Source organism: Durio zibethinus, chromosome 10 (genome assembly GCF_047325235.1).
Source record: "Durio zibethinus cultivar Kanyao isolate XHJ-2024 chromosome 10, ASM4732523v1, whole genome shotgun sequence".
Taxonomy (NCBI): Eukaryota; Viridiplantae; Streptophyta; class Magnoliopsida; order Malvales; family Malvaceae; genus Durio; species Durio zibethinus.
Window position 1 is genome coordinate 11,627,855 of NC_143171.1, and position 72,089 is coordinate 11,699,943.

At 29.7% G+C, this 72,089-nt stretch overlaps 1 protein-coding gene, 2 long non-coding RNA genes and 1 pseudogene across 5 annotated transcripts in view; 2 read left to right on the plus strand and 2 right to left on the minus strand.

The window, feature by feature from the left end:
- LOC111292200 (uncharacterized) overlaps window positions 1-18,048 on the plus strand; it is a 19,107-nt gene extending 1,059 nt beyond the window's left edge. The window contains exons 3-7 of the long non-coding RNA XR_016345965.1: window positions 166-305; window positions 411-1,390; window positions 1,523-1,731; window positions 17,435-17,527; window positions 17,620-18,048. This is a non-coding gene — a long non-coding RNA (uncharacterized LOC111292200). The remainder of the gene's footprint in view (window positions 1-165; window positions 306-410; window positions 1,391-1,522; window positions 1,732-17,434; window positions 17,528-17,619) is intronic.
- Window positions 18,049-21,360: 3,312 nt separating this feature from the next.
- On the minus strand, window positions 21,361-52,397 carry LOC111292640 (beta-galactosidase 6). Of its 3 annotated transcripts, XM_022885116.2 has the most exons (18): window positions 52,014-52,397; window positions 49,313-49,408; window positions 49,075-49,187; window positions 48,909-48,975; window positions 43,379-43,471; window positions 43,144-43,287; window positions 42,925-43,019; window positions 41,911-42,016; window positions 41,623-41,707; window positions 41,365-41,483; window positions 41,053-41,217; window positions 34,535-34,716; window positions 34,312-34,403; window positions 29,564-29,676; window positions 29,330-29,437; window positions 22,090-22,197; window positions 21,858-22,003; window positions 21,361-21,651 (listed from the first exon to the last, which is right to left on the minus strand). In XM_022885116.2, the coding sequence occupies exons 1-18, from the start codon at window positions 52,182-52,184 to the stop codon at window positions 21,498-21,500; spliced, it is 2,157 nt and encodes a 718-aa protein (XP_022740851.2). In that variant the 5' UTR covers window positions 52,185-52,397; the 3' UTR covers window positions 21,361-21,497. The 3 variants fall into 3 exon arrangements, 1 of the variants encoding a protein (XP_022740851.2); XR_016345773.1 differs by lacking the exons at window positions 21,361-21,651; window positions 21,858-22,003 and having other exon boundaries at window positions 29,608-29,676; window positions 52,014-52,331; XR_016345772.1 differs by lacking the exons at window positions 21,361-21,651; window positions 21,858-22,003 and having other exon boundaries at window positions 29,330-29,430; window positions 52,014-52,331.
- A 5,044-nt stretch (window positions 52,398-57,441) lies between these two features.
- LOC111292744 (tubulin beta-6 chain pseudogene) lies at window positions 57,442-58,925 on the plus strand (annotated as a pseudogene).
- A 2,558-nt stretch (window positions 58,926-61,483) lies between these two features.
- Window positions 61,484-63,167, minus strand: LOC149516422 (uncharacterized). Its single transcript, XR_016345774.1, has 2 exons — window positions 61,794-63,167; window positions 61,484-61,717 (listed from the first exon to the last, which is right to left on the minus strand). It is a non-coding gene; the product is annotated as an uncharacterized LOC149516422 (long non-coding RNA).
- Window positions 63,168-72,089: the final 8,922 nt, after the last annotated feature.

Consider the following 72,089-nt stretch of genomic DNA (forward strand, 5'->3'; position numbering starts at 1 on the left):
TAATTTAATATTCTTTTGCCTGATAGCTCATATTTGGGTTTTGTATTTTAATTTTTTTCATGAAATCATCATACATGTTATGGTTTAAGTAACAGTTATATTATTTTTTCTCATGTATTTCATGAAATTCTCATATTATTCTTATTTTTTTATCTTCAATTAAAGGCATTAGGCATTGCATCCCTGAACATAAAAAAGCTTAAGGATATAGGTCTTTGCATGGTTAAATTTGTTGCTTGCACCCCAAGATCTTTTTTAGATCAAAGGAATAAGCGAAGCTAAAGTTGACAAGATCATTGAAGTAGGTATGCTCTTTCCACACTTTTTTTTCATTCAATTTTTGTTGACTTTTGTTACAATTTATAAAATGATTTAAAATTAATATGTTTGTTGTTCTTGGTTCTTGGCAGCTTCCAAGCTGGTCCCATTAAATTTCACCAATGCTAGCCAGCTCCATGCTCAGAGATTCGAGATAATTCAGATAACATTTGGGTCAAGTGAACTTGATAAAATTTTGGAAGGTACATATGCATTGGTGTGTGTGAAGTTTGTTTGACTTTGATTGTAAACATTCCTTGGAAGGTTTATATGTTGGTGTTATTTGGATTTAGGGGTTATTTGAATTGGGGGTTGTATGTGTACTCTATTGCAAGGTTTGTACATTGATTTTTTTTTAAATATTTGTCTAAAATATTTATTGCATGTTCTATAGATGATAGTCCGTTGGATTTTTTTTGTAGATTAGTTTTGTAATTTTTGTTTAATTACTGTTTTTTGTGCAAGTATTGTTGAATGTTGTTCTGGATTTAGTTGAAGGTTAACGAGTAGTGTAAATATGTAGCCTTTCGATCTGAATTTTGATTATTTTAGTTTTTTTTTGCTAATTCAACTAGGGTCTCGTGTTCCTATTGTTAAAAGTGCAAAACTGCTCCCTAGAAAGGATCCATTAGTTGGGACACCTAAGCCTTTAATGGGTTTAAGAAGAAAGGGGAAAAAAGTTTGAAGAAACAATATTCTAAGCTATGTAGAAGAGGTTGTTAGGGAAGGGGTCCTAATGGGATTGATGAGATTTCTTCTCCTTTAGTATTAAAGCTGGTTCCATTTGATTTTGATCAGTGCACACCGATGAAAGAGCGGTCTATTTTAGTGAGAACTTCGATGATTTCTACAATGATAACAAGGATAGAAAAGGATGGGAATGCTAATGCTAGTGTAAGGTGTTCTTTTGGTGGGGGGTTGTTGGCTAAATTGATGGATACCAAAAGAGAAAGTCCTACTTCGCTTAGGAAAAGCTATATTGCGCCTTCTTCTGCCTTAAAGTTTCCTCGGAGCAAAAGTGTCTGCGATCGAGATCTTAGGATCCCAATTAGTCCTCTCAACTCAGCTGTAGGTGCATGTTGTTCCCCTTTTCCATTTAACAGCTACTATGTTTTACTCTAATATGTTAAATTTTTTTATGACATTTTTTTTTAATCATTCCTCTCAATTTTGTTGAGGAAAACGAATCTCCCTTTTCTACAAGAAAAGAAAAGTTCATGCCCACCACCAAGTTTAAGGCGTGGATAGGGGGTAATTGCTTCCCTCAATATGGGTGGAGATGTATAAGACAACTCCACCCGACCAAGTGTTACTGCACAACAACCAAAATCTCACTTTGATAGTAACTCAGCTTTTGATAATAGCACAAGTTTACCCATGACTTTGCTCGGTAAGCTTGGCATGTTGGGTAAGGTGAGACTATGATTCTTGTTAACTAAGAAAATTGTCAATTTGTCATGGATTTGGTTTTGGTGGTTGACTTTAAGTTTATACTTGAACAGGAAGCTGTGTGTCATAATGTCTAGATCTGGGGATCTATCGCTAGACATTGGCTTGAAGGAGTCGCCACCAATCTTTTTTATCTAGGTGCGATTGGCCACCTAAGGAATCTATCCTTTCAAGGAGCACCTAAGTTTAAGGGTCCCTAAAAGAGTAGGTTCGGGTCTACTAACCAGAACAGAGTTTGGGAGTTCGGTTACGTGTGAGGAAGGTTATAGCACCCTCACAACGCCCATCAAAAGATGGTACTAACTTAATTTTGTGTTATCCAATAAGCCTTAAAATTTTACCAAGTAATTAGTTATTGGAAATTATTCTCAATTGACTTTAATACTTTTAGTAGAAAATTGAAAAAATTCCGTCACTCAAGAGTATGTAAAAAAACTACTGTTTCACTTGCAGAAGCTCCATCATCGGATTATTTAACATTAAAGAAAATAAAGATAAAATAAAAAAAGAAAAAAAATGATTGCTTTTGTGCAGGGAAAATTGATATTTTCAACTTTTTCTCAAAAATATTCTTTTGAAACTTTAATTTTGAGAAAAATTGATACTTTTAACTTTTCCTTAAAAATTCATTTTTGAAAACTTATTTTTAAGGAAAATTGATATTTTCAACTTTTCTCCAAAAATATTTTTTTTGGAAAGCTTATTTTCAAGGAAAATTGATACTTTCAACTTTTCCTCTAACATCTTTTTATTTTTTGAAAATTTATCTTTAAGAAAAATTGATACTTTCAACTTTTTCCCAAAAATATTTTTTGGAAACTTTTAATTTCGAGAAAAATTGATACTTTCAACTTTTCCTCAAAACTTTTTATTTTTAAAGAAAATTAATACTTTCAACTTTTTCTCAAAAATATTTTTTGGAAACTTTAATTTCGAAGAAAATTGATACTTTGAACTTTTTCCCAAAACCTTTTTTTTTTAATTTATTTTTAAGAAAAATTGATACTTTCACATTTTCTCCAAAAATATTTTTTGGAAACTTTTAATTTCGAGAAAAATTGATACTTTCAACTTTTTCCCAAAAATAATTTTTTTGAAAATTATTTAAAGAAAATAAAAATATAAAAAAATAAAATAAAGGAAAAAATATTAAACAAATCTAATATAATCAATAAATAAATAAATATATAAAAAAAGATTAAAAAAAAACCTGAAAACGGCTTGGCTTGGCTTAGCTCAGCTGGAAAAACAGCTTGCGTTCTGGTTGAACACGGGTCGAAATCGGGTCAACGCTTGCGTCGGGTTGGATCTTGGTAAAACATACGGATCCTCTGGGTTACTTAACGTAAAAATGACGTCGTTTTGGAAAGGGTATAAAAGGCTGAAGGTCGATTTTTTCAGCAGAAGCCCTTCTTCTCTTCTCTCTCTTCCCTTTTTTCTTCTCTCCCTTCTCTCTAGAACCCAAAGAACTCCAGTTGAATGTTTATCGAATTCTAGAAATTTTCACTGGAATCTGGGTTTTTCGTCGAAAGTTCATCGAAAAGTTGGTCGATTTTCAAAATTTTTGTTGAAAACTGGACAGCTGGCCGAAAAATTCAAACTTGATTGGAATAGTCACCAAAAAATTCAGCCTTCGTCGAAAAATTCAATCGGAATCTAAAAATTTTCCAAAAATTTCCAGAAAACAAATCGTAAAAAATCTTCCAAAAATTCCCCACTGATCCTTAGAGCTATTCTCAAGCCTCTAAACCTTTTCTCAGCTTTTAAACTTTCTGTGTGTTCTTTCCTCTCAGCCAATAACTCTTTTCCCTATCCTTTTCCTTTGATCCGATGGTCATTTTATAGAGATTGATCAAAAGAGTTTCTGATCAATCCCAACTTCTCTTTAGATTGGGATTCAATCATTGAATCCAATATGGACTCTGATTGAATCCCCATTCATGGTAGGATTCTTCAAAATTGTTCCAATCTATAGCCAAAAAAAATTTGAAAAAGAAAATAAAAAATCAAATAAAAAAATATTAATAGATAATTAAAAAAATCAATTAAATCAAAATATTAACAAATAAAAATAATACTAGATAAATTACAAGAGATAAATAATAATAAATATATAACTAGATAAATAAAATATATATATTAACATAAAAAAAATAAATAGTAATAACAAATATAAAGAAAAAATATATATAAAATAACAAATAATAAAAATAAATATAATAAAATAATAATATATAAAATACAAAATAATAAAAAAAAGGGTTGACCTACCCATTTGGATCAAGCCTAAATGATCTGAGTCTGGATCAAATTGGGTATCTACAGCTACCCCTCTTTGCACATTTTTTGTGAAACAGAAATTACGCAAAGACGTAGACACCCATTCATGACTCAACTCGACATTTTTTCATTTTTAAGATTTGATCAAAACTCCTCTAAGCAGAGGCTCAATGACTTTGAAGATGAATAAAACTCCTCTAATCAGAGGCTCAATGATTTTGAAAAAAATAAATAGCTCATCTAATTAGAGGCTCAACAACTTTTGAAAAGTAAATGGCTCCTCTAATCAGAGGCTTAACGACTTTGGAAAATAAATAAAGCTCCTCTAATCAGAGGCTCAACGACTTTGGAAAAATAAATGGCTCCTCTAATCAGAGACTCAACAACTTTGAAAAAATAAATGGCTCATCTAATCAGAGACTCAACAACTTTTGAAAAGTAAGTGGCTCATTTAATCAGAGGCTCAATGACTTTTGAAAAAGTAAAACGCTCCTTGACAATCATGTCCAAAGGAGTTGAAGATCGTATTTGAAGGAATTTCAAGAAATTATGCCCAAAGGTCTTATAAATCAGCCCTGATACCAAGAGACATCCTATTTCAAGGATTAAGAACTTACCTGACAAGCTTTTCTTCAAATTAGAAAATGTCTTCACATCTGTCTTCTCTGTGTGGGATTTTGGAATACTCCTGCTTTTTGAATTTATATAGTATATGCTATGTAATGCATATGAGATTCAATGCATGTTATGCAAATGTTGGCTAATTAACTCCTATTCAATTATGATACTCAAGTTTCTCAAACTCTTTTCCTGGGCATCAAACCCTTTGATTCTTCAAAACCAGATTACGCTGTTCTTCTAAGATCGAGCCAGTGTAGCTCTCAATCGTCTCTTCCACTCACATTTTTTCTATAAGAAATCTCTTTTCAAATTCAATGTCCTTATTAAGAACTGAAAATCTTGATTCTACCTTTATCACTCTTGACTTATTCAATGTAATGTAGAAATCTTTCACGTTATTATTCATTCATCAATCATTATTTCAAACTCCAAAAGTAAGAATGCATTTGCACATTTCCTCCATTATAGGGTATTAGGAAGAAAAGAATATGAATGGTTGAGAAACAGTCACCAGAAAAAAAAAACACAAAAAGTGAAATAGAATGTCTTTTATTAGCAAAATGTTAGCAAACTTTAACTAAGAAAGAATTACAAGGATAAGTGTGGGGATAAAGCCCAAAAATGAACAATCGAATAATCATGATAATATATCTCAAAGTTTTTCTGAAAATCCAACCCTCTGATGTATTTAATAACTTGGAGTTCCTCCAAATTTGCTAGCCTCCATGCCAACAGATTTGCTGTATTCTCCTTATCTAAGCTGCCTTTTCAGATTTTCAACTTAGACAAACCTCCTATGACTCAAATCGCCATTTTAGGGTTTTCGCCTTGAGTCCTTCTTTTTCATTCATTTTTTTTTCATTTTTTTTATTTTTTTCTTTTATTTTAAGCATAGTATTTCTTCACAGCATCAGAATTTATAGGATAGGATAAATCATTTCCATCCATCTCAGTCAGTATCAGTACTCCATCCGAAAAAGTTTATTTCACCACATACAACTCTTCCCAATTCAGAGTTCATTTTCTTCTACTATCATGCTGGATCGAAAAGATTTTCTTCAAGATCAACTCTTCTTCTCGAAAGCAACGAGGTCGAATCTTCTTATCATGAGCCCTCATCATTCTTTTTTGATATAGTTGACCATGGCACAGTGCAGTCAATCTCTTTTTTTCTATGAAATTTAATTGTTCATAGCATTCTCGAATCCATTTGGCTTCATCCAACTCAACTTCTTTTAGAACCCTCAAGGAAGGGATCTCTACTTTCACTGGTAGTACAGTTCCATCTTATAAACCAAAAAAAATAGAGTTACCCCAGTAGAGGTGCGAACTGATGTTCGATATGCATGTAGTACAAATGGTAACTTTTCATGCCAATATTTATAAGTCTCGATCATCTTTTCTAGAATCCTTTTTATGTTCTTATTAGCTGCCTCAACTGCTCCATTCATTTTCAGACGGTATGGTACCGATCATGATGCTTGATCTTGTATTGGGCACATATTTCTTGCATTATCTTACTATTTAGATTCTTTGCATTGTCTGAAATAATTTTCTTCCGAAGTTCATATTTACAGATTATCTCTCTCTTTATGAACTTACAACCCACAGATCGTGTTACACTTGCATATGATGCTGTCTCTACCTATTTTATGAAGTAATCTATCATCACAAAAATGAATCTATGTCCGTTAGAAGCCTTTGAGGTGATAGGACCAATGACATCCATGCCTCACATTGAAAATGGCCAAAGTGGCGTCATAACATGTAAAACAGATGGCAGAGCATGGATCTTATCAGCATATATCTGACATTTATGGCATTTACGAGCATAATCAATGCAATCACTCTCCATCATCAACCAGTAATATCTTACTCTTATGATCTATCTTGCCATCATATGTCTACTGGTATATCCTTAACATCTATCCTGATGGGCTGAATGTCAGTATTATCATTGATTCAAATCATTGCAGCCAGAGTAGCCAATGCATTAGCAATCAGATTCTCTTCTCGAGGTAAATGGTTGAATTGGATATCTTTAAATTATTTCATCAACTCTAGAATATACTTATGATATGGAACGAGTTTTGAATCTTTTGTCTCCCATTCCCCTTTTAATTGATATATAACTAGAGCTGAGTCCCTGAACACTTTTAATGCTCTCACTCCTCTATCTATAGCAACTTGCAAGCCTATGACACATGCTTTATATTTAATGATATTATTTGTGTAATTAAAATTTAACCTTGCTGTTACAGGGCAGTATTGTTCTTCTAGAGAGATCAGAATTACTCCAATTTCGTGCCCCAAGGCATTGGCAGCTTCATCAAAATACATTCTCCAATATTTTTCTCCATGCTCCCCTTTTTCCAGTTGAGAAATAGTCATTAGGTCTTCATCAAGGAATTTCAACTTCATTGGTTTATACTCTTCAGTAGCACGATCTGTAAGAAACTCTGCTATAGCGTCTCATTTTATTTCCTTTTGGCTCATATATATAATATCATACTCCGAGAGCATTACTTGCCATCTAGCAATTCTTTCAGACAAAGAAGGCTTTTTAAAATATATTTAATTGGATCCAGTTTTGCTATGAGCCATGTGGTATGATAGAGCATATACTGTCTGAGTCTTTTGACGGTCCACGCTAATGCACAACACATTTTCTCCAATAAAGAATACTTGGATTCATATTCTGTGAACTTTTTACTTAGATAGTAAATAGCTCTCTCATTTCGATTGGACTCGTCTTGCTGCCCCAGCACACATCCCATTGATTTTTCATATACAGTTAAGTATAGAATTAAAGGTTTCCTTGAAACAGGTGGCACCAACACTAGAGGGTTTGACAAGTATTGTTTAATTTTATCAAAAGCCTCTTGACATTCTTCGTTCCATTTTTCAAGATTATTCTTATGGAGAAGCCTAAATATGGGATCACATTTGTAAGTAAGCTGAGAGATAAACTAAGAAATGTAATTCAATCTCCCTAAAAAATCTCAAACTTTTTTTGGTGTGCTAGGAGGTGACAAATTTTGAATGGCCCGTATCTTATCTGGATCGACTTCAATTCCTCTTTCACTGACCACAAAGCCTAGCAACTTCTATGACTTTATCCCAAAGGTGCACTTGGCTGGGTTTAATTTGAGCTGAAACTTTCTTAATCTCTCAAATAACATTATGAGGCTGGTGACATGATCTTTATCCTCACAAGATTTTGCAATCATATCTTCTACATACACCTTGATCTCTTTGTGCATCATGTCATGGAAAAGTGTACCCATGGCCCTTTGATATATTGTTCCAGTATTCTTTAACCCAAAAGGCATGACCTTATAGCAAAAGATTTCTCATATAGTTACGAAAGTAGTCTTTTTCATATCATCTGCAGCCATTTTTATCTGATTATACCCTGAAAAACCATCCATAAAGGAGAAAATTGAATGCCTAGTCGTATTATCTACCAGCGAGTCGATATGAGGCAAAGCAAAGTTATCCTTTGGACTAGCCTTATTCAAATCACGATAGTCTACACACATTCATACCTTTTCATCTTTCTTAAGAACTGGTACTATATTGGCTACCCACTCTGGATACTTAACCACTTGTAGAAAACTTGCATCAAACTATTTTTTCATTTCTTCTTTGATCTTTAGTAGCATTTCAGGTTTCATCCGTCTTAGTTTCTATTAAACTGGCTTACATTTTAGCTTTAAGGGCAATCTGTGTTTCATATCTCCGTACTCAGCCTTGGCATATCCTGATAAGACCAAGCAAATATATCTACGAATTCTCGAAGTAAGTCTGCCAAGCGTTGTCTATCTCTTGATGAAAGTGAAGTGCCAATTTTGACACCTTTATTATTCTCTTCATCTCTTAGATTCACTAGGTCAACTATCTCCTGATGAGGTTTAATTGGCTTAGTTTCTTGTTCAATCAATCTCATTAGGTCCGGAGGCATAACATATGCCTCAAAATTCTTTTCATTGTCAAGTTCATTAGTGTTAATTGAATTCTCAAAACTAACCTCTTGATTGTTATCATAATTATCTTCATGTTCATTTAAGGACTTGAAAATTGAATGAAATGGGATATGTTGGTAAGATGTATTTGGAAAGATGGAAATAATGAAGACACAAGAAGAAATGAATGAAAATGCATCATTCCTAATTTTTATTAAAAATAATAAAAGATAAATGACCCAAACAAGAAAGATCACCCCAATACCTTGGGCAATAGCTATTGGGATGTTACAATTACATTGTATTAGTTTTAAAAGTCACAGGCATCTCAATGGTACTCCAATTATTCAACTCATAATCTGGCGGACAAAGGCGAACCCACCCCTCTTGATTAATCTCTCATTCATCTTCAATAGCATCAATGGTTAACTAAGCAAAAATGTTTTTCATACTTTTTCCTGTATCTGGATACATGAATCCTCTAGGTCTAAAAGTCTCATACAAGTGTAGAATAACCATTAGTCTTACTATTTTTCCTGTTGGCCTTCTCTTGATCTCTCATTCTACCATCTCATAGCCTAGGCCTAACCTGCCGTTATTGTCTATCATCGTCGGGGATTTTTTTATTCCCTACAAGTTTTTGCCCAGCCCTAGTCCTAGATACCAGCCCTTGTTGATGACTTGTCTCATCACTATCTTTGAAAAGGGTTGATTTTTAAGTCTTTCACCACAGAATTAACCAATTCAAAAGATCGATAGGAACATTCTAATGCTTCTTCAGTAGCTTCTACATATGGAGTATTTAATGTTTAGGTCACTAGCATGTCTTCCTCCCCAAGTACCATTACTAGTTGACCTTTTACATTAAACTTGATCTTTTGATATAAGGTAAAGGGTATAGCTTCTGCCATATAAATCCATGATCTTTCCAATAGACAACTATAAGATGGAGAGATATCTATCACTTGAAACTTCACATTGAAAGTGCATGGCCCAATTTATAAGGGCATCTCAATATCCTTCAGGACTACTCTTCTGATTTTATCAAAAGCTCTCACAATCATCTGACTATCCTTCATATGAGAGTAATCAATGGGTAGCCTTGCCAAAGTTGACATAGGCATGACATTGATAGCAAAGCCATTATCGATAAGGACCTTGGCTATGATATGGCTCTTGCACTTGACCGTGATATGCAAAGCCTTGGCATTTCTTTTTCCCTTTAAGGAAATCTCATCATCGCTGAACGAAATATGATTCAGCATGACTAGATTTCCAGCCAAGTGATTCACATATTCAATAGATACATTATGTGTTTCGTGTGCCTGATTCAACTTTTTTAGTAGGGCATTTTGGTGTGGCTCTGAGTTTAGCAATAGTGATAGTAATGAGATTTGAGCTGACATTTTGTTCAATTGTTCAATAACTGAATACTCACTATGTTTTACCAGCTTTAGAAATTTACAAACTTTTTTTATACCGATTTCAGGTGATCTTTTTCAAGTTCTATTTCAGGGTTATTCCGTCCTTCTCTTTCCTTCGCTTTCTCCATTCTAACCTTCTCTAACATTTCTGGAATGTAGCACCTTTCACTTCGGGTAATACCTCCTACACCAGTTATATTGAAAGTGTCAACTTTGGAGACATCTTTTTTTTGCCCCTGAACTACTGTATCACAGCCATATCTCTAAGGTACAGCTTTATCATCCTTATACAGAAAAAAAGTCAGAACTTTAAAAGTTAGCGATTTGGGAATGAGTTTGTCTATGATTGACTTTAGCTTGTTCCTATAATAGATTGTCACTGGCTTTAAAAATAGCTTTGCAGGCTTATCAATCATGGACACCTCAAGATTTCTTAAGTCTTCTCTTCTTTCATAGACCTCCATCTGGTATGAATCTAAGAGTTTTTATACCTCTTGGTGAAATTGCTCACAAGTTTCAATAGAGTGGCCTATTCCCCACTATGATATTTACAACTAGTGCCGGCTACATATATTTCATGATAACTATGTGGACTCGTTAGTTGTATCATGTTAGCTTTTCATAAAATATCAAACAGCTGACTAGGAGGTGTCTTAATCTCTGCTATTTTTTTCTTCAAATGGCGCTTATGTTCTTCACTCAGGGCATTCACATTATGATTAGGCAAAGGATTGCCACTGACATTCGGTGCAGTCACCCTTTTTATATTAAAGCAAATCATTCCATCCCTGATTAATCATTGTACTTTATGTTTCAGGGTAGTGTAATTTTCGATAGAGTGACTAGCAATCCCATAGTGGTAGTCACAATAGGTTGTGGGATCGTACCATTTGGGGTAAGGTGGCTTGAAGGGTTCTAGCTGACTAGGAACAATCAAATGACTGTTGTAAAGCTCCCTATATAGTTCTGTATAAGTCATTGGGATTGGATCAAATACAAGTTTTTCACGGGTAATTTGTTGCTCCCGTGAACCACTCATGGGGTTAGTTGGATGATTTTGGAGTCTTGAAGTAGGCTGAGTGTTAGGACTGTATATGGTATTTTGAAACCTAAGAGGGGTTTGATATGTTTGGGGATAAGGTGACTGTACAAATGGTTGATATGGGTAAAGGGAAGTGTTATTTATAGTAGGGTAATATGGCAGATATCTTAGTGGTGAGTAGGGTTGATAGCCCCCAAATTACTGTCTATCAAAGCTCACAGCCTGAGTTTCAGTCTTTTTCTTCTTTGAGACTCTCTTATTAGATGCTTCATTTTCTTTCACTTGCTATTTTTAATGGCACTCTTAATCATTTCTCCCAAAATTACCATATCAGCAAAGTTTTTTGTTGCATTCTCTATCATCTTTTCATAATATGGAGGTTTCAAAGTGCTAACAAATAGCACTGTGGTCTCTTTTTTAGTTAATAGAGGTTGTACCTGAAAAGTTATATCCCTCTATCTCTGGGCATACTCTTTAAAAGACTCATTTATTTTTTTCTTTAGGTTCTGTAAAGACAAACGATCAGGGGCCAAATCGATAATATGTCGATATTAATTGATGAAGTCATGAGCCATATCGCTCCAAGAACGAATGCGGGTTCTGTCCAGCTGAACATACCACCTGGTCGCTGAGCCTGTAAGGCTATCCTCAAAAACATGCATCAAGAGTTTCCCATCATGAGCATGAGCTACCATTTTTCGATAATACATGGTGATATGGGTTTTGGGGTACTTCGTACCATCATATTTTTCAAATTCTGATACTTTGAACTTATGAGGAATGACCATATCAGGGACTAAGTAAAGCCTAGCAACATCAACTAAACCATAAAAACCAAATCTTTTCACAGCCCGTAGTCTTTGTTCTAGCATACTAATCTTGGAGCTTTCCTGAGTTTCCACTCTTATCTTTTCTTTCTCTTTCTCTTTCAAATCATCTAGATCAAGAATTGGTTCTACTGTCTTTTCAGTAAAGACAGAATTTACATAGCTATTATAATGCCTTGGGTTGGAAGCTAACGGTATTTCAGGATATGTTGGATATGTGAAGTGTTATGATGGAACCTCTTGAGCAGACTAGGCTTGAGGTGGGCCAAAACCTGAAGGATGCAAAGGGTCAGCCACTTCTTGCGATGGGGAAACTTGTTGGCTTGTATTTTCTTTAACTCTTTTCCCTTATTCAGCTTATTGAGAGCATCCAGAATCTTGCTCAACTCACTTTCAATCTTCTCCTATGCTTTTTCTATCTTTTTAAATCTGTAAGAGCTTTTTTGCTCTATTTGTCTGGCTTTGGATCTTGTGTTGTATCGATAGATAAGGTTCTCGCTAGATGGAGCTATCCTTGAACCTTGAGTGCCATATCTTAGAATTAGTAAATTTGTATGACTATCACATGGTTACTTTATTAAGTGTAATGAATGAGAATGCAATATATGAAAAATGCATGTATGCAAAGAACATTTGCCTTAAAGATGATATTCAACTAAAAGATTTCATTTATTCTAAAAAAAACTTTTATCTACATTAAGTTTATCATCTTAGAACTATAATCATAAAATTGCTTAATCTGTTCATACTGGGCCTTGGCTACCTTAATGAAGTTCAACAGATACTGTCCATGTTCTTCTACTGGGGTCACCACTTATTTTAATGCCTCTACCTCTTCCACCATCTCTCTTGCCTTGCATATCCCTTTAAAAATTTGGGTCGTTAGGTGCTCGATGTATTTCTATCTTCTTAGGTTCTCTCTTTTACCACACCAGACTTGGTATGATAATTTTTTATGCTCCCTAACCAATGCAGCAATGTGGTCTTCTTGTTCATTTAACTTTTACCTTAGCCTACTCAAATAACTGTTTAGCATGTTATTCTTTGTCTGTACTTGGGTACTTTTTTCTTTCAATTCAGCATACTCTTGCTTCAATCTTGCATTTTCTTCAGTCAGCTCGACAATGGTTATCTCTTTGGCCCTTTCTCTCACACATAACCTTTTATGCTCTTGGTGTAGCTTTGCTAGGTCTTCAATAGTTGTATCACGTTCTCTAGCAATCTTGTGAACTTTAACTTCATGACTTTCAGCTCTATCTTTCCACTGGGCTTTTTCTCCTTGAAGCTTCTAGATTTTTTGCTTTAACTTACCCTTTTCATACTCAAATTCTTTTGTTGCCAGCTCTAATTCTAATGGTGTCTCTTCACGTTTTTCTTCTATTGGTGCTTAAAAGCTTTCATAAGTGAATACCATTTCTTGTATTCTTTTTGTTCTCCAAACCAAGTACCCTTGAGTGACTTTATCAGTAAACGGTCTAGGACTCACCCTTCGGGATTTTTTCTATGCTTTAATAATCTCATTAATCCTCTGAAATGCTTTAGGCTCACTGTAAAAGAAATCTAACTGATGAAGCCCATAAGTCATGGGAATGAACTGTTTTACCCCAAACTGCTTTCTCACAGGAGTGGTGCATAATTTGTTGCTCCCCATAAACCCAAAAATGGGACCACTGTACTATCCTCACATTGATACAATATAGGCTCACGATTCATCCATGAGACTAACCATCTCACCTTGGTGCTGGTCAACTTTTATAAGAAAGCTATCCATTCCTTTTTAGACTTTTGTTCTGACCACCTACTTTTATAGAATTCCTTGATCAGAGCACGATTACAGATATAAAGCTTTAAGAAAGCACCATTTCCCCATTCAAAATGGCTTTTCATCCATAAGTACAATAACTGTATGCAACCTATAAAGTGCCCTCTATTCCGACGATAATAACTTAAAGATCTGATAGTCTCTGCTAATATTACCGTTGAAAGATTATAGCCATTGATCACACTCTCGAAGAAGTCAACCACCGCTATCTCAATATAACCCAAAACCTTTGGAAAGATCACCATTCCGTATATGGCTAAGGCAAATATATCTAACCCCCGTTATTCATTGGCATGTTGTACTAGAAACTCATAAAAGAACTTTCAAGGTAGGCAAACCTATTCTTGTTTCTTCTTTGTATGAGAATCCATAATTTCCTTGTCTATCCCCATGAATTGAGCCAAACCCTTATGAAATCCTGACTTATTTTTTTTTACATATATCTTATCAGGAGCCTTGAGGTGTAAACCTAATAAAATCGAATATTTTTCGATGGTGAGAGTCATATCAGCTTCATTAAAGATGAAACACTTGTATGCAGGATCCCAAAATTATGCTACAGCTCTGATTAGTTTATCATCAATAACTACTGTTAGAAGGTGTGCTATATGCCCGTGTCTTTGACAGAACTGTTCTTGTTTTGACGAACTCATCTTCTTCTAGATATCAACCAAATCCTCTAGATTGTTCTATTTGAAGAGGATAGATGTTTCTTGAGACAGAGTAGAATCATATCCGATTGGTAAACAATCTTCCATCTTCAGTTGAATCTTTTTTGACTGGGCCCTTACTTCATTGGGTGTCTCACAATGCGCTAATACGGATGAAGAGCAAACTAGTCGTTCATTAGAGTCCATGAAAAAAATTTGTTGAAGACCGCCTTTTAAACAAATATTCTTTGTGCAACTGTATGATATGAGCATGAACCAATGCAGATGAATCAGAGAAAATGTTAGTATGCCCAGAAAAAAATAAATAAATAACTAAGTAAATTTAAACATCACATAGAATAAGATGACTGAATCCTATGCTTTTGGTCAATTCTAAAAGGGAAGAGTGATGGCTCTATCTATAGGTTAGGCATTCTTAAGGTTCACTATATGTGGTTTAAGGTCAAAGTCTAAAGGTTCCTAAATTGCTCCTTACATCTTTGTCCATCACAGACTAGTAAGGCACCCTAATCCTCACCCATTACAGGCTATAAGTGAAAAAGGTTCAATTTGAGTGAGAGCATTTCGCTAGCCACTACGGAGCCATTAGACCTCACGAAAGCAATAGGTATTTTACTCCATTCTAGAGAGATGGAGCTTGGGTGTAGAGCTCATGTTATACACATGCATATGAATGACATAATTAATAAAGTAAATAAACATGAATGAATAAATAAAATATATATAAAAAGGTTCAATTTTATTAGGCTTTTGGATAACATAAATTTATTTGCTGGCCTGACTTTCAAATGCTCCCCAACGGAGTTGTCAAGCTGTCATAACGTCTAGATCCGGAGATCTATCGTTAGACATTGGCTTGAAGGAGTCGCCATCAATCTTTTTTATCTAGGTGCGATTGACCACCTAAAGAATCTATCCTTTCAGGGAACACCTAAGTTTAAGGGTCCTTAAAAGAGTAGGTTCGGGTCTATTAACCAGAACAGAGTTCGAGAGTTCGGTTACGTGTGAGGAAGGTTATAGCACCCTCACAACGCCCATCAAAAGATGGTACCAGCTTAATTTTGTGTTATCCAATAAGCCAAGTAATTAGTTATTAGAAATTATTCTCAATTGACTCTAATACTTTTAGCAGAAATTTGAAAAAATTCTCTCACCTCAAGAGTATGCAAGAAAACTACTGTTTCTCTTGCAGAGGCTCCATCATCGGATTATTTAACATTAAAGAAAATGAAAAAAAGAAAAAAAATGATTGCTTTTGTGCAGGAAAAATTCATACTTTCAACTTTTCCTCAAAAATTCATTTTTGAAAACTTATTTTTAAGAAAAATTGATATTTTTAACTTTTCCCCAAAAATATTTTTTTTGGAAAGCTTATTTTCAAGGAAAATTGATACTTTCAACTTTTTCTCTAAAATCTTTTTTTTTTTGAAAATTTATCTTTAAGGAAAATTGATACTTTCAACTTTTTTCCAAAAATATTTTTTGAAAACTTTTAATTTCGAGAAAAATTGATACTTTCAACTTTTCCCCAAAATCTTTTTTTTAATTCATTTTTAAGAAAAATTGATACTTTTCACTTTTTCCCAAAAATATTTTTTGAAAACTTTTAATTTCGATAAAAATTGATACTTTCAACTTTTTCTCAAAACCTTTTATTTTTAAAGAAAATTGATACTTTCAACTTTTCCCCAAAAATATTTTTTTTGAAAATTATTTAAAGAAAATAAAAATATAAAAAAATAAAATAAAAATGAAAATAAAATAAAAGAAAAAATATTAAATAAATCTAATCTAATCAATAAATAATAATAATAAATAAATATATAAATATATAAAAAGAAGATTAAAAAAAAACCTGGAAACGGCTCGACTGACGACTCGGCTCGGTTTAAGTAAGAAAAACGGCTCGGAGAAGCAGCTCGACTCGACTAGGGAAACGACTTGCACTCGGGTTGAACGCGGGTTGAAATCGGGTCGACGCTCGGGTTGGATCGGATCTTGGCAAAACGCACGGATCCTCTGGGTTATTTAACGTAGAAACGACGTCATTTTGGAGAGGGTATATAAGGCTGAAAGTCAATTTTTTCAGCAGAAGCCCTTCTCCTCTTCTGTCTCTTCCTTTCTTTCTTCTCTCCCTTCTCTCTAGAACCTGAAAAATTTCGGTTGAATATTCATCGGATTCTAAAAATTTTCGTCAAAATTTAGGTTTTTCGTCGGAAGTTCATCGAAAAATTGATCGGTTTCTGAAAATTTTTACCGAAAAATGGACAGTTGGCCGAAAAATTCGAACCTAACCAGAATAGTCGCCAGAAAATTCAACATTCGTCAAAAAATTCAACCGGAATCTAAAAATTTTCTAAAATTTCCAGAAAAAAAATCACAAAAAATCTTCTAAACATTTCCCACCAATCTCTAGAGCTATTCTCACGCCTTTAAACCTTTTCTCAGCTTTTAAACCTTTTGTGTGTTCTTTCCTCTCAGCCAATAACTCTTTTCCTTGTCCTTTTCCTTTGATCCGAGGGTCATTTTATAGGGATTGATCAGAAGAGTTTCTGATCAATCCCAACTCCTCTTTGGATTGGGATTTAATCATTGAATTCAATATAGACTCTGATTTAATTCTCATTCACAGTAAGATTCTTTAAAATTGTTCTAATCTCCAGCAAAAAAAAAAATCCAAAAAAGAAATAAAAAATCAAATAAATAAAAAAATATTAATAGATAATTAGAGAAAAAAATCAGATAAATCAAAATATTAACAGATAAAAATAATATTAGATAAATTACAATAAATAAATAATAATAAATATATAACTAGATAAATAAAATATATATATTAACATAAAAAATTAAAAAAATAAATAGTAATAACAAATATAAAGAAAAAAAATATAAAATAAATAATAAATAAATAAAAATAAAAATAATAAAATATAAAATACAAAATAATAAAAAAAAAATTGAACCTACTCATTTGGACCAAGCCCAAATGATTTGAGCCTGGATCAAATTGAGTGTCTACATTGTGTTGCAGCGAACAGCTCAGAAGATTGCTCTTCAAGCACTAAGAGATGCTTCAGCCACAGAGAGTTTAGTTCGCTCTCTCAAGTAAATAAACTTAAAAACTATTTTTCTCTTTTCGTTTGTTATCAGTTGAAGTTTTACGTCTGCTAAGGTCGATATACTTTGTCTGGTGGCAGGATGTTTTCCAATTTGAGCAATTCAGCAAAACTCCATCTGCATGTTTCGATCAGTTTCTGGAGTTTCACGCCCAAATTGTGAAGACCGTGAATGATATAGTATCCATTCAAGCGGCTACTAAAATGGCACAAAACTCAAAAGCTGAACTGAAATATCAACAAGGTGAAGATGAGCCAACAAGAGGTATCGTAATGAACGACATAAGCTGGCCACCAAGAGTCCACATTTTTTATATTGTTGTTCACCTCTGTTTTTTTTTTTTTTAAATTACCATACATTTGGTGTTCTTTCAGATTATCTTTTTGCATGTATTTGTCAGTTTTCTTTGATTCTTCAGCTCTTTCCCGATATTGCTCTCGAGACTGCAGGAAATTTTTTGGTCCTTCTGTACAGGTGATTAAATAAAACCTGTTCTGATATTTCTATTCCCTATTTTATTATGTTTTTCTTTTATACAAACTTACACATAGGTTTTCCTTTGGCAAATTTATTATCATAAGAATGGTGAGATTCGTTTGGTTTTTGTTTTGTTTTAATCTGTTTGTAATTTTTTGTATTTTTTTGGATATGGTTTATTTCAAATTGAATTTTTTTTATATGGTTTATTTCATATTGAATGGTTATGGTTGTACTTTGAGGTTCTATTATACGAAGAACATCAACTTTCATAACATATTGCATATTTTCAATAAAAGCAAGTAGTATATTACTTTGAAGTTTTTGCTTTAGATTGTAAATTACATATCTGAGATGTTATTTTTAATAAAAGTAAGTGGCATATGGATGGATACTACCTATCTCATATGGCTTTGAATTATTAATTGGATATTAGAGCATATTTAGTTCATTGGGTTGAACTTATTTAGTTATAATTTGACTTTTTTATCAAACAATCAAAAATGAAAAGTTTATCAAAAAAACATTTTAATTTTTTTTATTAAGGCTAATTGATCAAGCTATTGTATATTTTTGAGGTTTCTTACACAAAAATATAATAATGCTAACTTTTAACTCAAACTTACATTTAATTTAAAAATAAGGGATTAGTTTAGTTATATATATATATATATATATATATATATATACACGTGCGCGCGATGGTTAAATTAGTTTGATTTATGATAGGAAAAAATCTATTTTTGTGCTGCTCAACATGTTGGTTGGTTTTATTTGAACAGTGATTTTGTTTACTAATTTATTTTACTGTAAATAATTTCAAGTTTTACATCAAGTGAAAATAAAAGTAGCTATAATTTAGAAAAGTGAATATCTGAGATATTTAGTCATAAATGTTAATTTTTTCTTAAATTATTACTTTATATAATTTACACATATCACTCAAATTTTTAATTAAAATAAATATCAATTTAATAAAATATAAAAAATTATTATAACAAACTGAGTAAAATTAAGACTTCTTTACTATTTTTTTCTTTTTTGTAGTTCTCAAATTTATTTTGGACAATTTTTCGAGTTAAAGTTAATTTGAACCATTCGGCAGCTATAATTTCAATTGCTTACGTCATTATTGTTAGTTCATCATTGATCTTTAAAGAGTTAGTTCATCACTGATTTTTAAAGAGTTAAGAAATTGACTTTAATATATAATATTAAATTTTGAATTTTGTATAAATTGAATGTTTCATATTTTTAATAATAAAAAATTTAGAAATAAGGAATTTAAATGTTAAAAAAAAAGAATATAACTTTGAAACGTAAAAAGATTAAAAAAAAGGGGGGGGGGGGGAGTATTAATAATGTGTTTCTAATTATGAAAGTAGCTCTAACGTAAAAAAAAATTTAAAATCCATAAGTTAACTAAAAATGTTAATTCGAGATATCAAAATAAATAATTAAATGGAAGTTAAAATATTAAAATTAATAATTTTATTTCTTTAAATACTAAAATAACATTAATAATTCTAATAATTGGGATTTACATTATTTCTTTTATAATAACATTCAATTTATATTTAACCTAAATCCCAATTATTAGAATTATTAATGTTAGTTTAGTATTTAAAGAAATAAAATTATTAATTTTAATATTTTAACTTTCATACAATTATTTATTTTGGTATCTCGGATTAATATTATTAGTTAATTTATTAACTTGTTATGAACATTTAATAAAATGTTGAAACATGTAAAAAATATTCAATTAATATTATATCATCAATTGTCATATCAGTACTAAAAGAGGATTTCAAAAAAATTTTCAAAATTTAAAAAAAAATTGTAAAAAATTGAAAATAAAAAGTAAAAAAAAATATTTTAAAAATTATAAAATATCAAAAAATTTGAAATATGTTTAAAAATTATAAAAAATTAAAAAATTATGAAAATATCAAATATTCAAAAGAAAACTCAAAATTTAATAAAATTTCAGAAAATTAAAAAATTACAAAAAGTTCAAAAAAAATTTAATAAAAATAAATTTTCTTACAATTTAAAAAATTCATAAAAACTTAAAAAAATGAATATTAAAAAAATCTAAATTTTTTTGAAAATTTTTTAAAATAAAAAATTTTAATTTTTTTTGGGAAAAATCTTAAAATTTAAAAACATTCTAAATTTTTTTTTAAAATTCTAAAAAATTAAAATTTTAAAAGTTTGAAACATTCTAAAAATTTTTTAAGAAATTAAAATAAAAACTTTAAATTTTAATAAAAATCCAAAAATAATTTAAAATTTATGACAAAATTAAAAATATATAAAAAAAATAAAAAATGTAAGAATAAAAAAATGAAACAATTTCATAATTTTTTTTACAAAATTTTAAAAATTTTCAAAAAATTTTAGATTTTTTATTTTCAATATTTTTAAAGTTTTTTTCAATCTTTTTTTATTTAAAAAAAATTATTTTCATTAAAGTTTTCTTTTTTATTTTTTTGAATTTTTTAGGGTTTCTTTTTAAAATTTTGAGATTTTTTGAACTTTTTAAGTTTTCAAAATTTTTTATAATTTTTTATAATTTTGTAAAATATTTTAGTTTTTATATTTTTTAAAAATATTTCATATCTTTAAAATTTTTGAAATATATTTTAGAATTTTTTGAAATTTTCTTCTAATGCTGAAGTAAAAATTAATGATTAGACATTGATTGAATGTTTTGACATGTGTCAGTACTTTATTGGATATGCATATTACGTTAGCAATTTAACTTATAACATTAATCTCAAGTACTAAAGTGGATGAAGTTTGAGTATCAAAGTAATAATTTTATTTTTTAAAATATGAAATTGACAAAAATTATATAGTAAATGGGCCATTTTCATGTTTAACTTGAGGATTTTAAGAAAGTTAGGTGAACTTGGGTGCATGTTTGGTGTGCCTACAATGTAAGAGACAGATATCAGCAACATAACATGGCTTAGTTAGATACCAAAATAATTTCTATGATAGGACCACTACCATATCTCCAGCTATATTCAAGTTTTGCCAACATTAACAGTTAATAGTTTGCTTAAGTTGACTTCAAGGGCCGACAATAACGTGGTTTAGTAGTAAAGTGTTTGACTTAATTTTAATAATTAAAAATCAAATCCTAACAGCATTAGATACAAAAAAAAAAATTTTTTTTGAATGCTAAAAGAGTGTTTTTTTCATTTTCTTTTTATTATTTGGTGCATGCATGTTTAATTAGGGATAGATATAAAAAAATTTTTAATATTCATTTATAATATATATAAAAAATTATCATGAATTTAAGCAAATTGCACAATTGCAATAGTTTAAAGTATCAATGGTGCAATTAATCCAATATTCGAAAAAATCTTCACATTCCCACACATGATTATATAAATCGAGTCGTAGAATAAAGAACGTATATACAAGGAGAGTAGTTCCACAATGATAAGGGGATGTAGTCTATATATTAGTGAGGGAGATGATAGTAAGAAATTGGTGAATAAAAATTATCGAGTATTGAAATGGTGTGTAAAGAAATATGAAGAGGATCCCCATTCAACTCTTCAAGTACAATTAATAGATTTCCAAAAGGTTTGAGAAATGAGCGAGGCACATGGTACCTACAATATTAACCAAAACAACGTAAATGTAAGTAGGATGGATGCATCACCAACTTAAATGAATATACAATTCTTTGGATGTTATACTTCCATTGTTTAGTTGTAATGAGAAGTTACTTCACGTGTAGGATATTTCCATAATGGCATGCATTAATGCAATCCAAAATAGAGGGACTTCAATATTGAAAAGTAGGGTGAATACTTACAAAGTTTGCGAGGGATTTCCTTTAGAAGTATGAAATGAAACCCAATAGCGACCAATACTTTGATCGTTCACCCAAACTTCTCCTTTTCCCATTGAACTAAGGTTTAAGGCAATTGGATCATCTCCAATGGGTGCATCAAACACAGTCTGGCAAATCACTTATATAGACTTAATTGTTATGGCAAATCTTTATGTATTCACAATGAAAGAAATTTGTTCAATAATTAATTTACCTTATACCAAGTGAGTGACTTGTTTGTAGAAAGATCAATCTCAGTCCATTCCACCTCCTCTAAATTTTCTTCTTTATAAACTTGTAACTTCTCCCCTACCAAACCAACCTACACATACATAAATTTAATTTCTTCTTTTAAAATGTATTTGTCATGGTCTATGTCCATGTCATACTTAAACTTGACTTTTTTTATTTGATAATTAAGACTGTCAGATTTAAACATTGATTACTGAAACTAAAATTCTAATAATCTATAACAAACTAGAATAAAGAGATATATGAAAAAAGCTTCCTGAACTAGGAGAAGTGAAGTCTTGGTCTCAAGAGTCTATCCCAAGACTACTCTTTCAAAGTCTTTGGGCGTTTAGTCTAGTTAGCGAGGTAAACAGTAGGGTTCGGTGGTGGTTTAGTATAGCAGATGGCGAAGGATTTGGATAGTTTACGCAAACACCACTCGTTCACGGGGGAGGTGTTGGGCTGTGTTCAGTCAGATGATAGTGCACTAGAAGGGCCATGTGCTAATGAAGAGAGGTGGATGGTGGGCAGGCTATTAACGTCTAGATCTTTTAATAAGGAAGCCATGATCAGCACTTTGAAAGTTATATAGAGAACAACAAAGGAAGTTGAGATCATGATACTTGAAGATAACCTATTTCTCTTCAAGTTTGCCACAAAAGCTGACAAAAATAGGGTTCTAAAGGGAGCTCCGTGGTCCTCTGACAAAAATCTGTTGCTAATAGATGACTACATATCAAGATTATGTTTGACAGACTACAAATGTCACAAGGCTAGCTTCTGGATCCGTGTCTATGGTCTTCCACTAGGGATGACTCAGAAAATTGCAACATGCATAGGAAGGAAAGTAGGACAACTGTAGAAAGTGGCTGCAGGATTGGATGGAGGGGGCTGGGCCAGATTTGTGCGTTTTAGAGCTGTCATTGACATTCGGAAGCCATTGAGAAGAGCAATATTAATCAAAGGGATGGAAGGAAAAGATTTCCTAGGAAGGTTGGGGTATGAAATATTGCCAAATGTTTGCTATTGGTGTGGCATTATTTGTCATATTGATACAGAGTGTGAATTAGCTATCAATATAAGAAATGGATATGGACAAAGCAAGCAGCAATATGAGGAGTGATTGAGAGCCTCACCATTGAAAAAGAAATATGCAAGAGAAGGTTCATCATCGGCCTTAAGTGCAAACCGAACCAAGGACGAAGATGGCAGCTCCCGGCGAGGTAGGGCAAGGAATAATGAAAAGAGTCAACGGCTTGAATGTTCTATTTTTGGAGGAAAACACGGGACAAGGTTCAACTAATATTGGAATGCAATCTCGGGATGGAAAATCAGGGATTGAATACATGCAAACATGGGAAAGACAGAGGGGATAAAGAATATTCAGGAATATGTTTCATACAACATCATGTGAATAGCATGGGTTTACAGGTGATAATAAAGTCTCAGGTGGGCCTTCAACCATGGTTAGTGCACTGACAACCCATGTAGGAGACCAAAGGCGCAGGATTTTCAGTGTAAAAGGTATATCAAAGGTAGCCACTTTGAAAACTGATGCTAGGGGGAACAATAAGACAGATGTTGAGACTATTGAAACTAAGGTCCCCATAAAAAAGGTCCACGAGAACCTCATGTAGGAATTGACGTAGGGTGACAGTGGAAAAGAGACAAGCATAGGACGTGATGAAATTTATAACACGTAAGGGAGCAAAAAAAGTGGAAAAAGTTGGAACGGGGGCCTACTCAAACCATGCAAGATGCTGAAACAGTGACAAGGAGTAAGAAAGCTTAAGCCGATACCCCAGAAGATAATTTAATGGAAATTGAAGCACAACGGAAAATACGTAGAGTTGAAGGATCTGAAGCTCAACAACAAGGAAACAGAACAGTAGAGACCGATTACCAATCCCGCCAAGAACCATGAAAACATTAGCATGGAACTGCCGTGGACTTGGGAGCCCACGGACAGTTCGGGCTCTTCACAATTTAATGAAAAAGGAAGATCTTGATATTGTCTTTGTAAGTGAGACATTACTGAAGGTCAAAGATCAAGACAGAATTAGAAGAAAATGTAGCATAAAAGTTGTAGTTGGAGTGGATGCAATAGGTCACAGTGGAGGGATGGGAATGGTGTGTGAGGAAGGGTTTGATCTCAAGCTTCTAAGTTTTTTCAGCTACCATATTGATATGGAGGTCTCTGAACCATGTGGAACTGAATGAAGGGTTACGAACTTTTATAGGGAGCCTAAGACTACTGACCAACACTGTGCATGAAGGACATTGGGGAGTCTCGCAGAACACCCATATAAACCATGGCTCTGAGTAGGGGATTTCAATGAAATTCTATGGGAGTCGTAAAAATTGGGGGCAATATTCGACCGGCTTGGCATATGGAGGCTTTTAGATGCGCAATAGAGGAGGCCGGACTGGAGGACCTGGGTTTTAGATGAATATGATACACTTGGGAGAGGGGGAATGAAGACCAGTCGGTGATTAGAGAACTGCTTGACAAAGGGTTGTGGAACCAAAGAGTGGATGGAGCTATTCCCGCTATACACGGTTACAAATTTGGTTTCATCAGTGTCTGATCACATCCCAATCCTGGTGGATAATCAAGGATGCAGGTGGCACGGAGGAGCAGAAATAAGAAAAAAAGATTTTACTTCGAAGTCGCATTGTTGATAGTAGGGGAAACAGAAGACATCATCAAAAACTCATGGATTGAGTGTACACGGCGAGGACTTCATGCAAAAGTAAGGCATGTGGAGGAAGCCTTGGAAATGTGGAACAAATCCAGGCTTGATAAATTTACGTGGTAGCTCTGTAAGCGAACAGAAGAGTTTGTCGAATTGAAAAAAAAAGGAACCTAATGCTAATGTGATGCGGCGGTCAGCGGAAATCAAGAGGGAGATCAATGTAGCCGTGGAAAAGGAAGAAATCTATTGGGCTCAGATATCAAAGGTGAACTCGTTACCGGAAAAAAGACAAATATACCTCTTATTTCCATGCATAAGCGACAAACAGAAGGAGAAATAATAATATTAAAGGGCTGGAAGATGAGAATAGGACATAGAATGATGATGAAAAATGGTTAACGCTCGAATTCCTCGATGAAAAGATTTCGAGTTTAAATTTTGTCGATAATTATTTATTGAGATTTTTTCGAATACATAACCTATAATTATTTATCTTAAGTTATTAGACACGATTTTAAAGAATTGAACAATCTATTTATCTCGAATTTTTCTTAAAAAAAAATAAAAAATGGATGCAAGGTGTGGCGGTTCCGTATTTTCAATAACTATTTGAAACTCAAGGACCGAGCCAGTTTAGGGATATTATGGATGCTGTGGACTCAAAGGTGACATCTGAGATGAATGAACAGTTTGTGGCAAAGTTTACAGCTGAGGAGATCAAAGAGGCACTTACACAAATGCACCCAACAAAAGCATCGGGCCCAGATGGTATGCCTGCACTCTTTTATCAAGAGTTCTGGAATACTGTAGGAAATTATATAACATATTTCTGTTTGTTTGTAGTGAATGGGAATGAAACTTTAGGTGATGTTAATTGTACTAATATAGTTCTGATCCCTAAAGTTAAGAATCCTAGGAAGATCACCAATTCCCGACCCATAAGCTTTTGCAATGTATCCTATAAGAACATGGAAAAAGTCCTTGTAAATCGATTTAAGCATGTCCTTCCTCATTGTGTTAGTGAGTTCTAGAGTATGTTCGTGCCTGGTAGACTTATCTTTAATAATGTTCTGATTGCATATGAGATGATCCATAAGCTTAAGTCGAAACGATTTGGTTGGGATGGGTACGTTGCTCTCAAGCTGGACGTGAGTAGTATTGGGAATATTGACTCAAATCCCATAAGAGATTTGTTTGAGATTTGTCAGATATTGCTTGATGGACAAGAAGATTTGTAAAAGAAGAATTCCAAAAGAAAGAGGATTCTTAATAGGTAAGTTTGACTTGCAAGAGCAGAATTCTAAAAGAAAAGGGATTCTTAATAGGTAAGTTTGACTTACAGGAGAAGAATTCTAAGAGGAGAGAGATTCTTAATGGGCAAGTTTGTATTGTTATAAATAGATGAAGTCTCTACAAAGTTAGGTATGAGAAAAAGAAGTAAGAGAGTTGTAGGGTTTTGTGGGATAGACACCTCATAAGAGTATTGGGGCTTTACGTCTTATGGGTGTGTATGTTTGTTTGTGAGTGGACTAGAAGAGATTGAGACGGTTTACATAGGTATGGTATATGGGAGCATATGGGTATGTGTTTGGTTATGTTGAAAGGTTGCATAATAGGTATGGTATATGAGAGCCTATGGGTATGTGTTTGATTATGTTGAAAGATTGCACAAGGGTTTGAGTTTATATTTGTTTGGGTTGAGAATACTCCATAGGACTAGAGGAGATTGAGAGTGTCTTATGAGTATTGATTGTTGAGTGAGGTTGATGATTTGATGTAAGTTTGTAATTCTCTACAACTAGTTGATCTTGTTTTTCATCCGTGAATGTAGGTCAGTTGGACTGAACCACGTTAAATTATTGTCTCTTATGTGTTTGATTTATTATTTGATTTTGCTTCCGCTGGTGTGATTGGATTGGAGTCTTTTAGCCCAACAAGTAAGGCTTATGACAGGGTCGAATGGTCATTTTTGGAACCCATTATTTACAAGCTAGGTTTCCATAACCAATGGGCCGGTGTCCTTTATCATGAAATGTATCACATCTGTTTCTTACTCTATAGTTTTCAATGGTGATATTATAGATATGTTCTCCCCAAACGTGGATTACGCCAAGGTGACCCACTTTCGCCGCATCTGTTTTTGTTATGTACTAAAGGCTTTTCAGCACTTCTGATGAAGTATAAAAAAGATGGATTGCTAAATGGAGTTAGCGCAAGTAGGAATAGGCCTTGAACTAATCACCTATTTTTCGAAAATGATAAGGTAAGCCAAATTCAATGCGAAAGGGTGAGGCATGTACTACAGAAGTTCGAAGAGGGTTCAGGCCAGAAGGTTAACCTAGAGAAATCAATTATATATTTCACCAGAAATGTTAGTGAAGCATGCCGAGAAGGTGTAAAGCAAAGACTAGAGGTGCAAGAAACTTTTGATCCTGAAAAGTATATTAGGTTGCCAACTATAGTTGGGAGGAATAAGAAGAGAGCATTCAGAAATATTGTGGACAGAATTCAGGCAAAAGAGGGCAGTGGAGCAACCAGACTTTGTAATTGGGGGGAAAGGAGATTTTCATAAAATCGATATTACAAGCAATACCAGCTTATGCCATGAGTTGTTTCATCATGCCTAAGGGATTCTGCCAAGAACTAAACAGCATAATTAGTAAGTATTCGTGGAGTAAAAAAAGGATGGGAAGGGGCTTCATTGGTTAAAATGGGAAAGAATGTGTACAAGCAAAGGGGAAGGAGGAATGGGGTTCAGAAATTTTAAGCTATTTAACAGAGTCTTTTGGCAAAACAAGGTTGGCGAGTGCTTATGAACACGGATTCTTTGGCCCATAAAGTGTTACATGACAAATATGTCCCTAATACCAACTTCATGGAGGCAATCTGAGGGGTAACCCGTCCCTTCCTTAAAGGAGTATATGGTTGGTGAGGGAGGTCCTTGAGGCGGGCCTTGCCTGAAAGGTAGGGATAGAGACCAAATTAAGATCTGGAAAGATAAGTGGTTGCCTGACAACATGGTGCTTTCGTATGGGAAAGGGACACATGAAAGACTATGAGAGGATGCAACCATGGCAGAGCTTCTTCACACCCATATAAGGAGTTGGAATGTAAAGACACTCAGGAGCTTATTCACGGAGGAAAAAATAAATTAGATCCACTTGATTCCGTTGAGTCACGAGAACCATGCAGATGTAAGGGTACAGAACATTGAGAAAAAATGGGACGTTCTCTGTTAGAAGTCTGTACAGATTGCTGGTTAGTGAGCACGATAGAAGCATTGGTGAAGGACCAAGGTCTAACCTGGAGAGGAGCTTCTATAGGAAACTGTAGAGATTGGGGATCCCAAAAAATATTAAAATGCTTGGGTGAAAATTAAACAAAGGTTTCCTTCTTGTTTATCAACGACTTAGGCAAAAAGGAATGGACGTGGATACAACATGTCCTAGATGTGGCCAATTTGAGGAGACAATAACACTTGCCATGTGGGATTGTGAAAGTGTTAGGTCAGCTTAGAACCAGGCTGACGTGCCTCCCAGGTAGAGGAATATAAATTTGTCAGCAGAAAGAGGCAGGATTGAAGAAATAGCAGATGTAGTGTACATAGGAGTTTGGAAAATGGCCTGGTGCTCTATTGGGCATTGTGGAATACCAAGAACCAAGCTGTGAAAAAGGGGACTCACCAAACGTCAGAAAAGATGATTAATTTTGCTCGTAACTACTTGTGCGAATACACAGGCTAACGAGACCCAATTAACAATACTCCCAAAACCTGATGCTAAGTGGGAGACAGCACCCCGAGGACATGCAATGTTGACTTTTGATGGAGCACTAAACCTAAGCGCTTGTATGGGGGGGATTGGGCTCATAATGAGGGATGACATAGGACATTTCCTGGGTGCTGCTTCTGCAAAGGTGGATTATGTGAAAGACCCGTGTATCGTTGAGGCTTTAGCTGCATCCAAGGAAATGGAACTAGCAAAAACCTTAAAACTGGAATGTGTTTTTCTTGAAGGTGATGCCATGCAAGTGATTAAGGGGTGCGAGTAAGGAAATGATGACCTCTCAAACGTGGGAAATATTTTGGAAAACGTGAGGGCCATAGATCGAACCTTAAGGTCATCCCTGTTAGGTTATGTCAATGGGAAAGCCAGTGGCATTGGTCATTGTTTAGCTAAACATCCTTTGAATATTGCCTCCAATGAAATATGGATCAGGGAATGTCCATCCATTATCCAAGACATGATCCACAATGAATGTAATGATCTTCAGTAATATATTTTGGTTGATTAAAAAAATCTAATAATCTATCAACAAAACACAAGACTTTTGGCCATGTCTTGACTTCTTCGATGTAAATGTAAGTTTTCAGGTGAAAAAAAAAAGAAAAGAAAGCAAGTGAAACCCACATTCTAGTAAATGTGAATGATTTGCTTAGGAGAAGAAAAAAATGTATATGGAAATAGCTAGGGGCATCAAATAACAGACTTAATGTGAGATTGTATTTGGGAAGAAAAATAAATATACCTGATATCCCCATGTATAATTGGTAAAGTCATATAAGTCTGTGTTAGAGCACTGAATTTCGACTCTAGTCAATCCAGCAAATTTACTCTCTAGAAAAGCTCCTGAGTCCTTCAAAATATTAAAAAAAAAAAAACAAACAAACAAACAAACAATCATTTTAACTTAAACATCACCTTTGAAAATTTATTTAATTTGTAGAATCAATGTAGTTTGTGCATGGGCTAAGATGATTACCGGTAACCCAACCATAACGCTAAGTATTGATACATTGTTCATACCATCATCAATTAAGCTAATTGGAACATCCATGGTAAATCCTTTAGTATCATGGCTTCCATGTCCAGCTTCTGAGAAAAAATTGAGATTAATCAATACATAATAAATTTATTTATAGATTACAATGGCATCCTATCATTTAATTTAAGGTAAATTTTATCTAGATCTTTCAGTTTTAAATATAATTCAACACAAATTCATTAGTTTAAAAATACATAACCCACCCATAGCTTTCCAATTTCATAGGACAAGTAGATATATATGTTAATAATCATTTAGTTATTCTGTTAAAAAACTCATTTAAATACCATTTTAATCCTAAAAAGTCAATATTCTCAAATACTCACTTGAAGTAATAATTTATAATAATAAATTATTTTATTTTTCTCAAAATATATCAAATTTATTAATAATATAGAGAAAAAATATTTTTAGATGCAATATATAAAAACAAAACTTACAAATATAAGCTAATATATAAATATATGTATAACATAATGAATATATTAAGCATGTAATATTATTTTGGCATCTAACAATTTAAAGAAAAAAAAAAAGAAACATGAAGGATATAATATGAAAATAGATAGGTTAAAAAATATTACAATTGAATATTTGTCAATTTAGTTTTAGTTATTATAATATTCGTATATATGTTAAACTTAAATCTACATGTTTGTGGAAATATAATGATGACAAACTTATTAATTTTAAATTAAAAATCATTTATAATAAGTAATCATAAGTTAAAGAGTTGTACTGTTTAAATACAAATAATTTTCGCTACTATATATTCAATGGATATATAGAATAAAAAATAATATATATAAATAGAATAAATTTAGGTTTGAAGGGTTGTTTTATAATTGTTTAAATTATGTTAACAAAGTTAAAAAGTTTAGGGTGGGTTGTCTATTTTTCAAACTAATGGGCTTGTATTAAATTATGTTCAAAACTAAAGGACTTGGATGAAATTTATCTTTTAATTTAAACGCTTTTGCATTTTAAGCCAATCACTTTCCATTTCACACTACAAAAGTTGAAGTTTGAATTTGATCCATTTACTATCTCAAGTCAACCAACTTCTTTTCTTCTACCCCAATTTTAATGAATTAGTTGGCATATATTATTATCGATCAAAAGCTTATTTAAAGATAATACAAGGGTTCATTAAAATTTTGTAATTAAATTTGATCATGCAAATTTTTTATTTGATGATATGACATGCCAACATAAATCTTTTTAGTCATTTCACACTAAATTTTGTTTTTAATGAAAAATACTAAAATTTGTAAATCTAGAGCTTTAAAAAATTAATTATTATTTAATTAAAAAAAATATGATTTGTTTAGACTTATTTGTGCCACATAGAAAGAAACTAAGCCACCTCATCAACATGTCAACTCATCATCAAAACATTTTATTATTTGATTTAAGGTAAAATTTTAAAGGTGTGATCAATTTTCCTTAATTCTACATTTAACTAAAGTTTAGGGATTAAATTTATTAGAGTGTGTTTGAATGAAAATTTTTGAAATGAAGCTAACACAACAAGTCAAAATAATAGTATTGATAATTTTATTGCTTGTATGGTTTTTTTTTTTAATTGACTATTGGAATTTGGCGTGATAAAAAATTAAAAAAATAATGATATTAGAAATAAAAAAATAAAAAGGAAATGCAATATTACAATATGTAAGAATATATAGATATTATTAATAATATAAAATATATTTTTTCAAATAAGTTTTGAAGTTAAAGTTAAAATGTTTTGTTTTTTTAACTTTTGTGTTTCAATTTGCCCATGTGTGGAAGAAATAAGAATACCATCTATCTGTTTTTTTTTCCCTCCAAATACCACATATTTATTAGGTCAAGCCCCATTAATCAACATTTCAAATAAGTTGAAATATAATCAAACCATAAATTATTTACACAAAAGATAAAAATTTAATGTGATTCAACATGTAACTTGCCTGCATTCATGAATGAGAACAAATATTTATTAGTTGTAGATAATTACAAATATATTAACACTCAACTCTATCCAAACATTCATAAATTAATATAAGTTTAAGCAAATACTCACCAATTAAGGGAGACTCTCATTCTCCCTTAATCTCATGGAGCAATTCCAAATCAAACATTTTTACTCATAGATACTCTTATTCTCTCTAGTTTTATAAAGTATTTACACATTAAACATTCAAACAAATACACACACATACACCCATAAACACTCTCAATCTCTATTAATCTCATAGGGTATCTATCCCATAAAATCCTACAACCTTCCTTATATCTTTCTTTCATACCTTATCCAATAAAGACTTATAATATTTATAAGCTTATTAACTTTCCCACCAAGATACTTTTCCTCTTAGAATTCTTACTTTTCAACTGTTTTTTTTCCATTAAACAATACAAAGCCACTCTTGATAAAATCTCATATGAATCTCTTACCAGATATTTTGAAATTTAAGTCAATATTCCCAAATCTTTACCTTGACTCAACTTTCACCAAATCATCGTTATTTATACTAAACATGCTTGACTCCATATGCAATAAAAGTATTACATTAATCATTTTGTCCTATGTATCTTTATCTTATTCTGCATATGTATCCTCATAACAACATTATAATATTCAATTGTCAATTCAAATCCTATCTTGCTTTGATGCCTAATGTATGGTATCCCATTTACATTTACATTTGAACCAAAACTCTGATATTACTTGTTAGGTCAAGTCACATTAATTAATTTTGAAACAAGTGAAAGCATAATCAAATCTTAAATCATTCACATAAGATACAATAATTTAACGTAATTTGATATTTAACTTGCCTACATCTATAAATAACAGAAAATATTCACTAATTGTAGAGAATTATAAACATATCAAGATTCAACCCAATCAAACATACATAAATCAATCTCAACCCAAACAAACACTTCCCACACTCATGGACATTTTCATTCTCCTTTAATCTTATGGAGCAATGCCAAATAAAACATCCATGCCCATAACCATTTTCATTGTTTTCTAATTCTATAGAGTATTCACAAGGATGAATCTAGAATGTATATATAATTATTAGGGGCAAATTGTTAAATAATATTTGTTTACACTATTTTATTTAGAATTATTATAACTTAAAATAAATTTCATTAACACATAATATCAAACACCTTTAGAAATTTAAAATAATAAAATATTTGTATAAAAATTATAAAAATATAAAAATTCAATTTTATAAACTCTTTGCAAGATTTTTTTGACTTTTTTTCATATATAGTTGATTTAGAAACAAATTTTGATCCAACGTTCAAAGAAATGCTATCCAAGTTCACTTTTGGTATGTCATAATTAAATAAATTCATTATACAAGCCATAATAAAATTGCCACATAACTTCAAAAAATAAAAAAGAATTTGATAACTTAAAAAAATATTAATATCAATTTATCAAAATTAATCTAAATCTACGAACTTAAAAAAATTCAAATTATCAAATAAGCTTACTTGATTAAAAAATAAAAAAAAAGGTCCCAAAGTGTTTTTTTTTTTTTTTGTAAAAATCTTATTTCAGTATTTACACTAAATTAATTTCCACAAGTTTTTTCTTTTAGTTAATTGCTTGATTACTAATACATAGTTCTCTTTTCTTTTTTCCATTACAATTTTCTTTCTTTTTAAAGTTTTAGAGTTTTGTTAACTTTTTGAAAATGTTTTGGAGTTAGCTTCAACTAATGCCAAATGAAATTATTATATTAATTACTAATAATAATTTTATATTTAAATTGAGACCATTACTTTGCTCAATTACGTTTGTTTTATTTTATTAATACATTTATATACCTTTCACTATTATAAAAGGCTCATACTTTAATTTTTTTTTAATAATTTAGTGGGCAAAAAACAAGAAATTAAAAATTTTGGTTTTTTTTAATAATTCTAATTTTTTTTTTTTTAGATTTTAGTGGGGGGTAAACTCCAAGAACCATTAAAATTTTAGGTAACTTATTAATGTAAAATGTATTTTCAATATAATGGTGGAGGTAGCTGCTCCTATCCTCTATGCATCCTTGAGTATCCACACATCAAACATTCAATTACACACATATGGCTCTTTCAATCTCTTTTAGTTTCAAAAGGTGTGAAACTCTGTAACCTTCATACATCTTTTTCTCACACCTTATCCTATAAAATCTCTCACTATTTATAATTCTAGTAACTTGTCCACCAAGAATTATTTTTCTCTTAAAATTATTACTTTTCAAGTCTTCTTATTCATCAAGTAATATCCAATTAAACCAAAAAAAAATCTCAAATGAATCTTTTGTCAAATCTTTTAAGATTTGAATTAATATTCTCATCACTATTTAGGTGAAATTTGAAAAGAAAATTTTTGGCCTTTATATTTTCATTTAAAGTTCTCTTTAAAATTTTAAATTCCTCATTTTAAATTACCAAACAAGTTTATTATAATTTTAAAAATCCCGATTGAAATAAAAAATTTTCTTCAAATTCTCCATCCAAATGCACCTTAAAATTGAAATAGAAAGACTAAATTTTAAGATAGATGAGACTAATTAAATTCAAATTTCAACCAACTATAAACTATTTTATGTTGTTACCAAATAAATAAATCTTTTTTTTTGTAATTTCACATGTTAAAAAAAATCTAAAATCGAAAGTTGTACCTAAAAATTTGTTGTTGATGTAGGAATGCACAGCATGTCCAAGGGACTCAATGTGAAACACAGGTTCTTCGCATGATGAATTGGGTTGAAAGCTGTTTCAACATGTAAATTATTAACATTCATTCATTCATTCATTCTCATAAATATATTTAATTTGATCAACAAAATCAAGTACTTAAGATATAAATATATATATATATATATGTATGTATCTATAAGGTACCTTAATGTATACCAAAGGTAATCAGATTTATCTTTGGTTGTATTCATATGCTCTAATAATGAATTTGATTGAAGTGAGGTATCTGAAAAGTTTGGGATGACATCTCTGAATTCTTCCCAACTATCAACTGCATTAAATATTTTGCTTGATGTGGCTATTCTCTTGTTTGGCTTTGTGTTTACCTAATAATTTAAGCAACAACAGATTTCTCTTATTTCATAAGATATTGTATAAATTTTTGCATGGAACAAAAATCAAAAGTAACCTACAAAAATAAATAAATTATTTACATTTTAAGCACTTATGGTACGTTTGGTTCATAAAATAGAATAAAGGGAAATGAAATAGGTATTATGTGGAAATAACAAAGAGAATGAGTATAATAAAATAATTATTATGATGTTTGATTCATTAGAATGGAATATAATAGGAATTAGTGTCAACATGTTTGGTTAGTTTAAAGACTTTTGTTAAAATAAGCTTAAAATATTATGTTACCCTTTATTAAATTAATTATAATTTATTATAAAAAATAATAATTAATTAATAAAAAGTCATTATTAATTAATTCATTTCTATCTTATTATTAATTATAATTAATTAATAAGAATTAATTATTAATAATAAAAATTACCATACAAAAATTAAATAAATTGTTAATTATTTATTTATTTATTTAAAATTATTTAAAATATTTTGATTTTTTCTTTCTTTTCCTTTTTTTTTTCTTTCTTTCCTTTTTCTCTCCTTCCTCTATTTCTCTATCTCGCTCCCCATTTTTCTTTGTTTGTCTCACTTACTAAAAACTATAGCCTTTCTCTCTAAAAATCTAATTGGCCTCAACCATTGTTACTGATTGATACTGATTATTGCTATCTGCCATCGTTGACTGGCTTTGATTTCCACCATATTTCACCAATATACTCATATAAGCCTTTTTTCCAAGTCTATCCACTTGAATTTTTAAAACCACATAGATCTTACATCTAAGTCCATGGTTTTCACCTTAAAAAACAATGTTTTTCACACTTTAAATTGTCTGAAAATGGAATATGTCTCTTCCCTCACCTAACTTTTTCACCTTGTAAGCTTAACTTGAAATTTCTCCAACCACTATCGACCTCTTACCTCTCTCTTTTTCTTTCACTTTCATTTTTTTTTTTTTACTTTTATGTTGCTTTTCTCGTGGGATGATACTGGTTGTTATTTAATGATTTTCCTGCCATCGATGGTGTAGAGACCTTAATTTATCTAGGGTTTAAAATTTTAAAATTACTTTTGGGGATGTATTGATTTTTTATATTATTTGCACCCAATTGGGTCTAAGCTTAAAAACCCAATTTTTTTTTATTATGTTAAGTTTTTTATTATTTATTTTTATTTATCTTTATATGTTATTTATCTTCATTAGTTATTTTTATTTAGTAATTTATTTCTTATACGTCCTTATTTATTTCTTAATTATCTTTTCTTTGTTTTTTTAAACAAAAAAAAAAGTTAAAAAGAAGTATGGATGAGGATGAATTCTTAGAGGATAGGAATTCATTCAAATTAAGGGCTTTGTACTGAGATCAATTTCTTTGTCAAATACATAATGTGTTGATATAATTTAAAGAGTTTGATTTTGAAAAAATAGGTGAGTATGAGGATGAAATTCTAAGATTATTTTGAAGATAATTTTTAGAATAATCTTTAATTAAGTTAGAATCCTTATTAAACTAGGATTAAGTCCCTATAAATGCCAAAAAATTCATCACTTACTAACACAACAATCACAAGAAGAATTTGATAGCCAAAAAGTTTTAGGCAATTAAGTTCAAATTTTAGGCTTTTTCCAGTTATCAACGATTTTCTAACAAGATTTCTAGATTGTCGTGACATTTTTATGAGCATTGAAGTTCCCAATGGAAATTTTGATGATATTTATAGATTTCAATGATGATTTATAATTTCTCCAAGCATCAACCCAATTGTAGACCTGAGCTGCAGCCTTATGACCCAATAACCTGTATCTCACAAGTCTCGAGCTAGTCATGCATCGAATCGTCAGGTCATCATTGGTTTTTGTAGCCAAGCCACTATCAAGCTTGAGCCTAGCCACTAACCTTTTTTGGGTTTTTTTTTGTTATTTATTTAATTTATGTCATGTAAATTTTAGTTATTCATTTTGTTTAAATTAATTTTTGTCAAAATTATTTTTTTAAATAAATCCATGAATCCTACTAAACTATTGGAAGATTTTTGTGATTGTCATAACATATAACTCCATGGACCTACAGCTAAACATAGATTAAATAAGTCACCAACAATCTTTTTTGTTTAGGCTACCTGACTGAATTTATCCCACTTAAAGAAGGGTCTTATGATTAACTTAGATATCTTTAAATAGTAGATTCTAGTCTACAAAATCAAATTTTAAGTTCGATAGTGCAGTTATGCGTGAGGAAAGTTATAGTATCCTTATAGAGCCCATCTAAAAGAATGTTCAATTTAATTTCAAATCATCTAAGCGATAAAGTCTCTTTGTAATTTTACCAAACAATTTAATTATTAAAAATTATTCTTAAAATTACTCCAATAGTTTGGTAGCAATTTAAGATAATTTTCTCACCTCGTGAGTATTTATAAAAACTAGTATCTCACTCTAAAAAAACTCTATCTTCGAATTCATTTTTTTCTTTTCCTTTGTAAAAAAACTTTTATTTATGACAATTATTTATTTTCAAAAATATCTTCCAATATGTTAGAAAAAATTTTTGTCAAAAATTATCCTCTAATATATTGGTAAGATTGAAAATATATTTGTTTGTGAAAACAGTTTATTTTTAGAAATATCTTCTAATATGTTGGTAAGATTTTCCGTCAAGAATTATCTTTCAATATATTTGTAGGATTTTAAAAAATATTTTTTCAAGAAAATCATTAAGTCTTCTAATAGTTTGGTAAGATTTGATTCAAGATTTAAATCCTCCTATAGTTTGGTAGGATTGAAGAACATTTTTTTTTTTATTTTGAGAGCCTTTTTTTTAATTTTGAAAAAAAAATCAATTAAAATATACAAAAATTATCATACAAAAACCATCATGCAAATAATGTAAATATCATAAATAATATAAATATATCATACAATAACATAATATATCATGCAATTATAATAAAGCATCCTACAAGTAATTAGCAATCATGCAATATACATATATATATATATATATATCTCTCATAAATAAACTTACCAAATTTGTTCACATTCTTTCAAATTTAATTAATGATTTAAATAATTAAAAAAAAGAAAATATAAAAATAAAACCAAAAAAGAAATCAAAAGAAAATCAAATTAAAAAAAATGAAATAAAAAACCTGCGCTCCAAGTCAGATTCAAAGCGAGTAGATGCGCGAGTTCACTTTGGTCAGACAAATCCTCGCCTATTTTAAAATGACATCATACAGAGTTGGTACAAATGTTAGCTTTTAGTGTTTGTCTTCAAATCAGTCTCTCCACTCTCTCTCTAAAAACTTTCTTTCTAGAGATTCAACGAAAAATTCAAACCCTCCCAAATGCAAGCCAAAAAACCTAGAACATGGTGAGAATCCCAAATTCCAACTACCGTGAAATTCTCTAGCTGCCATAACCCTTACCGTAAAATTTAAACTTTCATTGGAAAATTCATATATAATCCCAATAATTTAAACCTAAATCCAAAATTTGAAATTTCCTCAGAAATTTAAATCACAAGCCTAAATCAAACTAAATACAAAGTTAAATCAAAGCCCAAAATTACGAAACAACTTTCAAAAGAATACTAGAAAACCTAAAAATTTCAAAAACAACCCCTAATCTAGAAATTTAAAATTTTCAGGAATTCGCAAGCCATTTCAACCAAATTGAACTAGAATGCCAAGACAAAATATAGAATCCAAAATCAAAAATGAAAATTCCTAAAACTAAAAAATCAACCCAGAAAACCTATTGCTAGAATTTGTTATGCCTTCTATCCCCTTATGATTTTTTGTCTAATTTTTTCTATGATTGTTCTCCCTTATTTTATAGGGATTCAACTCCTTTTTATTCGAAAAAGTTCAACTGATTGATTTCAAGGATTTGATTTTTAGGCAATTTGATTTCTTGTAATTTTTCTTCTTCATGGAGATTAGGATTCCCAAAATCATAAAATCCATTAATTTGTAATGATTCAATTTCCAAATTTGATGCTCAGATTTCACGTTTTCCCTCTTTTTTTTTTTTTACTTTTTTTTACTTTTGACTTTTGATTTTTAATTTTTAATTTTTTTACCTTTTTTGAAAAATAATATTAAACCAAAAATAAGGTCAAATTAAACTTAAAATTAAAAATTTTCCTATTAAACCTAAAGCTTCACAATCGAGCTCAATTAATGGTCAAAAGCCCATTTTTTATCTCGAAAAAATTTCCAAACAAAATGGGGTATCTACAATGAGTTCAAAAATGTTTTTCAAATTATAAATCTTACCAAGTTATTGGAAGATTTCATAAGAAAATTTAATTAAAAATGCTTTCAAATTAATCCTACCAAACTATTAAATAATTTAAATTTTAAATTAAATCTTATCAAACTATTGAAGATTTAATCATTTTTATAAAAAAATAAAATTTCTAATCCTATTAAACTATTGGAGGATTTAAATCTCATAATTAAATTTTTAAATAAAAATTCTACCAAACTATTGGAGGATATGTCTCGAAATAAAATCTTACTAAGCTATTTGGAAGATTATTGATTTTAAAAATAATTAATTTTTTGAAAACACATTAATGAATCCAACAATCAGGCCTTTTCAAAGTAAGACACTAGTCTCCATAAATACTCTTGAGGTGAAAAAATTTTTTTAATTTGCTATCAAATTATTAGAGTAATTTTAAAATTAATTTTTAATATTAAATTTATTTGATAAAATTATAAATATGTTTTAAAGCTTAGATAATACAAAATCAACCGGTACCATCTTTAAAATAGATATTATAGGGATGCTATAACTTTTCTTATATATAATCATATTTCTGAACCTAGTTTTAATTTCGTAAATTATAACCTTTTTTTTTTTTTTAAGGAACCAAAGTCAAACTTAGAACTTCTTTAAAAAAAAATAAATTCATTAGATGATCAATCATACTTAAAAAAAAAATTAATGGCAAACCCTTAATTTGTGTTTAATGATAAGTTTATGAACTTATACGTTATGACAGATGGTGGTCAAAATACTATCACTTGTTTGATTTTGTGATTTTGTATTTGGAAAATTAATAAAGTATTTGGGGTAAAATGGGGTTTAAAACATATTTGATTTCTTGGTTTTGTGGAATTGCAAATAACAGGGGAGGAAGAGAATGATGATTTCGGTCAAACCCAGAATCGACCAGTTGGTAAGAATTTTCTTTTCCTTCCCATTTTTGAACCAAACAAACAAATAAAGGGCCAGTTTGAAAGCAGTCAAAATAAACCCGGAATGGAATTCGAATTCCTATTGAACCAAACATGATAATTTTTGTGAATCTCATAAGAAAATTTGGCTTGAATACTTAAACAATGTTTATTTTTTATTAATTGCAATACTTAGAAAATTTGGCTTGTATACTGAATATATAAAGCTATTATAAATCTTTGTAGCAAAAAAACATTTCACCTTCAATTATTTTTACTATAATTTTGTAATTGTTTAATCAGAGCAATAAATTATATAAGGTCCATCACTTATAAGTTTGGTCTTCATATTTACAAAATTCTAATAAACCTTATATAATTATAAACTATAATAATTGATTAATTGTAATCCAATAATTATAAGTGATATATACTCATGTAATAGTGCATGGTTAGGGAAGGATGACTACACATGCAAATCTGTTACTTAATAGTTAACTTGGGCTTTTATATTTTATGTATTATCAGTATATAAATTATATATATATATATATTGTTAGTAAATCGGATAATGTTATCTCATTAATGAGTGAATCATATAATTTCACCTCATTAATGAATTAATTTTTTTAAAAATATTAATATTTTTCTATATTTATTTTAAAATTCGATAGTTACTCATTAATAAAATAGTATCATCTGATTCACTTATAGTGTATACAATCTATACATTGACAGTGCATAAATAAAAACTCTTAACTTGGTTTATTAGATTAATTGATATAATTATTTTTGTTTTATTGCATAATCTTTGTATTTATCTAGTTGTGATTTTTTTTAAAATTTTTTTTAGGCTTTATCATTTGGATATGTAATCTTTACGACTCAATGCTTGATGTGAGGCAAGTCAAGTTTAATAAAAATTGTTCACATCGAGTTTTTCTCATTAAAAAACTGTCATTTTCAAATTCTGACTATAAATTCGCACATTTCCTGGAAGTTAAGGTTCTACCATAAAGCCTAGGGAAAGAGGAAGGGGTGTGGAAAGGCCAGTTCGAATCAAAGAAATAAATTTAGTTGTTTCTGTGGGTGATCATACTATAAAACCATAACTAACGTACCTTTGCAGTGTTGAAAATTATATTTTGACAGTCTTGTAGAATGCTAATCGACTTGGGCAACAATTCGAACGAATTGTTTCGGAATTGCACAGTAGCATTACTTGTGGAATCATTGTTTACAAGAAACGCAACACATCCTCCACTTTCTTCTTCAAAAACATAAGCCTAAACCAAAATAAAAATAATAAAAAAAAAGAGGTCATTGGCTTATTGTTGATATTAATTTCTAAATAATTCTTGTAAAACAATTTGCAGCAATGGATATATATACACATAGATATGTATATATTATTGGGTAAAGGAATTGATCACCTGTTGAAATTGACCTATTGAGAAATTGGTTTGCACTCCTTGCAGTAAAGGCGTAGAGCAATTCTTTATCACAGTATGCAATTCCTTAAGATGTCCCCATTTTGGTTGTCTTAGCAAACCTGTAGTACTCATTCCATTTAACAAATTCATTTTTCAAATTTGAAGATCAAAACTGTTAATAATTAATGCTGGTGAAGGGTCTTAATGAACAGCTTGAAATATTGCAAGAAACTAGGAAAAATAAAACTTCAATCTCACCATATTCATCAAGCGGAGCTTCATCATAGTAACTTGTTATCACATAAGCGGATGCTGTCCTTCCGAAATTTGTTCCACCGTGGTACTACATTATAAGGGTAGTTTTCAATTTTCATCAGGAAATTAATGTTAGATACCAATTTTTTTTTTTTTTTTAAAGGAGAGTGGGAGAGTTGTTTTAATCAGGAAAGTCATGTGAGATATAGAAAAATACTAACACATTCATCCACAATTTCCCTAAACTGTTTTTTTCTTCTTTTGCTAATTAAGCAAATTTAATGTACTTACCATGTAATAGTTTATGTAACATCCCCTTTTTGCTATGAAAAGTGTAACATGAAATGCAATATCTTGAGCTGATCTTATGTATGACTCTCCGCCATATACTTGATAGCTTCAAGAAAGATTATAAGTTAGATGCCATAATAAAACAAAAAACAAAAAACCCAAATTTCTTTTTCAAGTATATTCTTTAGGTATGAGTAATATTCAAAACTTATACTTTTTATAAGCAATATTAAAAATCTAAGAGCATTAATAATTTAGGATGTCTTAGTTTTTTTTTTTTTTTTTTTTTGTGTCAATCATAACACGTTATGATTAAGTAAAACTTTCCTGTTATAACTACTTTTAATTTTACATGGTATAGCAATGAAGAGTTTGCCACTAAAAAACTACAACTTTCATGAATCTTTATTAGAACAAATGAAAATTCTCCTGTTATACTCTTAGTATTATATTAATTTTTACAAATAAGTGAAGAGCACATTTAGATTTTTTTTAAGAAAAATAATATTCAAATTGAACTTTTTGAGTAGAGTGATACATGGGCTTATTATTTGAATCAAATACTTAAGGACAATTATTTAGATTTTTTAAATCAATTGAGCAAAATACACAGTAAAATTATTTAGATCATTTAAATGTAAGATTTTTATCCAAACCTCTATTAACATTTATCACTTTCTGATTGATTCTAAGGTATTTGAGAGATTTTTGTCTATGTAACTTTAGTTTATATACTATTAAATTTTTATTTTTTTTTTTATATATTTGATGTTCTATAATTTTTAATGGATAAAAATTTTAAAAAAATCATGAAAAGTAATTTTGAAAGATAGAAAAATAAGAAATTTAAATGTTAAAAAAACCAAAACATAATTTTGAAAAACTAAAAAAAGTGGACAAAAAATGTGACTGAAGAAGTATCATTAATTTATCACTTGAAGTAAGTGGAAGTTATTTTTTTTCCTTATTTTTAAGAACTAAATAAAAGCATAGTAGAATTTTGTAAAAGCTTACAAAGATGTCCAATTTTCTGTCCACATGGATGGCTTGTTGACTGAGTTGGGTCCTACAAAAGTTTCTCCACACCTCATACCATTACATGTATTAATCTGCAAAATAAAATTTAACAATCAACATATATATATATATATATATTCATTTTACTTTTGCCTATAAATAAATTAAAAACATTAATTTCTAAAGAAGATGGGAGATTGAATATATAGGAGCAACCACTGGATCAGGAGCATCAATTTGCTTGCACATCACCCATGGCACACCGGTTCCGAGGTCGACTGCCATTTTTGCTGCCCATTGAACATAAGCAGCTCCTTTTTCATTGAAAGCTGCTTCGATATTTTGATATTCATTCTCAATCTACATTATAATTAAATTTTGTTAGTTTTGAAAATATAAAGTTTTAGATGTTTTGGAACTTAAATTATGATGATTAAATTGATTAAATTACCTGTGATAGTATTATTGGGCCTCGTTGGGATGCATATAATCCCTCTGACTTCATCAGGTTTACTATTTTTGTAGTAAAGTTTTGCATGTAGTACTAAAACAACCAAAATATAAGTAATTTATAAATCATTCAAGTTTTAATAATTACAAGTTTTGAAGATGAACATATTAGACAACAGATGATATATACTTGTATTTTAAAATTAAACAAAATAGTTTATTTATGTTGTATACTTCATAGTAGACCTGCTCATGGGTCAGACGGCTCGTTCGAACCAAAAATCCATCCAAAATTTTAAAGGATTTAAATATAAATATTAAGCTCATTAAAAAGGTCTAGACAAATAAATGAGGTCTAAAAAATAATAAGGTCGAGTTTAAGTTTCACCATTTAAAGCCCAAGCCCAATTCAAAAAATAAATAAAAAATAATTTTATTATAATGGAATAAGACCCATTTGCTTTATTTTTTATAATAGACAAAGTCTATTCGTTTAATTACTTATAATAAAATAAAGTCTAATTTTTTATTCAAAACTTTAAAACAATAATATAATTTGAAATTACATTCAACAAAATTAAAATAAACCCATGCCCAAATGATTCATAAATTCAATTAAAATTAATTAAATTAGTTAAACTAATAATTTACAAAAAAAAAAAATGAAAAAAATTATTTTTTTCAATTTTAAATAATTGTATTTTGTGCAAGCTTGAATTTTATTATTACACGTAGGAATGAACTTGGTAAAAAATAAGGCCCAAAAAGTCAAGTCGGACCAGGTTTGGGTTTGCTTAAAATACTAGAATATCATGCTATCTTAGCTCGGCCCATGAGCAGCTTTACTTTACAACAATTCAATTGGCAACACTTTTATGAAAGAAAAAAAAGAAATTAAAGAGAAAAAAAGTTGACAAACCAAATATGGCTAATAAAAAAAAGTTTAAAATGAAATATTGAAAATTTAAATTTACAATTTTTAATTATTCCTATTATCCATGAATGCATTAGTGTGCTTAATTCACCAAACTCGATAATAAATTTTTAAGGTAATATTTGGTATTGTAACTTTTAAAGTAATGTTTAATATCGTTTTCATAATTAGTATAATAGTAATCTAATAATTAAGATATTATTATTATTATAGTGATTTTATCACTCGTAATTTTAAATCGTTTTATTTAATTAATAATTATTAATTCTTGAAAATTATAAATCATTATATTTAGTACTATTAAAATTTAAATATTATTTTGTTTGAATACTAAAATAATCATATTGTACATAAATTAATAATTTAATATTGTTTAAGATAATAATTTGTAGATACTTATTTTATTTGAAAAAAATTGACTATTGTTTCAAACAAATTTAAAATGATTCTTAATTTTATTCAAATCCATTCGAATATTTTAATTTAACTTATTGAATTATTCTCATATTAGGTATGATTGGATTTTGTTTTAAGTCAAATTTTCTTAGGTTAAAAATTAAAACGTGATCCATTGCTTGAGCTAAAAGTTAAAACTCAATTTGCAAGCTTAAAAACTCAAATTGATTAGGAGATTCATATCAAATTTTAGAACCCAATCTCACTAAACCCAAAAATAATCAACCAAAAAAATTAATAATAATATAATAATAATTTATTTTACTTTATTTTTTCTTTTTCTCATCTTTTTCTCCTTTAGTTTTCGTGCATTAATGCATTGTCACCGCCAAAGCACTTAAAATCCATTTATATCCTCAACTAGTTGTGGTGTGGTGTGGTTAGCACCCTCAATTACACTAAAATCTCATTTAAATCACTTGACTGTGATGTGATGAAGTTGTTTCCATCGTGCAACTATCTCAACTTCTCATTAGAGCTCAAAGATCTAGTAAAGATTTTAAATCCATGCTTTTCTTTTTATCTCTCTCATACTGTAAAAACGAGTGCTCATACCACATCATTTTTTTATTTTTATTTAGCATTTTTAAATAAAATTTTTAATTTAATATAATAATTTTTTTTTATAATTATAGGTTAAACTAATTAATAAAAACTAGCAATTGAATAAATATGTAAAATAAACAAAAAATAAATTGAATAAGTAATTTTAATAATTTTTAATTACTTATTAACTTTAAAAATATTAAATAAATTAAAATTTTTATTATATAAAAATTTTAGTTTAATGTCCTTAACAACATTTTCTTTTCTCATTATTCTTCATTTCATCATTATCACTATGTTTATATTCAAATGCATATCTTACTACTGATTTTAATTTTACCATTATAGTAATAAATCTCATATCTACTACTATTTTTAATCTCACTGCCCATGCAAAAAAACCCTTAGTCCACCATCGTACTAGTTGTGTTGCCACCCGTCTTACTTTACAATAGAAATTTTGAAAGGAAAAAGGCATCAACAACATTTAAAATTCTTCTTCAACTCAAGAAATCTAAGATTTAAACATCAAATGGCTTTTTAAATTAAGCCTTTCAATCGCAATATAAGGGACATAAAACCAAGCAAGTAGAAAATTTTTTTCCTACCTCTATACCATCGAACCCTCAAACAAACATAGAAAAAAGTTTATTTTTTTAAAAAAAACTAACAAAACTCACAGCCATGTACAAACCCCCATTATTGATCACCAAAGCCACCACCACTACAAAGCCTTTCTCCACCACACCGACACCACCAAAACCACAAAAATACTAACCCCCTAACCCACTTAACACCTTCATAACAACTTAGAAAGCCACCCATCAAACTATTAAAACCTCTTCAACCTACAATTATAACATTTCCTAAAAACAAAACACAAAGGCTACAATAAAAAAAAACCTAGCAAAAAAAGTTTTTACCAATTCTCGAAAAAGAGAAGCACCATAAAACACAAACAACCAAAAAGATCATAAAAAAATAAGAGAAAGAAAATAAGGTTTCATTAAGGTTTTGGATTAGGATTTCAAGGGGCTTTGGGATTGTTTTTGGAGTGTAAGAAGGCTTTGGTATAAGGTAAACATAGTTGAATTTGAAGGCATTAGGATCAACAGAAAATGGGTATTTTGAGTGTTAAAGTTGACAAGTTTAATCTTAAATCTAGGCCTTTAGGGCTTATTTTGGAAAAACTATTGGGATAGAAAGGAAAAAAGAAGAAAGAATGATTATTTTGGATAACTTTATGTTAGAATCGATACCGGTATATGGCAATCGGTGCGACTAATGATGATGATAACCTCAAAAAGTGTTGATTTTTATGTTTATGGTGGTGTCAATTTGAATTGAGAAAGTTAGAGAAAGAAGAAGTAATTTAGAAAAACAAATGGAAAAATGGAAATGAAGGGAAAAGAGAAAAGGAAAATTTTGGATATTTTAATCATTTAGTGAAGATGATATACTTTTTGATAAGAGGAAAAGAGAAAGTTTAGGTGCATATTTACTAATCCAACCCAGACTCATGATAGCTCGATCCGATCAGCCTAAGCAAGCAGCCATTAATATTGGGCCACTTGTCTTTAGGCTTATCCAATTAGCTTTGAAAGGCTCATAAGGTAGGCTAGTAGCTGTTTTAGCCTTGAACTTTTTTCTTAAATTAAGCTTAGTCCAAGTAAAATTTATGTTTTATTATTATTATTATTATTTTATTATTATTATTATTATTAATGTGTACATGTTTGAATAAAAAATGATTTAACAAAACCTAAATAATTGAATGATTATAAAATTACCGTGCATGAGAAAATATATCAATTCATTTATATATTTATACCTTTGTTTTGCATAATGTGTACTTTAATAAATGTCGAAAATAAATAAAATTATTCCGATAATAAAATTCTATAAAGTTACAAATGGGTGATTTTCAAAAAAGTTTTAAATGAAATTTTTTTAAAAAAATTTTACCAGAATAATGAAAATTTAGATTAAAAATTTTAATAAATGATAATTGATATTTGCTTTCATGCAATAATAAAAATAAAAATAAAAATGAGAAATTTTAGAAATAATAAAATAATTTTTTGCAATTAAACTTTAAACGTATCATTAAAGTAAAAATTTCTAATGATAGAATTTGAATAAATCAAGAATGTTTAATTTTTATAAAATTTTTAGGTGAGAAATATTTCTAAATATTTTCATAATGGTAGAAAATTTAGATATATTTTCAATAAAAATAAAAGAATTAAAATAAAAACTAGAAAAAGAAAATTAAATAAATTAATAAAAATATTTAAATTCCATGATGAAGCCTTTTTACGGAAATCATTGGGATTTTTTAATATTCTTGAAGTGAGAAAGAATTTATTTAAAATTCTATCATATTAATGAGGAAAACTTAAGTCCTATTTTCCAATATTTAAATAAAAAAATTGAGATAGGAATAAATTTTTCATAAAATTTAATAAATTCGACAACAAAGGTTTTTCAAGAAAATGAATGGATTTCTTAAATATTTTCAAGATGAGAAAAATTTTTTAAATTTTGCCAAAATGGTGAGAAAAACCCAAATTTTTTCTAATAAACATATAATTATTAGAAATTAAAAACAAGCCTCTCCAACAAAAAATTTAACGTATCTGATGACGGAGCTTGTTCAAAATAATGGAAATAGTTTTTAGGAATTTGGCCAAAACAATAAAGAAAACCTAAAAATTTTTCAATATTTAAATGATAAAATTTAATCAAGATTAAAAATTAAAACTATATTTTTCATAAAATTCAATTCAATGGTGAAAACTCTTTAAGGAAATGAATGAATTTTTTTTAATATTCTTTAGATAGGAAAATTTTCTAAAGAATCTACCAGAATAATAAGAAACCCTAAGTAATATTTTAATATTTAAATAATAAAATTTAATTAAAGTAAAAGACTATTTACTTAAGATCATTTTATGACAACAAAATATTAATTGCTCTTGCACTTGGATAATGTTGTGGGAATGCTAATTTTTCTTCACATATAATCATACCTGCAAACATAATTCTGTAACATAAATTGCATCCTATCCTTTTTAAAGAATTTTAATTAAAATTAGAATTTCTTTAGAAATGATATATTTAATCTTATTGTTAGTTGCACATAATTAAAAAGAATTTGGTGGCGATTTCTTCTTTTTCACATCTGGTAATTGAGTTAACAAACTCGGACAATAAAGCACAATTTATAAAACATTAGTAATTATTCATTTGTTTCAAAATAAGGTATAATTATATAAATTATTAAATTAATAAATATATTTATTGATAGCAAAATTAATTTTTTAATATATAATTTCCTTAAAATATTGAATTAAAAAATAAAATGAAATCTATTAAATCGTCCTATATTGATCATAATCATATAGAATTATTGAGTTCTTATCAAACACCATAATATAATCAAGTAAAAATCATCATGAGATAATTATCTCCTACCAAACAACAGAAAAATGTGGTGGCATGGTATATAATCCTTTATGTCATCGCCATCTCGGTACGGAACTAGACAGAGAAGGAATAATATGAAAAAGAATAAGGATCTAAATTAATGTACCTTAAAAGGTTCGTTATCTGTTCGATAAACAATGCCAGGGACATCATGCAACCAAAATGGAAATCCCCTATAAAACAAACATCTGTCAATTCCAAGTCCAATAGCCTAAGTTAATGAATGATAAAAGTGGTGAAGCTTATGAAAAGTGATGGATATATCGACTTACCCGTAAGTCCATTCACTTTCAATATACGGTCCAATCCTAAGGCAGGCATAGAGCCCTTGTGCTTGGATTTCTTTCATGAATTTCACCAAATCGTTTCTTCCACTAAAGTCGTACTACCAAATGCAAAATGTGCAAAATGATAAAATGATTTCATTACAGATACGTGCACACAAACATACTATCAAGCTGCGATTTATATATATATATATATATATGATTGCGTTATAAGTCTTTTAACCTGACCAGGCTGGGGCTCGTGCTGATTCCAAAACACATAAGTTTGAATCACATCAACTCCTCCTTCCTTTGCTTTGGCTATCAAAGATGGCCACATCTGCATAAAATTTTTTAATTAACTTAAATTCCATAATCACTCTCTTCTCTTTCAACCAAAATGTTTAATTTCATTTTTAAGTGTTCTTCAACTAAATATCCTTTCAATATGTTAAGCTCATTTACAGACACCAATTAAATTAAGTAAGATCTACCCATTACATAGCTATTCATTAACATGGCAACCAAAAAATAAATAAATATATAACTCTAGCTGCGATCAAAGAACTCTAGTTCATTCTTTCAAAGAGTCCTTAAACTATGGGGAAAAAACGAAGGATACAAGGAAGGAAAAGAGACGTGGAGGATATAATATAGAGGGTTTTTTTTTTTTTTTGGTTAAAACAAAATACATCATTTGTTAAAACTTAAAATCATACAATTTTAACAAGCGTGGAATCATATATAACTAATACCACACACCCTAAATCTCACATGTGAGAGAAAAAAGATATAATATAGTTTTGTATGTAACCATTATCTAAACCTTTTGTTCTCATATCATGAAGAAGAAAAAAAAAGAAATCTACATTTTTTTTTTATAAAAATAAAGGCTCTATTTTATCTTCTTGTTCTCATATGAAGAGGATAAAAAAGAAATCTACATATTTAAGAAAAAAAAAAATAACGGCTGTACTATGTTAATGTTTTTGTTATTTGCTTTTTGTTTTTTTCTGAGTAAAAAGAGAAAAAAAAAAAAAACCACAATTAGATGCAACATAAAATAAAAATTTTTTAAGTAGTCTATAGACTTATGGGCTTAGCTTTGAACAAGATTTTTCAAGCCCAAATTTGACCCAGCCCAATACCTATACTAATGAGTTCGCCAATAAAAAATGCTATACATCTTTTTCACCCGAACATCAAAATTCTTGCTCAAGATCAATAGATGCCACGTAACATTCATGTATGACACTCACGCTCATTTTTATAAATATTTTGCATTTTTATTTAACACATAACGTGCATATAATATAATTATGCTAATTAAATTCAAATGAGTTAGGTTAATAGTGTTAAAATTGAGCTAACAAGATAAACTAATCAAAAATTTAGGGTGCAAATTATATTTATATATATAATTTTTTTTTCAGGTAAAAATTTGTACATTTCACCATAGTTTGGTAACTATACCAAAAGTGAAAGTAATTAACTCGAGTTTTAACTCCAAACCTTGTGTGTTCGCAATTGTTGAAAAATCTTGTTTCAGTCACGAGAATTTAGAACCCAAAGACAAAACAAGAAAAAAGAGACAAATTTTAAGAAAAATGTTAGATTATTGTGCCAAATATGGACAAAACCTATTTGCAGAACGCAGTCGAAACCTCCAAATGAATAATGTGCCCGTGATCCACCTCAATCTCAACCCCACTCATGCTTAGAATTTCCAGTCTGAAACGACTTGTTTTTTTGTTGAAAAAGAAAGAAAGCTGGAAAGAAAAGCGTGATATATGCTGCTTGATGTTGACATTGTTTGACATAATAATAATAATAATAATAATAATAATAATAATAATAATAATAATAATACCAACGTCTCTACAAGTGATAGTGATGGGGGTTTGATTTTTTTTAAAATAAAATTTTAATTTTAAATTTTATAAATAAAAAAATTAAATTTAAAAAATTTTATTTTTTTATAAAATTTGATTCGATTTCAAATTAATTAATTAAATTTCAAAATAACTACAAAAGATGTCGGACAAAAAATTAATAATAATAATTCCAATAGGAAGAAAAGGCTAAAGCTCATTACCTCACCTCACTTGCTGTCCATTTAACGTGAATTTCATTGTCTCTATATATGCGGCGTCTTTTCTTTACCTTGGAACAGCTCGTGTGGTCTATGTGTAGATCAATTATAATTATAATTATAATTATATTATTTTATTTTATTTTTTGTATTATCGATATAATTTAAGTATATATGATTTGATTACAAATCAATACTCTTTTCATTTCAAATTAAATGTTCATGTTTTCCTAAGAAGAACGCTTTAATTTTAGTGTTATTATTATTTTTTTTAATAACACTGATAAACTTTTGTTTTAGTACCGAAAAACAAAAAATTATTTAAAACTAATACAGAATATAAAAGAAAAAAAAGTAATTTTTGTGGGTTTTTTCTTAAAACAATAAACCCATAATTTTGAAGGGCTGAAAAAAAATTTTGAGGATTCATTTTGAAACAGATGGGCTTATATTATTTATTATTTATGTATTACTATAACAATAATAACTTTAAGTAGATTAAAATATAAAGGATTTTGTCTGGGCTAATTAAAATGTGCGTTGCCCTACCCTCTAATTCTTCTTATGCACATAAATAAAATAAATATATATATTATGTTTTAGTCTATTTAATTAGATTACTTTTTTTTTCTGAATATATATAATGAAATCTTTCATTAGTATCAACAATTTGATACACGTCCCAAGCACGAGTTTCTATACTTGGGTGCTTTAGCAACTTGGCTAAAAGTCTGATCAGAAAATTTAATTATTAATTAACAAATGATAGCATAGGGTTGCCGAGGAAGACAAAAAAGAAAGAAAGAAATAAGACAGTATTGCGGGTGAGAAGAGAGATGAAGTTTATAATTACCTGAGGAGTGCTGCGAGGATAGTGAATAGAACCAGAAAATAGAATTTTCCTTTGGCCGTCGATGATTAAAGATCTTCCGTCGTACGTGACATAATCTTCTCCCTTCACCCACCCTTCTCTGCTCATGCTCAGCACCAGTGTTGCAACAACTAAATATATCCACCCAACCATCTCTGCTTTATTTTCAGCTAGCTGTGGCCTTAATTTACAAACAAGCTATTTGAGCCAAATATTGTATACCCTCTCGTGGGATAATATTGTTAGGACAAAAGACGATCAGGTCACTTGCACTAGAATTGGTGGATAGCTAGGTTGGTCACCTTGGGCTCATATATGTGATGCATATATACTAGGGGAAAGGAAAGGATTGCTATTCTTGGAAGTATTCTTTTTTACAACCAACAAATATCAGTTTAAGCTTTTAGAATAATGAATTTGTATTTAATCTAACTCAATACGTATCAAAATTTATATCTCGAATTTGAATCTTAACAATCTCACATGATATCTTATTTTCATTAATTTGTTCAAAATCTCACGAGCAGTTCTTCTTTAATCACTCTTTAATTAGCATATCTTTTATACTTGAATCCGTGTGAAACTCGTTAATTATCATCTGATTTGCACATAAGAAAGTGTATAAGAATTTTTTTCCAAGTAAAATAATTGAATTCTTTCTTACCAACTTAAGTTGCTTAACAGATAATTCGGCCCTTGGTCCATGAAAAAGCTCTAAAGAGCTAGCAAAAGCGTCGTGTGTTGTGGGCCAAATATAAATGCACAGGATAGGATTGTGTTGTCATCTTGGCGTGGCTTGGATTCTAAGGTTTGATTAAATGAAGGAAACAAGACCAGCAATAAAACTTTAGCACCCCAAGCTATACCTTTTTCACCGGCTATTTAATTGTTACTTGTACGCCAACAATCTTGTCATAAAAGCCTACTTTTAAGTTGAAAACAATATGAGAGAATGCGTTTTTGGAAGATAAATTTTTGAAATGAAATATATCATAGGAAATATTGTATAAAAATTTTGGAGTCAGAAATTAAATCAATGCCGACGAGAATTAGTCTCAATGATAAAAAGAAGATTTTGGAACCTTCAAATATAGGTTCAATTAATCTTTATCATTAGTGGTTTTAATTCAACTTCATATAAGATTTTGTTTAGTTATATACTTTTTTAAATTAGTTTATTTTCTCTTCTCAATGATATCTTATATTTTGGGATCTATATTCTATTCTGGCCCCTTTATCCCAATAAACTTGTCACATTAATCGACTTGCTTTAGGAGCTTTCCGAGGCTAAAGCGAGAAGGCTAGGTGAATAGGGCTTAGTGAAAATCTGTCTCCCCCCCCCCCCCCTTGTTTTTTCTCTTCTTTGGTTTTTATCTGATCAATTGTAACATCGATCTAAAATTTTTTTCAGTATGCAGGGTGGCGTAGCATGACACTGGGCAGTACAAGATGATGGAGCAGGGTGTTGGGCTGACTTGTTGTATGCAGTGGCAAGACAGAATTGGTGGGGGCTCTTCCAAAAATCTGACTAAGCCCATTTTAATATAAGCCTTTTCATTGTGGGCCTACGCCCAACCTTAACATTGATAAGTACAGTCGCAATAAAGACTTTCCTTCCCCTTACTTCGTTTTCGCCGCAATCTTACTTTTTTGAATCGCATTGATGAGGATCAAAGTATTGCCTTTACAAAGTAGCCTAATTATTTTTATTATTTAAATAAAAGAAGCCGTAACCTAAGATAAGGGGAAAAGCTTTTAAAATTTAAATTTTAAATTTATTAAATATTATTTTTTAAATATAATTATATAAATCATTTTATTTAAATTACAGATTCGATTAACTTCTCTTTTCAAGTTAAGATTAGATGAGGAAAACTCAAAAAGGGTTAAAATCTTATTATATTTATTTATGTAATGACCATACTCGAAAATTATTAAATGTGAGATTTGGTATCACAATTTCAATGTTGTCTTTCATGTATAGGGCAATTATAGATCTATTATATAACTTCCAACTTCATGTAAGAATGAAAAGATTAGTTAATTAATATTTTTTACTTTTAATTTTATTATTATTTTTTCTTATATAACAAAGAGAAGATGAGATTTGAAGCTAAATAAAGAAATATCTTGATATGTTTACTTATATTAAATCAAATATTAGGATACACGATATTGTAATTTTAAATTATACGTAAATGTATATAAAATTTGAGCTTTTGAAATTTTAGCTCAAAATTTATAGTAAGATAAATTTTAATCAAAATTTGTTTTAAATGGATATCAATTACCATGTTTTTATATGTCAATCAATATATCCTCATCTATTTCAGACAATATATATCCTCCTCTACTAAGAAGAGGGTCCAACACTATTGTGCGGTGAGAATCCCTTTGGTGCAGCATCCAAAGGGTGCTTAAATTGATTGAATAAGCCCTAAATTGACAGTAGCTAGGAAATTTTGTAACGGCTACATTGTTTTAAGGAAATATCAGCATTTTATCAATAAAAAAGGGATAAAACCAACTTTTGGAACCCAATCTTTACACAAAACCAAAATTTAAAACTTCATCTTTCATTTGTACCAATTAAGGATACAAAGTTTCGAAGTTCTTCCAATTCAGACTTTTGTATTTTGTTTTAATAATTTTTAGACGTTATAATCTCTTTTAATAAATACAATTTTATTTTGCACCAAAATCTCATTATTTTGAGTTTATTTCTCTTAGTTGTATTTTTTTCAATTTAATCAAATTTGGTGGTCATGATTCAAATGGAATCCATGGTACTTATTTGAAGAGTTTATCTTAGTAGTCACCTTTTTGTAAAAAAAAAATAAAAAACCTGAATTAGAAAAATATTGAAAACTTAGAAGGATACAATTGATTTTAATCATAAAAAATAGTACTTAATTATTAATTTTAATAATAAAAAATGGTACTTATTAATTAAGTTGAACGAAGAAATCAGTGGTTGCCACAAAAACGAAAAAAAAAAGGGAGGACGGAGCTAGAGAGTCAGTGTAAGAGCTGCCAGCGATACAGAAAAAGAAAGAAAACAAATAAAATCAAGGTCGGCGGGCATAAAAAACTACTTACCTCACAAGAAGCTTCCCAGAAATTTAAGTGACCAAATGTTCATTTCACTTGGACCACCTACGCTTCCTTACCTTCTACATTATCCCTATGCCTTTTCATGACATTGATGTTTTCCAGTAATATTCATGTTTCATTCACTTGTCTTTTTTTTAATTTATTTTCAGCATCTCCAAAGGACGGCGGCCATTTTTGACATTGGTGATGGATTGCGATTGATTTAGATTCAAATGTTGAACAAAAGAATTTTGTAGTTTCATATAATAAGAGGAAAAAAAGACATTTTTAATCCTAAAAGTCATAGTACAATTTAAAAAAAAAATTACTAATTTGAGATTGGTCAAGTCTCAACAACTAAAATAATAAAAAAAATCCTCAAGTATTATATTCAAATTTATTATGTGTAAGTTTAATTTAATTTTATATGATTGAGTTTTATTAAATTATACGTAATTATATATATATAAGAATGATTATTATGATTATCATTGTGATTTTTAGTTTATTTAATTTGAGTCAATTACATATAATTGGTATTTAAATTTTAGCAAATTTTACAAATTGATATTTGAGAAAAATATATAATTTACATTTTAAACTTTTAAAGCAATGCCCTATCATATTAATCGGGACTTTAACACTGCAAACCTATCGACTTATATATAGTTGATATATATTTGTCGTTTGATCAATATTATTATGTGATGCGTACAACACAAAAAACCATCAGCATCCTTTCAATGTGAATTAAAGATGATGTATTTATTATTAAGCTTGGATCGAAAATCTATCAATTGTTGGACGACCCATGGCATCCATCAAGTTAAAAAAAAAAAAAAAATCAATAATTAAGACAGAAAAATACGCCAAAATTGAACAAAACTTATACATGATAAGACTTCAATATAAAACTTAAAAATTTCATAACCTAATCAATATGGTGATTTTATTTTATACAGCAATTCTTATTAAAATGCATTAATCATTGGTGATATTTTATAATATTTCATTTTCAACCATGACATTTAAAACTTAATATTGTATCTTCGATCATTAAAAATATTTTAGATTCATCCATTTTTTAATCACCTTTAAAATTAATAGAAGATCGTCAAATATACGCTCATGCATATTCCAACTAAAAAGTCAAATAAATCAAGCTTTTTTCACCTGAACGTCCAAGTGTGTGAGCTCACATAATTTTGTCCTGCGGACATCCACATAGACGTACACAGAGTGTTGAGCTGATAGAATCCATCAAATTTTAACCGCCATTAATAGATTAAATGAAATTTGAAACATTTTCCAAAAAAAATACGAAATTAAAATTTGAATTTAGATGTCAATGATACAAGTAAAATATTATACGAAATTAAGAAAAATTATCTCATTCATCATTAGTAAAATTTAAAAATTTTTATTATCCAGATTAAAAGATTACTACTTAAAAAATTAGTAAATTCATGTAAAAATAACAAAACACGTGACAACATTCTAATATCGACTAAAGTTATATAGAAAGATCTCAAAATCATTAATTTACTTCTATTGAAAATTTCATATGGATACATTGAATTAAAATAAACATATTAGATTTCGTTTGTTTGTAAAAAATAAAAATAAAAATATATTTTGTTTAGTTGGAAATTAATTGATTTACGAAAAATAAGTTTTTTTTTTCTTTTTAATTATCTTCCCTAATTAAAACAATTTCTTAAAAAGAATTGCCAAAAAAATAAAGCTACTTGCCAAGACCTCGAGGTTAGTTCGATTTAAGTCGTACCTTGCACATGATCTTTTACATGGAGATTTTATTGGACTCTATTCAAAATATAATAATAATAATAACAATAATATTTTTAAATTTTTATTCAAAAAATAATTATTAATATTGTAAATACCTTATTTTGTTCGAAAATTTTTTGAGATAAAAACGAATCTTTAACCATTAATTGAACTTAATTGAGAAACTTTAAGTCTAATAAAAAATTTTTAATTTTAATTTGATTTGGTTTGATTTTACTTGTTTTTTAAAAATAAAACTAATAAATTAATAAAAAGAGAAAAATCAAAAGAAAGAAAAAACGTGGTGCTATTGTGGGATAATTCTTGATGATTTAATCCCGAATTTATTGGAATAATTGGTGATTCAATCACGGATCCATTGGAGTAAGATTCTTGGTGATTCAGTTACAGATTGGTTTGGCATAATTCATGCAAAGAATCAAGGGGGAGGAGCCTGGAAAATCAATTCACAACCGAAAGCCAGCAGAGATAGCATCATATACAATACCTAAAAACCTATACCCAGGAATCCATCAGAAAACAAGCAAAAGTCCAGCCCCATAATTTTCAGAAACGAAGTTAACCGCCCTCTCCTTTTTCTCATCTCGCCAACTGTAAGGATTTGGGGCGAATAGGAAGCAGCGCTCCTCCTTTGTCCAAATGCTGGCCGTCTGTCGTGTATCTGTGATCAAAACAATGGGGATCCATTCTGGAAATAAAAAAAGGGGCACCAAAATCGAACTCCAGCTGGAGCGGATCAATGTGTATCACAACGAGGCTTCTGGTGGAAGGTCATTACACTGAAAAAGCTGAGTTGATTGATGCTATTCTTGATGTTGTTTGTAAAGCGGCTGAGAATTGTGATTGCTTGCAAAGGTTCCAGGTATGTCATTCACTTGGAGGAGACATAGGCTCCGGCATGGGAATTCTCCTGATAGAAAAAATCCGATAGGAATATCCATACGGGATGATGATGGCATTCTCTATTTTCCCTTCACTTAAAGTCTCTGACATAGTTGTGGAGCCTTATAATGCCAGCCTCTTTATGCAGCGGTCGGTAGAGAATAATGACGAATACATGATTCTTGACAACGAGACACTTTATGATATTTGCTTCCGGACTCTAAAGCTCACTACTCCAAGCTTTGGAGATCTGAACCACTTAATTTCTCCAACCATGAGTGGTGTAACATGCTGCCTGAGGTTCCCTGGACAGCTGAACTCTGATCTACGGAAGTTAGCTGTGAACCTGATCCCATTTCCACCTCTTCACTTCTTTATGGTGGGGTCTGCACCACTCACATCCCGTGGTTTCCAGCAGTACATTTAGCTCACAATCCCGGAGTTGACTTAGCAGATGTGGGATGCCAAGAACGTGATGTGTGCTGTTGACCCTCGTCATGGTTGCTACCTGATAGCCTCAGCTATGTTCCGAGGCAAGATGAGCACCAAAGAGGTTGATGAACAAATGATTAATGTCCAGAACAAGAACTCATCATACTTTGTAGAGTGGATCCCTAACAATGTCAAGTCTAGTGTTCGTGATATTCCACCAAAGGGTCTGAGGCCGTCTCCTACTTCTGTTGAGAAATCGGCATCAATCCAGGAGATGTTTAAGAGCGAAAAGGGTGCAATCGCTACCTTCAGTTCTGCCCAATGATCTCTATTAACGGTCATGATGTCTCGCCAGTTGGAGATTTTTTTTAGAGTGGAATTCACGGAGTTCAACGTGTTCCTCTGACAGGGAAGTCTGGACGTATCCACACTAGTGCGGTCCGGTGGTTCTGGTGGTCAACATTTAAACACCACCAACAGTGCAGTTAGAGTCACACATTTGCCCACCGGTGTTACAGTATCCATACAGGATAAACGATCCCAACATATGAACAAAGCCGAAGTACTTAAAGTGCTCCATGCAAAGCTGTATGAAAACGGAGAGGCCTTGACCCACGTGTGTTTCGGTTGATCCATGTGTCTATTTGCTTTCAGATCTGATCCGTTTTGCAAGTAATTTTTTTTTTCGTTTTATTTTTATTTTATTTTATTTTAATTCATTTTATATTTTCAGTTTTTTTTTTTTTTTTTTAGTTTTGTTTTCTTTCATTTATTTTATTTATTTTGCAAATTTTTTTTTGGAAACAACAAAAAAAATACATAAGTAATCATAAAAATGATAAAGGCTTAGATAAATTAAAATCAAACTAGTATCATCTTTTGGATGGATATTATAGAGTGCTACAATTTTTTTCATGCATAATCGACTCTCGAACCTAACATCTATTTTATATATCAGATTCAATCAATTGACCAATCATACATAAATAAAAAAAATTGGTAACGATTCTTTTCATCTAGCAGTAGCTCAACGAATCTATACGTTATGATAAATATTAAAATAATAATATTAAATCTTTTATTTTTTAATTTTTACATATTAAATATTTTATTTCGATTACTGTTAAACATAATAAATATGTTTCATATTTCAATAATAAATAGTATTATATTTATTATTTTAATAATTAATATTATTTCATATAACCATATTATTATTTTAATAATTCTTTTCATAATTTCTATATTTTTAATCATTTCTTAATATTTTTAAATTTAAAAAAATATTGTATTTTAAATGTTTTAATGAGAAATGCTTTTATATTAATATTTTCATAATCAATATAAATAAATAATTCATTTTTTTATGATTTAATACTAAATATTTCAATATAATATTTTAATATTATAAATACTTAATATTTAATAATAAATATTACTATTTTTCATATTTTTATAAAATAATATTTAATCATAAATAGCATTATGTTAAGTATTGAATATTAATATAATACTTTATTATTAAATATTTTTATTAAGATATTAAAATTTGTAAATATTAATATTTTAATACTAAAACATTTGTAATATTCACATAATAAATAATTTTAAATATTTTAAATAATAGATATTCTAATAGTATATATTTTTAATAAGAAATAATATGGAAATTTTTAATTTTTTAAATCCATATTATTATATAAAAATATAAAATTTTCAAAAACTTACCAAACAATAAAAAATATTTTTCATTTAATTATCCAAACTTTAAAAAATTTCTACTTTTCAAAAATTTTAATTTTTTAAAAAATATTTTTAAAATAGAATTTGTTCAGAGTAAACTAAGTCTAGCATTGAATGAGATTTCACTTTCCTATTAGTCAGGGTACCAGCTAGAGCAAGTAGTGTGATAAATGTTTAGGCAAGATAAATACTTCACAAGGCAAACATTTAATAAAATATGTAAATATTTGTGACGCGAGGTTGGCAATATCCTAGTAACTTCCACTCCCATTCAAATCCTTATCCAACCAGAGGTCATTCCTCATGTCATTAAACACACAATGATTTGACGTTCTAATTTCCCTCTAATCTAATTATATTTATTTAATTTCACCCTTCACTTTCTTTTTCCGAAGAGACATAATATAGCAGTTGGTTTTATCAGCTTATGAAAGGCCAGGCCAGGGGGGAGGCTTATTTTATGGAAGAAAATAGTATGCATAGACGGGGTCAAACCAGGTTGACCGGACTCCTTCCTGTATTACCCACTTGTGTTACTTTTTTCTTCCATATGAAAAGAGTGATCAATAACATTTAGGTATTATTTTGTTGGTATTTTTTTAATTTACTTTTATTTTTCTTTTTAAAAAAAATTATTAAAAAAATAAAAGATTAAATATAACATCATAATAATTGACTTAAAATAGATAAGTAATTAAAATATAACATTGCTTATATATAATATAAGTAGTTTATGCAAAAGTAGAATAAAGAAAAATATACATTATTTTCTTCAAATTTTGGAAACCTATGCTTTCTGGTTGATACATACCAGCAAAATGGAATCTTAGAATTGCTTATTATAATAAATTAAAATTTTTAACGATATTTAACATGATTTTTCTTTGAAATATGGAAACCTACGTTTTCTAGCTTCTTTTCTCTTTTAAACAACAAAAAGATTGGAAACTCATCAGAGAAAAAGAAAAAACATTATGCATCCCACTCTCTCTCTCTCTATTTGATTATATAAGATTTGATCATCTTGAGTTCAGATAATTATGGATTATTTTGAATTATTTTGAGCTTGATTATTTTGAATGTACATTAATTTTTAGGTACAACAAATTTTGAGTATGAATTATTTTATTAATTTTAAAATTATACCATGTTTAGCTTTTTTGTTTTTAAAATAAATTTTAATCTTATATTTATCCCACATTTGATAAAAAAAATTTCATTATTGATGAATAAACTTAATTTTTATATTAATTTTATTTATATTACGAATAATAATTATATACACTTAATTTTATTCAGATTAATTTAAATTTATTTGATTGTTTTTTAGACTCAATTTACATATTTTTATTTGAGTCAGTTTAAGCGTTAAGTTGAATTGAATTTGTTTGAATTTGTTTTAAATTTTGTTATTTAGAATTAGTCAAATTAATTGAAAAATTGTAAAATATATATGAAGAAATAATTAATTAATCAAATTATTATTAGTGCAATTAATCAAAAAATAATAAACTAAAATTCATTAATTACAAAAATTAATTTACAAAAAATAAATAAATTACAAAAAGGAAAAAAATACAGGAATGAGTGCCCAACAACCATTACTAATTCTGTCTAGCATTTGCACAGTGCACCAATCACTGACCTTGTGCACTAGGACAAGACCAACCCTTACAGCACCCTACTTGTTCCATGCCACAAGTGGCCAAATCTCCAGCTGGTTCTTTCTGCAAGACAACAAAAATTCACAAATTAGAAAAGGAAGAGAAGCACCCATTTTTGAGAAAAAAGTCGAGCACCCACAATAGCCTTGGATGCCAGTTTCAGTGTCCTTTTTCACCAAACCCCCTCACCAAACCATCCCAATCCCTAGTCTTGCCCTTGACACAGCCCTCGGCAACACCCCATCACACTGTTCTTAGTCTACAAAATACCCCAACCTCAAGCTACCATTTTCACCAACTTGGTCCCGTGCCGGCCCCAGCTTGCGCATGCACCAACCCAGCTCGCCCTTACCCTACCAGAACCATCCCCTGTCCACGCAGCAACCCCAATCAAACCTCTTAACTAGCTTACCCCACTTCCACAGAAATTATGTCCAACCCCTTAACCCTTCATCCCAAGACCAGTACCAGCCACGCCCCTACTTTTGCTCACAAACCAGCCTCTGCACGTACCAACGCTTAGCCTACGCCTCCATCACCAAAGAACTTCCTAACACCAACCCTTACATGCTCTAACAATTCCTAACCTTTACCCACAAGATAAAAAAACCTAGCTTCAACCCAGTTTCCTCCACTACACATCTCCTAACCTCCACATAGAAATCAAACCCATCACTACCCATACTTTGGACCGTGCCTTCATCACTACCAAGCCCCTCTCCCAATAGCCCCAAAACACCCATTCCCATTCACACTTGATCACCAGTACTCTAGAAGCTGAAATTCACAAAAAAACACACCTGATACCCAGTACCTCGCACACCCAAAAAAATCTGGTCAAGCTACCCATACCTAGCATTCACAACACCCAAAAACCCAAGCTCTACCTAAAACCAAACCCAAACACAACCCTTCCAAATCGACTTTCAAAAATCCAACCTAAAAAATAATAAAACAAAAACCTAAAACAAAACACACAATTTTCCTTTGAGGGAGGAACCCAGCACCAAGCCTTTTTAAAAAAAACAAAAGCAAAAAAAAAAAATCAATCTTAGTTGACTTTAAAAAAAAAGATAGGAATAGCGACAAAAGGGGAAGGTATAACAACATCTGGCATTTGGACAATCGGAAAGGATGGAAAGGAAGAGAATAGGGTAAGGGACAATATATTAAAAATCTAGCTAGATCAGAAAGCTAGATAGGGGTTTCTTGGAGGCCCAAAATTTTAGGATAAATTTTCAAATCTAGACTACTTCAAGATTTTTTTAGGAAAAACTAAAGTTAGAATGGTGACCAAGAGATCGAAAGGAAGAAACAAGAGGATTTTAGGCTCAAATCGACATCGGTAAACGATGGTCGATGACGAAGGATAGCGACCGGTGTGGTGGCCACCAGTCATTTTTTATAAATAAGGAGAGCTGACTTTTTGGAGTTTGAAAGCTTATGATTTTTTTTTTTTCGAGATAGGTTTCAAATGAAAGGAAAAAAAAACACTAAGCTTATATAGTGTAAAAAAATAGGAAGACCCGTATACCGACCTTGACAAGGATCCAGGATCTATGTGCTAGGCCATACTCCCCTCTATCTAACTTCATTGAATCGGTCTTATTGAACCAATCAAGTCACTTGAACTGGACTAGATCTTAGCAAACCGTTCCCAAACTGATCTCGTTAGGTAATTTTTATATACTTTTTTATTATTTTATGTTTATTTATTATTATAATTATTTTGTTATTTATTTTATCATTTATATATGTTTTAATTTAAAATTTTCAAGAATAAATAAACATTATTTAAAAAATACTAAAAATGAAAATGATTTCTAAACATTTGGTAATTATAAATGTAAGAAGTATAAAAAATATATATTTTTTAAAGAATAATAAATAAAAAATAAAAATTTTCGATGATAAGACTCCGAAATTTTCAAAAATTTCCTAGGTGAGAAAAGTCTTTTAAAAATTATCAAAGTATTGAAATATTTAGAAGTTTCTTTTTAATACAAAAAATTTTCATTCTATAATTATTTTCTTGAATTTGAACAGTTTTCTTAATAAATAAAAGTGTGTTTTTTAGGAAACAATTGTATTTGTAGATAATTATATTATTACATGACTTTTAATAATTTTTATTAAAAAACAAATGAAAAATCTCCGAGGATGAAATCCTAAAGAAATTCGAGTAGTGATCTTTTAAGAATTTTTAGGTAAGAAAATCTATCTAAAATGACATCAATGTATTGGAACATTTAGATTAATTTTCGATAAAGATTTTTTGTTTTTTATAAATGGCATAAAAATGAGTTTTAGAAAAATACTATTTGTTTTAAAATTATAGATATTATGTTTTATGTTTTTTTTAAATACAAATACAGAAAATAAATATAAACCATCGAGGATAGGATTTTTTAGAATTTTGAGTAGTGATTCTTAAAGTTTCCTTAGGTGAGATGGTTCATTTCATCATTATCAGGGTATTGGAATATTTTTAAAAAATTTTCAATATATAAGGTTCTTATTTATTTTCAAGTATATTAAAAATAAAAATATGTTTTTAAAGAAAATTAAAAAAAATTTAAATTTTAAATTCCAAAGTTAAGACCATTTTACTCAATATTAAAAGATAACACATAGTTAATTGGTATCGTTTAAATGGGCACTGTGGGGGTATTAATCATTCCTCACACATAGCCGACTTCTGAACCCAAACTGTTTTCTCTGATTCAAAAATTATCTTTTTAATAAATTTTAATTAGTTTTAAAATTTTATTAAGAAGGTCAGTTTTAATAGGTAACCAATCACACCTAGCCAAAAAAGATTGATAGCGACTTCATCTTTTGTTTTCAAATTCATCTAGCAGTCTCTAAATCGTTATGACAACTTGGCGACTCCACTAGGGACGTCATTTTGTAAAGAGTCAGGCCAAAAATTAATTATGTGTTATTCTTAATTTTAATTTAATGGTCTTAATTGGTATTTAACATTAATTTTGTTAATTTTGATTTTATTTTAAATAACAATAGTAATAAAAATTTACATGCATTTTATTATGTCATCTGTTCATTATTTATGTATATGTTATTCTTAATAAATTGTGGGACATGTAGGATAGAAACTACGATGTCATTTTCTTTCACACACACGATGACACATTTAATATCATGCATGAGCTCTATACCCAAGCTTCATTCTTTTTAAGAGGGAGTAGAGTACCTATGCTCTCGTGAGGTGATAATTTTCATAATGGCAAGTGAAATATTCCTACTCGAATTGAATCATTTTCGTTCATAACCTATAATAGGTGAGGATCGAGGTGCCTTACTAGTCTTATATGGATGCCACTAATGAACAATTTGAGAACCTTTAGACGAACAAATCTTCACTCAGCATATAATGAACCTTAGAGGACCAGCCTTAGATAAAACCTTTTTTGTAGAAATAACCCAAGTATGCATTAAAATTTTAAAATAAAAGATAATAAAAGAAAATCATTTTTTTAAAAAGAAAAAGAAAAAGAAAGTTTTTTTTTTGACATATAGTTCATTGATTTGGTGGTTATCTAAAAATTTGCATTTTTAGAAAATATTTTAAAATAAAATGAAGAAAAATTTTTTTAGCATTATCCGAAAAAAAAAAAACAAATGGAAATTTTCAAAAATAAAAGTTTTTCTTAAATTCTTTATTTATTTGCCGAATAAAAATTAACAAAAAAGTGAAAAATCTTTAAATCCAGTTATTCTATGTGATAAAAAAAAATGTGTTCTTGAATTTTTTTCCTTTCTAAAAAAAAAAAAAAGAAAAAATTTTAAATTTGAATGTCATTTCATCTTTTACATTTTCATTTGATCTTTTACATACACTTTCATCATGTTAAAAAAAAAAGAAGAAATAATCGGATAATATATACACCATATCCCATACATCCTTATAAATAGTACATGCATCACATTTTAGGCATTTTAATAGGTAGTACATGCATCATATCTTATGCACATCATAATAAGATAATACATGCATTTCATGTCATCCTATACACATCTTAATAGATAGTGCATGTATTCAATCTCATTGTATATCTTAAGGCAGTGAAAACTTTATTAACTCAACACAATACATGCATTGCATTCTATATAAATATATCTCATGCACACGTTAGGTTCGTGCATGTCATACAAGTAGGTGGCATTAGTCATAGATATATATATCTTGTTACATATGAAGCATGTCGTTGCATTTCATGCATATGGATTCATGAATGGTAAAGTTTATAAAGCACATATTGCATTTCATAGCCTACCATCCTTACAACTTAACATTATATTCCTTGCATATACGTTTATGGATGACAAAGTTTTTATTATTTGAGGCCTTGTACATATAAAAATCCATTATCTTGGGCATATTTGATTTTATGACATTTTTTCACATTCTCATCATATTCATAAAAATGCTCTGTGTGCCATAAAAGTTGGAAATTATTTTGTGGCATTCATTCATTAAGGGTAATAATATTTTTTGTCTAAGTTTCGTAATAGAATGACTTTTTTGGTGGGAATCAGAGTGGCGAAAAGGGAAGATCAATTAGAATCAAGGATTAGTGTGTTGGAGATGAGAAATGAAACAACATATGACTTAATTGATAGAAATGGTTAAAGGTAGTGGTAGGGTTAAGTTCGTTGCCCTTCAAGGATTGTTGTTACTTTTGATTCCAATAAATCAAGATCAACTAGCTTCTGTTAGTTTCAGTACTTTTCTCAAGCATACTAAGGCATTGGATGATTCAAACAGTGACCAAAGTTTGACAAGCTCAAAAGAAGAATGGGTGAACTAGGTACATAAATGACTGAACTCAAAAGTTTAATTTTCAATATAGAGTCATCTGGATTCAAACAATCCCCACAACTATCCTGAGTCCAAACTCGCACTTAAGTCCTTCTCATGACCATTTTTTACCTCCTTTCCAAGTGCCTAGGATTAGGCCCCCAAACTTTGTGCAACCTCGAGAATTTCCTACTTGAATTCATGTCCATCATCTTACATTTCACAACTACTTATTTAACATACTATCCCATTACTACATTTTCAATCCAATTTTTTATCTAGAGTTTCCCAATTTACTACAAGACCAACTATAACATCAATTTTCTAGCAAAGCAAGCTAACCATAGAATAAAATAACTCTTACAACACCAAAGGAAAAACTCCTATTGAACCAATACTCATGTCATATATAGAGTTATACTCACTGCTCCTAAAAAACTACCTTATTGCCTATGTCCCTGTTAAACCCCTCAAACCACCTTTTTCCAAGTGGTACGACCCTAATGCTCGATGTGAATACCATCTTGGAGTCATGGGCCATTCTCTAAAAGACTGCATAGCATTGAAACATAGGGTACAAGAACTGATGAAAGTCAAATATTTGGGTTTTGATGCCGAAATAAAGCCAGTTATTTATAAAAATCCTTCATCAATCCATGTTGAGATAGCAAGTAGTGCTATATGTGATAGTCAGACTAGCCAAGGTGATAAATAATAAAAAAAAAAGCCTTAAGGTAAAGAGTCATCCTCATTAGCCATTATAGTCAACTTCTTTTGGATTTTTTAGGCGAGGCAAGGGGGAATAAAAGCTAGTCTAGCACTTTTTGACCCTAGTCCTATGATGGTTTATGATGTGTAAAATTGAAACTTTTGGGAATGAATGAAAACTTTTGAGTTTTCTATAAATGGATGTCTCTGGTTACATTTCATTTTTAATAATGGTGTGCCTAAAAGAGTTCATGAAAAAGAATTATCGTTGCAAATATGCTTTCATCAAACTTTTGAGGTAAAAGTAATGTTTATAATAACCCGATTTAAATATATAGGGGAATTTAAGCTCATTTACAATAATAAACATTGACTTGCATATCATGCATCATTTATTTGAATTCATTATTTTTAATGCCAGCTAAAGACAAGGAATGATGGTTGTGAATATACTTTTGTCAAACCTTCAAAGCAAAAAGATATTTTTGAAAGTTTTAATAATATAATTAATGCTATGCATTTCTAATTTTTGGTAATTAATAAAAGATTTAAGGATAGCGCATCTTAGGAAATAAGATAAGTTAAATCTGCTTACTAACAACACTCAAGCTTTACCAAAAATATGGAAAATAAAAATGTAAGTCAGATAGACAGAATAGAAAGAGCCCAATGAGAGATAAGTGAAATAGTTACGGGAATGCAATAGATAATGGATAGACAATTGGTAGAATTAAGATAAATGTTAGCAAGTTTGACAAAAGGAAAAGAAATCGTTGAAACACATGGGGCAAGAGAAGAAACAGTAGTTAAAGCACCATTATGTTCACCTAGGTTCACACACTTATATGTTCAAGACTCTTATATGTCACAAACACCTCCAATAACTCATTGACCTTATATTGATACTTTTGCCAAGTTACCTTCAGTTTAGATAAATGTTAATCTCAGGTCTACTCCTTATGACTTCATTGATGTACCTAATTTAGATGATTCAAAAGAATGAGAGCAAATAAAAAAGGTGTTAAATCCATCAGGAGATACGATGATGAAAGCCAAATATGATCTGTTGGAAGAAAAACTGAAGGCAATTGAAAGCCATGATATCTATGAAAGTGTTAATGCCAATGAGCTTAGTTTAGTACTTGATCTTGTCATTTCACCAAAATTTAAAGTCTCAAATTTTAAAAAGTATGATGGAACGAGATGTCCTTTAACACACATTATCATGTACTATTAAAAGCTGACATGCCACACTTATGATGATAAGTTATTGATCCATTGTTTTTAAGATAGTCTTATCGGGTTTGCAACAAAGTGGTATACCCTCTAAATCGAAGTAACATTTACTCTTGGAATGATTTGGCTAGGACCTTTCTAGTATATTATGAGTATCTCAAAGACATAACGCCAGATAAGTTGTCTTCATAGAATATGAAAAAAAAAAGTAACCAAAACTTTCAAGAAATATGCATACAAATGGAGAGACATGGCAGCCCAAGTACAACCACCTCTGTCAAAAAAAGAAATTACTATTCTATTTATCAATTCCATGAATACTCCTTATTACGAAAAAAATGATTAGAAATATCTTCAAAGATTTTGCTGACATAGTGATTACCAAAAAAATAATAGAAAATGCAATCAAGAATGGTAGGATTAAGTTGAAAGATACAACTAATGTTGAAAAGATAAATACATCGAAAAAGAATGAAAGGGATGAACAAGTAGTCACACTTGAGGGGCGTCTACTCAAGAATTTCATTTGATGTAATTCTTATCCTTTTCATCCACCCTACTTTCATGTCATAGGTAATATCTCTCAAAGCCCATATTATTGCCAACCAAGCAATCATCTAAGTTTTCTAGTAAATCCCCATCCTCCAATGACTATTCGTGATCTTGTCTTTACACTTGAGTGTAGCACCAAACCAACAAAAAATTAAAAAAGAAAAAAAAATGACCTAGAGAAACTTTCAATCCTTATTTTTTACCTTTTGCCTTTGCTAATAAAAGGCTGGTATCTCACTCCTATGCCTTTAAAAATAACACCTAATCCATCGATAATGAATTATGATCTCAATGGCAAGTGTGATTATCATATGGAGGTAATTGGTCATTTAACTAAAAAATACATATAGCTAAAAGAAAAGGTTGAAGATCTTATTAAGAGTGGTATTTTGACTTCAAAACTGATGGAACAATAAAAGTTGACTTTGTCTAATTACAAAATGTGAAGAGTTGAAATGTAAAGAAGGTTTCGAGTGTTGAAATATCAAGATAGGATGATTTTCTTTTGAACTTTTAACTTTTTGTGTATGACATGTGTATGGTGTCCTTAAGAGTTATTTAAATTAATCTTGTTAAAATTTATTTTGGAAAAAATGAATGCTTCCGATGTTTCTATGAAATTTTATCTCTATGCATTTGTTTGAATAAAAGTTTCACATAATTAATTTCCAAAATCATAAAATGAAAAGCACTTTGCCAAAAAAAAAGAGAGAAAAACAAAAAAAATGATTAGCAATAAAGCCCCATATAAGCAATTTTTAAGATCAAATCAAAAAAATAAGCCTTTTCGAAGGGAAATATATGAATTTTTATTAGTGATTACTATATAAAAAAAAAAAAAACCTTATCTGATCCCTTTACACTTTTCCATAACCACTTTTATGTTTCAATCCTTTTGAATAATTTAACTCATTAGTCATAATCTTTTAAGGGATATGAATTTCAACTTACAAACTTTTCATCATTTGATATATTGAAATCATAACCTTTTCTTGGGAAATGAACAAAATAGGCCAATTTTGAAAGTTTATTTTAAAATTTGAAAAACAAGTAAGATACTCTTTTAAGTTTTTAATTAGTAATTCAATGTATGTTAAATTTTGTCAATATGACTGAGCCATTTAAAATTCTTTTGATAACTATAAACATGAAAATGCCAAAACCTTATTTCAAATAACCCTTGTTTCATGTCTTAAGGTACATTGACTAAAAGAATCAAAATTCTTTTTCTCCTAAGACAATTTGTTTCATGCATTAATATATTTTTCCTCATTTTAACAAAATGCCATACAATCTAGAACCAAAATAAACCTTTTATAAGCTATGTGATCAGATTTAAGATATCCCATACAATATGTTTTTCACCTTCATAAGAACCTAAGGTGAAAAAACAAGATAAGACATCAATCATAAAAAAAAAAATGATTGATGGCTATAACCTAAAAATAGATAAAAAAAATAAAAACAATAATAAAAAGCCTTTTGTCTAATTTTACAAATAATTTGCTCTTCTAACTAAGTAATCATGTTTGAAATGATAAATGACTATATTTTTCTATCCTTCGTATATAGAAAAATTATCTACTTGCTACCTATTTGAGCTTATTACATTTTTTGTTCCAAAATGAACCCTGGCCAAGGATCATCTTTTATACTAGAGGGTAAAATAAAGATATCTTCAAGAGATCAACTTTAAGAAAAATGTTTGATATTGAAAAGCATTTAACATGCACTTCGGAGATGATAGCTCAGGGCAGAAAGTGAAAGAGGTTTCAGTTAGAATCTCAAGAATACAAGAAAGAAGAATGCTAAAGTTGAAATTAAATGTTTCCATAAAAAAATGAAAAAAACAAAAGCAAAAAGAGTAAAGAAGAGAAAGACATGTACTTCAGATATGAGAATTTAAAGCAAAAAAAATGAAGCTTAAGTTAAAATTCTAAAAAAAAAAAGCAAAGAGAAAAAAGATATGTACCTCAGAGATGAGAATTCGAAACAAAAAGTGAATAAAATTTTAGTCAAAATCTTAAGTAAAACTTCAAAAAAGAAGAATATTAAAGTTGAAACCGATGTTTTCAAAAAAATAAAAAATAAAAAAAGCAAAGAAAGAAAAATATACTCCTCAGAGATGAAAGCTTGGGACAAAAAGTAAATGAAACCATTGTTAGAATCTCAAGTAAAAAGAAGACAAAATTCAAAAAAGAAGAATGTTGAAAGTAAAATTAGATGTTTTCGAAAAAAATGGGCAAAGAAAGAAAAACACATGGCTTTTCATCTAAAGAATGCTCCATAATATCCTCAACCTAATTACACTAAATAATATATTTTGAGCCTGTTTATCCATTATTTCATAATCTTAAACCTTAGCCTACATTACATACCTTGAAAAGTCTATTTTGATCAAATGTGGACACTTGAATCGAAGAGCTATGTCCTTTAAAATTTGTGTATACCTATTATTTGATAAGATTTTGTCAAGTTCTTCATTGTTAGAAAATATAGCTCTAAGGTGAAAATCCAAAAAGGGCAATTTAGAGTTAGAGCCATTCTTGAGACCCTAAAAGAATTTTAGAATTCCAAGGTTCTATCCAAAATAAAAGTCATGATGAAAAACTTTTTGAAGGATCAATACCCATTACAAACTTTGCATTTCACCAAATAGTGAAATTAGAAAAAAAAAACGAACCTTTTTCTCTTCTCAAATCTCTTTCGAAAAATAATGTGTAGTTGCAATGCACATTGAAGTATCATGTTTTCAATAAAAGAAAAACATTTTAGAAAAATTATCTCTTTTGTGAGCCTAAGAGAAATTTTTGTAACCCTCATCAAGCTTTCTTGAAATATGTCCACCAGTGAAAAAATTGAATTGTCAATCACCCTATTCATAATATTTCAAACAGTAATCATCAATTTGCAATAGATGCAAAAGTTATGTGTTTTTAGTTTTTCTCATTGATTATGGAAACATTTTATGTGGGGCAACTTTATGATTACTTTAGAAAAGTTTGGAGATTAGTTGAGCATTTTACATAGAATATTGAGATAATTTTTGGTGAAAAATAAAAATTTTAAAATTTAAACAGAGATCTTTAAAAAAAACAACAAAAAAGAAAAAAAAAA

Bases quoted from the DNA above. Each gene is read 5' to 3' on its own strand.
- LOC111292640 (XM_022885116.2), bottom strand. From the start codon at position 52,184: ATGGTTGGGTGGATATATTTAGTTGTTGCAACACTGGTGCTGAGCATG. The intron at 42,017-42,924 runs GTAAGCTTTTAC...TCTTTCTTGAAG, and splicing joins ACAGAAAATTGGACATCTTT to CTATCAAGTATATGGCGGAG. The intron at 41,484-41,622 runs GTGAGATTGAAG...TGAGTACTACAG, and splicing joins AGCTCCGCTTGATGAATATG to GTTTGCTAAGACAACCAAAA.